We start from the raw sequence: 72,089 nt of genomic DNA on the forward strand, positions 1-72,089 counted from the left end.
ATAAATGTAAAAATTTAATCAAATTTGAATGTAATCGAGCTTCTTTCCCTGCTAATTTAAAATATAAATTTATAATCCCCTGGATCAGACAAATATGTAGATAATTAGACTTGTTTATATAAAGGGCTAATCATCTTACTTAATGTAAAAAATAAAAATGCATTCATATAATTTCTGGTAGGATGATAGAAAGTGTTTTCCCTCTTCTTCAAAAGCATCCATGTCATCAGAATCCACAGAGATTGGGGGCGGGGAGAAACCTGAGAGTAGGTATTTTTAACAAGCACATCTGGTGACTATTATGATCAGAAGAGCTTAAAAAATATTAGTTAGTGTATATGAATATCCACGTGGAGGATTCTGTTAATTATCTTCTCCACTCTATCACTACTCTACAAGATATTACTGGGTGGAGATATTTAGTGATGAGCTAAGATTGCTTAAAATCATATAGTGTCTGGTTGAAAGGTAAGTTAAAGGTCATCTAGCCCAATCTTAAGTGATTTATTTCTTGAACTTTCTTCAAATTTAGCCTAACCCTCAGGCAATCATCATCTGCTCATCCCTCAACTTGGTATATGCACCAATCATAGGGGTTAACCTAATTCAAATAGAGAAAGTAATATATTTCAATAGATTCTACCTTCCCCAGCCTATCACTGTTTTTGTCTACCTTGCTCAAATATTTTTGGATTGACAAGTGACTATATTGATTCATGTCTAATTTACATGCTTATTAACTCTCTGAAGACATTGGAAAAGTCAAGCTTGGGCTGTAGAATTAGTTTCATAGTTATAATCATCAGGTGCTATCCAAGATACTATATATATATATACATATAAATGGAAAGGACTATGAGAAAATTTAATTGGTTATTGCTATGGCTATTTATATAGACTATTCACATCGGTCTTCAAAATTGCACTTGCAGGTAAACATTATTGCTATTATTGATGGATTTTAGAGGAAAACAACCTTGAATGATTTAGTCTGTGATTGAATTGCATTGTGTCTCAACAGAAATTTTCCTGTAATTCAGAGTCTGGGAGACATTAAGCAGTTATGTATTGATTCTTTTTTTTTTCCCCTCAAGTAGTCAATTCAAATCCTATGGCCTTCATTTCCCCAAAGACTGTAACAGCCAAAAAGAAATTATTTCTGCAAGTATAAGATTCTGTATTCTGCAACATGCCAGCAAACATTCTTGGGAAAGTGTTATCTGTACTGTCGAAAATTCAGCAACAGAGATGTAAAGAGGATTAACTTGAGCAGATAAACTAAAGTTAAAAATAACAAATGCTTTGTTAAAAATAAGATGTATCAGTAAATGTCTGAAAGATGTGGAAACCACTGGCTTTTTTTCGCATTTTTCCTGAATAGGATGAGATAAGTTTCTTCTCTTAATTCTTATACTATTTATTGTCTGAATATTTGCCCTTAACCATAGGAAGCCATAAAACGTTAACACTGGGAGACTCAGAGGACACCTGGTCTAAACCTGATGAGGAAATTATAGGCTACTAGATATTGATAGTTCATTTGGCAATGGCTATTTATTGAGAGGCCACATTGTGCCAAGTAGTGCCTGGGGCACAAGAAACAGCAATGAAAAGAAGGGACAAAGCTCATTCCCTCATGAACTTACATTCTGGTGGGAGGAGATAGACAAAGAACAACAAATAAACTCTATTTCAGGTGGTGATACACGCTATGGAGAAAAATACGGTGGGGTAAAGTGATAGAGTAATGGTAGGAGAAGATGTGCTGCTCTAGGCAGCACATCTTCTAAGGAGGTGTTACTGATAAGGTGGTTTCAAGTGAGACCTGTATGACATGAGGGAGCAAGCCAAGCTTGCTATGCATCTATCTCTGCTTCTCAACTAGAATTTACGCCTCTCAAGGGCAGAGACAAAAGTGTTAAATGTTTCTGACCTCCACCCCTCCTCTTAGAGCCTTGCACACAATAGGGTATACATCCAAATATATTTTGATTGTTTTAAAAATGATCTCCCTGGAGCCAGATACTTGCTAGCATCTCTTTCCAGCCCAGAAAGCAAAGTCATAGCTGTTCATTTCATGAGAGAGTAGTGAGTCCCATAAGGCAGGACTGGTTTCCCAACTATATTCTACTTAATCTTAGCTCAATCTGTATGAGAAATTTCATGGCGCAGAATAGCAAACCATCATTGAAAATTTGGAAAGAAATTCATTTGATATTGTCTTCAAAATCAGATACACAAACATCCATAGACATCTGTCAGTTTACTCATGCATCAGCGCTAATGGAAGAACAAATTTCTGTTTCAATCCTTCTTAAAACTGAGAAAAAAAAAAAGACTGCAGATCTGTGTTATAACACTCACTTGTAAAAGACCTTAATCTGATGAGAGTAGATTACAATTTACTCATCTGACGAACGCCTGCTGTGCACCTACCGTGTGCCAGATACTGGGACAAGAGAGTCACCACCCTCAAAGAGCTTATCTGTTGGTGCACTTTAGATGCAACATATTCTTTTCCTCTGAAGGGGCTGATTGTTAAGGATCAAACTTTCCTGCTATCCAGCATTGCTTGAGGAAATAAATATTCAAGGAAGATCTGCATGCTGAAACAGAACCCCTGTCCTAAGGAATGGCCGTTTGCTATGGTTGGCAATTCCAACCACAATGTCTCTTTGGAGACAGGGTTAGAAGTCTTAAGACTGAGGCCATTATTGAGCCAAGTTCTTGGGTAGGACACACACAGACATACATATGCACACAGCAATACAACCGCTCCTGCTGTGTCACCATCTGAGAGTTTGCGCCACTTCTCCGGTACTGGGCTTTCTCTGACAGATGTTGTCCTATGAGGAGCAGGTCGTCCTTGGGCCACTGGCCTCTGGATGGGACCTTTAGGACATTTCTGCTCCTGGAAAAATCAAACATTTGGGTGCACAACAAAAATAGCCATGCTATTGTTTTGACATACTCAAATCACCAAATTTCAGCCACAGTTCTAGATAACTATTTGAGTGAGTCTTTATTTTATATTGAAAAGAAAAAAAATAACATTTCTATCTGTTCTGTTTTCTACTGGCTCTTACTTTCCGGGTTACTCCTAGGTTGGGATCTAGTGTTTTTTTTGGTTTCAGAATCTCATTAGTCGAGGAAACAGAATTTGATGGGCTGATTTTCCAGCACATTTGTCCTTTTTGCCTTTTGCTTTAATTGCTTTGTTGAGGAACCGACATATTTTTTGGTAGTGGTTTCCCAGCCTGACATTTCATGAGTACAGACATGTCAAGTTGGTATCTTATCTTTCCGCAGTCATGTGGCTTCCCTGTTCACTTGATGGGATGTCTGACACAATCTGTAATTATGATATAATATCGACAAGGGAAATCTAGTTGAAAGCACCATCTTGCCATACAAATAACAAGAATCTCCTCCTCTTTCATCCTAAAACAAATAGTTATGCTGATTTGGAGTTTGGAGCCCTGAAGAAAATTATGCATTATGTTGTTAGTTAGAGTCATGAGAAACTCCTACTTTATCCATGCTAGATAGTGGCCTTCAGGGATATAGGCATTTTAAGAAAATGCAAATATAGCATATACATTTGCATTTTCTTAAGAAAATCATACTCCTTTATTGTTTTCTAATTAAACAACAGATAATGTATCATATTCTTAAACAACCAGTAAATCGAAAATCTGTGCTAGAAGGTGGGAATTGGTACTGGCATTTAGGATTTTAGGGTTTCAAAGTAAAAGTAAAAAGAGTGGTGAAAATAATGAAATTAAAGAATAGTCCCAACAGTTTCATAATTTCACAATCTGACCAATGAGACTTTTATTTACAACAAGCCATTTTAACACTAGGTATATGGGGAATTTGGAATTATTGACTGTAGCTTTGGGGGAAAAAAACGAGCATTTATCTTAACTTTTGATTCTCAATAAAATTTATCAAACAAAAAACTATTCTTAAAAAAAAACTGAAAGCATCATCTTTTACCACCAATACAACATAGCCTTTTGTTCATGCACTGAAGATCACCTTGGAACACTTGTTAGCGCATATGTGATGAATCTTTGTAAAGAATGACAGAGTTCAAATGTGTCAATTCTTTCATTTTTATCAATAGAAAAGGACAGTTTTTCAAGCTGCCAATCCTTCTATTACACAGCATCATTCACTTTATTAAGAGCTTTGCAGTCCCTTCTTCATAAAGTGAATATGCCTCTTATAACCATTCTCAGATTAGAAACCAGCAAGTGTGAATTTTGAACTAGTATTTATTGTAGAATGTTCATCTACATTTTCCTAAAATAATATCATACTTGTTTACTGCTTTTTAACTGATCAGTATAAAAGATATAATACTCTTATAAAAGGACTTCTATTAAACAAAAAAAAAGATAAGCAATGTGTAAAATGAGTGTGGTTAAAAAAAATAATGCAATGAGAAAGATAAGTTTAAAGAAATGGTCCATAAATAAACCTTACTAAGAAAAACTTCAGTTGTAACCTGGAAACTATTTTCTATCAGTTTATATTGGAAAGAATGGCAAGGTAATAGGAGAGTAAGACTTAAGAAGAGAAAACCTTATAGTTCTTCTGACTAGAAACATAATCTGAGTTAGTCATTTAAGTTATCTCAACCTGATTCCTCATTCATAAAATGCAATTTTACCCCATGGGAATAGAATAAAATAAAAGAATAGATATTAAGCACTTGCAATTTGAAAAGCACCATACAAAGGCAAGTTACTTGGGTTCATTTTGTAGTATCACAGAATCAAGTATCTTACAAATCAGAAGTAGAGCATTAGCTCTCGTATATAAAGTAAAAATATTATCTCTCAAAAAATGTATATCACTTCCAGATAGGAAGTGAATCTTTATATGTTAACATAGAAGAGATGCTGTTTATTTGGTCTACTTTATCAATATCTTGCCAGTTGGAATCCAGCTGGTTCTGAGATATATACACAGCAATACATAAAGACGTTCTTTAATGCATGACTGTAAAGAGGCAATATCTTAGTTTGCCAGGGCTGCTATAACAAAGTACCACAGACATGTTGACTTCAACACAGGAATTTATTGTCTTAGTGGTTTGGAAGCTAAATGTCCAAAATCAAAACTAAATGTCCAAAATCAAAATAAAGAAATGACTAAGTCTCTCTAGAATTACTCAAAGTTCAGATTTCAAAAAGCAAAGCCGTTATCAACTTTATTGCGAGGGAGTTTGCTTCCTCCAATAGATTCAGAAAAATACCACTGCCATTTATTCCATTTTTAGTGTAATTTTATTGAAATATTATTCACCCACCATATAATCTATCCAAAGTATATAATCTATTACTTACAGTATCATCACCTAGTTGTGCATTCATCACCACAATCAATTTTCGAACATTTTCATTACTCCAGGAAAAAAAAGAAAGAAAAACCCAGCATATCCCATGCCCTTTCCCCCACCTGTCATTGATCCCTAGTATTGGTGTCATACATTTGTTACTATTGATGAAAGAATATTAAGATATTACTATAAGTATAGTCCATAGTTTGCAATGGACACATTTTCCCTCATATACCTCTCTATCATTAATTCCTTGTAATTAGTTTTGTACCTTTGTTCTAGTTCACGGAGGAAATTTTTTATATTTGTACTGTTGATTATAGTCATAGTCCACCATAAGATTCCCTGAGTTACCCAGGACCATGTTTTAACCTCTGGCTTTCCTTCGATGATATGCATGGCTCCAACCTTGCCCTATCAACCACATACACACACAATCCAGCACTGTTAATTACACTCACAAGACTGCGCTACCATCACCTCTATCCTGTTCCACAACTTTCAATTCAACCGAGTTAAAACTTCTGCACATCTTAAGCAAACAGTTCCCATTTTCTAGCCTCATTCTATCTCCGGGTAACCTATATTCTAGATTTCATGTCCATGAGTTTACACATAGTTAGTTCATATTAGTGAGACCATACAATTGTTGTCCTTTTGTGTCTGACTTATTTCACTCAACATAATGTCCTCAAGGTACATCCATGTTGTTTCAGGCATTAGGATTTCCATTTGCTTCTATTTTGAGAATGAGTTTCTCTCCCCAGTTGCCCTACATTGAAACTACCTTTATTTCTGAATGCTTTGCCCACATGAGATCTGTTTTATGGTGACACAAGAGAAGGGTTATATACGCATAATGCTTGGCTTTTGGGGCAGGAATAAATGTTACATATTAGGTCTCATCTGCAAAGGATCACCCTTTGGACAGAAAAAGGAAGTCAGGATACCTAATTGCCACCGGGAGGTTGTATTATTTAACCTCTTCTGCCAAAATATTAGTTATCAAGCTTTAGTTATGAAGTTTATAATGATAATAATTAACCTAACTAGATTAGTGGAAGATTTGGTTCCACAATTAGAAAACCAGGAAAAAAATCGAAGAAATACTCCTTTAATATTTATTCAATCTCATTCTATTTCAAAAAATAAATATTAAAAAACCACAAATAAAACTTTGCTAGAGAATTTCCTTTTTTTAACTTTCAGTTTTTGAGCCATAACTATTGCCAGTACTATAGCTATCTCACTAGTAAAGCACCTTAAGTATAGTCTCAGCCAAATGGAAGGCCAATATCTGTTTTGTAAAAATCAATTATTAATAGCTGTTTGATTTAGCTTTAGCAAAGGCCAAGAAAACAGCATTCTACTTTGCAGCTTCTTTTTTCTACTTAAGGTATTATTTTGATTTGTTTTCATCTTGTTTCTTATTAAATTGCATCTATTTATCTCCTGTGTCCCATCTTCCCTGTCTACCCAGTAAGTTGACAATTAGACTATTTGTCATTCTTTCCCAAGAATATAGAAAGCTACTCACTTTTTAAAGACATTAAGAACCCTTCAAGACTAATGCACACAGAAAAAACTCCTCCTCTCTCCAGATTTGTGTTTTTTAATCCATTATTTAGTATTGTTTCTTGCTCTCTCAGAACACTGTTCTTTATATACTGCTGTGAGAAATATATAGAAAGTCCAAACTCATTATCTTTTTCCCTTTGTCTATACAAACCAAGAGAAGACTCTCATTTCTCATGCTGGCCATGATGCTGGCGTAACCATCTGTGAGGCAGTCCTATTTCTTAGTACCCAATTTTTGAGCTGGAAATGTCTAGGCACATGTCATTCGTGTCACTTCATACATAAACCACTCCAGTTTCTCATCTCCCCAGGACCCTAGTGTCTAAATGAGTTGTCCCAGAGAGAAAAAATAATAAATGAAACATCAGACACTGCTTTCCAGTTCTCCTGGCTCATATTAAAGCAATCTTTATTGTCCAGACACTCCCAATACATATCGACAGAATCAGATTCAAGACACAAGCTCTCCTCTCTCATTTTAACCACAAAGCGCACTTTCTCCATTTTACTATTTCTCAAAGTAACATGTTTCCTCTCTGAGTTTCTTTTATTTCTTTTTTTAGGAGTCACAGGCAAGTAATTGTCTTTTCCAAATCATGAAATGTATACTGCCCGACAGCCTGAGAAACAAGCGACTAGAAATAAAGATCACAGGACAGAAGGGGCACACAAGAAAATCAATTCTGCTAACACAGACTGCAGGTCATTTTAATCATTCTGCTGTACTCAGCTACTAACAAAATCACTGAAAGTCCATCTTCCTTACCAAGTTAAACAGTCTTCCAAATAACATTTTTAATGGGAATTGTTGTTGCATTTTATTTTTAAGGTGAAATAGGCTGTGGTTCAATTTAAGGAAAAGGTTCAAGGTAGAGCAGATACAGCTGCCAAGAATAGAATGTTAAATACAAAATTATTTTTTAGGAAAGGCTCTAAGGTTCTTTAAAGGCCTATTTATCAGCACAGTCTCAGATAATGAGTTTAGGGAATCAATATTATAAATAAAATTATTACCCATAAAAGTAAAGAGATTTTGGTGCCTTAACATAAAAATTACACAGATTTCTGAATAGCATGCTCTGGGTGGAACAACATCCAGTAAAAATAAAGCTTCATTTATTTTTTATTATTATTATCTTAAAAACTGATACATCTCTCATCACTCTGTTCTTTAAAAAGAAAATTATAAAGATACAAATTCCAGATAAAAGTGAAAACAATACTTCTATAAAGTAAGTTCAATACAATCTGAGACTATCTACTGGACAATTAAATACCAGCAGCCACTTAGAGTAATAAGCCATAACTGACATGAAATTGACAGCAAATCCTGTTGCTCCTGTATTTGTGATTCATTTTATTAAATAAACACATTGTATTGAGTAATACATTGAAATAGTCCATATCTATTTTTGCCTTAAATCTTAGAAAGATAAAATAGAAATATTCAATTACACATTCAATCAACATCTTCCTTTGTCTTCTTCCTTAGTACCTAGAAAAATCCTGGCTCTTAGTAGCATTTAATAAATATGCCATATTTGCCTTTTAAATTTATTATCAAATACTGAGCATTTTCTATAGGAAGGTGTAATAATTAGCACTTAACCCTCTTTTGCTAAAGCTGTATCTGTCGTGGTCGGTTTTTCCTTAGTCCCTACCATTTACTGTGCACTTACTGTGAGTCGGGCGCCTTCCTAATAACTTTATTTATATTTTCTCACTTCCCTTCTCAGAATAATTCCATGCAGTAGGTAATAATACTGGGGACCTTGAAACAGAGAGAAGCTCAAGGACCCAGAATAAATAAGCCCCAGAACTAAAATCGAGCCCTTTTTTTTTTTTTCTGACTTTAGATGAAGTTTCAGCAACTTAGCTTAGGGAGACAAAAGCAGTACTTGGAAAGAAGAAAAAGAGGCTCCAGAGGTTTCAGGAGAAAAAAAATTATATGAGAATGTTCTTTGGTACTCTTTTTGTCTCCCTTTCTGTAACAACTTTCTCCATCAAAAAATTTTCTTTTTGCCCAAATAATTCTGTTAAAAACTACCCCCAAAACTCAACGGCTTAAAGCAATAAGCATATATTTAGTTTTAGAGTTTGCATATCAGCACTTTATAATGGGTTGGGCTGGGCAGTTGTGTGGGTGGCTGGGCCAGCTCACATGTTCGGGCTCTGCTGACTGTTGGCTAGGTCAGTATGGGGAATAGCCGTCTGCTTATCTCATCCTCCGGAAGGCTAAATGGTGAACACAGAAAAACAAGCAAGGGCAAATGTCAATGCACCAGCACTTTTCAATTGCTTGTGTCATATCTGCTAACATCCCATTGGACAAAGCAATTCGATGACTGAGACAGCCAGCATGAGAGAGCACTACAGAGCTATACGGCCAAGTGTTGAATACATGAGGAGTGAAAAATTGGATCCATTAGTGAAGTCAATATATCCTTATTCTACAATCATCGTATTTTTAATCGTATTTCTCTAAGACCCCTTTTGCCTTTGGTATTCTAAGTCTATGATACCAAAAGGGCAGTGGAATGTACTTATATAAAATGACCCTCCAGTATTGGCCAGGGCCTCCAGGATAAGAAACATCTATTACTTTGCCACTCAAAGAGTATCAGGATCATCAGCCTTAGTATCACACAGGTGTTTGTCAGAAATTCAGAATCTTGGATCATACCCCATAACTGTAATGTGCATTTAAACAGGATGCTCAGGTGACTTGTATGCACATTAAAGTGTGAAAAAACATTAGCTATTAGTTTTACAATGCTTTTCTTAAATTTGTCCTCAATTGTTTGCTACAGAAACAAACTCATGCATCTAGAACAATCTTTAGCTCTAAGTATGGAAATAAAAAGGGGTTCCATTCTCCAGAAAATTAAAGTAAAATAATGTCTTATTTGTTGAACTTTATGGAAAATCTTGGGTTTCCTTAATCAAGTTCTTGGTATTTTTGTGAGGCTTTGCTAAATCTAGATGAAATGACTCAAATAGTTCCCTAAGCCCAGGTATTTTGCAAAGTCAGACATACAGGCCATGCTCAGAAATTAATAATGTTACCCTCTCTTCTGCCCAAACAGGAGACTTCAAACAAAGTCTAATACAGAATTATCAGATAGATCACATACTGAGATGATTCTGACTCAATTCACTAAGAACATGAGTCTTCCGTGGTTTCCTGCTTTTCCCTTTGACAGGAAGCCTCCTTGTACTTAGGCAGATCCCATCAACTGCCAGCAATGCTCACTCCTATCTATTCTACCATTTGGAAACACTCTTGGACTAAGCTTTTTATATTGTAATTATTTGCCTTCTTGTCATTCTGCCCCAGTGAATAGTGGACACCTCGAAGTAGGGACTGTGTCTTTCTCTTTATTGTATCCACACCTCTAATAAAGTAGGGCCTAAGAAGAGGGCTCCTTGTTTATTGAATGGATGAGTGACGCCAGACAACAGGAGCCCTAATAGCTAGTAAAACCAAAACGGTTGTCTGTCTTCCTAGATTCTAATAACTGAATTGAGTAAGAACAAGAATGATTGGTTTTATTGGTTTTGCAGTCTTCACCAGAACTTAATTTCATCTTCTCTCAGAATATTAGCTTAAAAAGCAGGAAAATGACTTAGCAATTTAAATAACTGCATAGAGTTCAGCTGAATCATGCAAGTTATACTTGCAAGAGACAAAAGGTAATAATATAAAATGTGATGGATTGCTTTTATGAATATCAAAATAAGTAGTCTCAAAAAAGTGAGCTCTACAAAACCCAGTGCAAGCTATGGCGAACTAAAGTAGAATATAGTGGTAAACATAAAACTTCACTCCAAATGTAAATTAAGTCTGAACATTTCAGGAGTATAAATCTTCTATAAAAGGATAGTTGTATAGATTTTTTTAGATTATTTTTGTCTCTCCAAGGCTACTTATGGAGTCTTCAGCACCTTACATAGTGCCTTTAACTACAAAAAAAATTAATTCTGATCTTCTTAGTCATTACAGTATAACCTTCAACTGGAAACAAGAGGTTTATGGCTTAGGAAGATAGAACACTTAGGTTTTTGTGGTCCACAAAGCCCAAAATTAATTGGGGAAAAGTAACATCCCCTTAGTGAAAGGATTAGGCATTCAGAATTTCTTTATACATTTTCAAACTCTTGAAATCCATCAATGATAGTGAGCCAAAATTGAATGAATTATCCGGAAATAATGAGTGACTTAATTTGTATTTCTTAAGACTTATTTTTCTAGTTATGGTTTAAAATAATGCAAATAACCCTCATTCTAATGGTAACATAAGGAAAAAAGATGAAATTTGAAAAACCATACTTTTCTATGGAACTGTCAAATAGTAGTGCATGTAAAGAAGACATGATGAATTAAATTGTAAGAGAAGAAAGCTCTTCATAAGTGATCAAAAAGTCCTGGCAGCATCCATATCTGGAAAGAAGTACCAGGTTGGATGTGAAGAAGCAGAGAAGTAGGTCAGCCATAGAATGGGAGATTTACAAGGACCTAATACACAGAAGGTGATTTTGACAAGAAACAGGAAGTGGAGAGTAGAGCCAGAAAAGAGAGACTATTCATACATGACCCAATCACTTCCCAGCTCAAACACTAAGAATATCAAAGGACTTACTCTCTTAGAATAAAGAAATATGGGAAGTTGTGGGTTGGTCTAACCAAATGAGAGCACAATCTAACTTAAGCTTTAACCCAAACCCAGTTCAACTCAACCTTGGAGGAATATGAATGGTCAGCACAAACTCAGAAAAGGGAGAAGATATAGAAAAGCATAGAAAAATATTTGATGAAATAACGGCTATAATTTTTTTTTCCAAATTTAATGGAGTAAAAACCAACCCTTGTACACAAGAAGCTCAGCAAAGTTCAAGAAGGGTTAAATCTATTGCATAACATAGTCAAATGTTTGAAAACAAAAGATCAAGAATGGATACATTTTTAAGGTTCAAAAAAAATTCTTGACCTAGAATTATAGAACCAGCAGAAAATATTCATCACAAATGAAGGCAAAATGAAAACACTTTCTGTTAAAAGAAAGCTTAGAGATTGATTGGTGGAAGACACCCTCTAGAAGGAATGCTAAGGAAAATTCTCAGACTGAAGGAATACAGTTAACAGACAGAAACTTGGGAATGTGCAAAAGAATGAAGAGCACTAGAAATATTAAATGTGTGGTTAAATATAAAAGATTGCTTTTTCTATTTTAAGTTTCTTTAAAAACTTGACTATTAAAGTACTTACATGATATATAGAAATTAAACATGACGATAATAGCACAAAGGCTGGGGACAAGTTATAGATTTATATGCAGTTGTAGGCTCTTGTATTATGAATGAGCTGGTATAATATTAAATTTTTTTGTATGCTGTATGGCAGAGTCACATTTCATTCTTTTTCCATGTGACTATCCCGTTATTGCAGCACCATTTGTTGAAATTTTGTTTCATTGGGTTTTTTGTTTGATTATTTGCTTGCTTGCTTGCTTGTTTGTTTGTTTTTTGGGGGGAAGTGCATGGGCCGGGAATTGAAACTGGGTCTCCTGCATGGCAGGAGATAATTTACCACTGAACTACCTTTGCATCCCCTATAATAGTAATTTAAGGCAGACTGTGAAAAGTTAAGGGCACATATTGTAATTCCTAGACAGTATCCATCACTTTCACTGAGGTGAGAAAAGAGAGTTGGGGGTTTGGGAGAGGTCATAGAAGCTAAAATTTCTGGGGAAGAATAATAGGAGATAGAAAATTTCAGAAGGGGGTGGACAGAGAGATCTACAAAAGATTCCTCCCAAGTCTGGCTGAGTACTCCCCTGTGCATTCATGTGGGAAAACTACTGAAGCTGGAGAAACAACCATCAGAAAAAAGCAGGCATAGTGATCCCTGGAGCTCACACAGAGTTAGGAATAGTTAACCTTTTCCTGAGCCAAAGTGAAAGTCTTCCTAACATGTAAGTGGTGTAGTAGACTCCTCAATAGGTATAAGCAGAACCAAATTAGCCCTGAACCGAAGGCTACTCTGGATCTGACAATACTTATTAAAAAGTCTCAATGTGCTCAGACTGGTTTCCAGTAAGTTTAACTGTGTCCTCACCCCACTCCCCCACCACAAGTTCAAAATTTTAAAGGAATACAAAAATCTAGAACCCAATAATGTAAAATTCATAACTCCTAGCCAATAAAAATTAATAGCCATGCAAAGAGGCAGAAAAATACAACTCATAACCAGGATAAAACTGAGTCAACAAAATAGACCCCAAAAGACACCAGTGATTAAGTTTGTAGAGAAGGATATTAAAATACCTATTATGAAAATACTGTGTATATTCAAGAAGATAGAAGAAACCTTGGGCATGGCAAGGAAAGACATGGAAGACATTTTTAAAAAGACTCCAAATTAACCTTTAGAGATGAAAGATACAATTCTGAGGTGAAAATGCAATGAATGGGGTTAGCAAGCGTCTATGAGCCCAACCCTCTAAAACGGGTCTCCTATCTATAGGGTCACTCGCACCAATAGAATAAGACCAGTTTTGGTAAAGCAAAGCAGTACATATTCTTTGGCCAAAGAATGGAGAAGGGTGGACTTGTGTCCCAAAGACACTTTCTCCCCAAAGGGAGGTACATGGAATTCTTTTATAGGGGATCAAAGATGCATGTGCAGGTGGTTGGGGCAAGTGGACAGGGAGTTTTTTAAAGAATTCAAGGAGTTTTTCAAAGAATTGGTTTTGAGCATGTGTAGTCTTTGTTCATTCTAGAATATGCTTTTACATTCATTGTTTGTTCAGGAAATGATGTCTAAATCACATCCAGAGGTGGAGAATTTACTATTATAATGAGCAAAGGTAAGGTAGGCTCAGGGTTGGGGCTGAGCATGGATGCTCTGTGAAGGGGACTTTCCTGGCTGTGGCAAGGCAGGAACTTGAGGTTGGCCTGGAGATGGGTTCTTGCTATTTCATTGGCTGGGGACTTTCTGGTGCATCTCAGGGTAAGGGAGTGATAGCAACTGGACCTGGAGTTTTTAGCAGCTTAGCGTCTCTGCAGATGTTTGCAAGTTTATTTTTCTGAAAGGCACAACTCAAAGCAAAGACAGAAGTTAGATGGAAGTTTTTATGAGCAACTTTCTAAGTCAAACTTCATTTTGGTAAAAATGGGACTAACAGAAGATTAAATGCTGCAGAGGAAAATGTTAGTGAGCTGGAAAACAAAGCAATAGAGATTCATTAATAAGTATTTCTTTAAGTATTAATAAGTATTATTTAATAAGTAAAACACAGAAAGAAAAAACTGAAGAAATCAATGGACAGAATATCAGTGATCTGTGAGAAAACATTAAGCAGCCTATCATAAATGTAACTGACCCAGAAAAAGTGGAGAGACAGAGAAAATATTTGAAGAAATAATGACTGAAAAATTTTTGAAATTGATGAAACTATAAACCCACAGATAAAAATTCTCAGAGATCATGACAAAGAGGAAATATGAAGAAATCTGCACTAAAGCACAATATAATCAAGTTGTTGAGCAGCAATAAAACAGGTAAAAAAAAAACTAGGGAAATATTTTCATGGCCTTGGGCTAAGTAAAGATGTCTTGATAGAAGGCACAAAAATCACAAACCATAAAAAATAATAAATAATAATAAAAATCTATTTGAAAGACAATATGAGAAATGCAAAGGTAAGCTATAGCCTGAGAGAAATATTCACAATACATAGATCTGACCGAGGAATTTTATCCAAAATATGTGAAGACCTTCTACAAATCAGTAATAACCTGATCATTTATATTTAAACTTAAATTTAATATTAGGTTTATGATTTAAATAATTTTTAAAACAGACAAAAGACTTGACATTTCACCAAAGAATATATACAAATAATCACTAAGTACACAAAAAGGTATCATCAGACAGTAGGGAAATGCAAATTAAAACTATACTGAAATACCACATCACACCCACTAGCATGGCTGAAAATAAAGAGACTGGGAAGACCAGGAGGGTTGTGGAACAACTGAAACTCTCATAGAACTACGAAGGAAGGCAATTTGATGGTTACTTGTAATGGTAAATTTATTACTGTACTCTGAGAAAAGAGAGAAAACAAAATGGAGTTAACTATGGCTAAGGTATTTAAAGTGGAGTTAGGAGGTCATTCAGGAAGTTACTGTTAAGCCTGTCTCAGCCAGATATCACCAACTGTCCGGGAATGCAAAACCAATAGCATCAGGGTTTCTGAGGACATCTGGATTCCATGACACAACTACAAGATAAAGAAATCAGTAAACCCTCTAACTGAAAAGACATCTGGAAAGCCCTGAACAACCACCAATCACAACTCTTTACAAACAACTTATGTGATCTTTTTCTTTAAAAACCCTTGCTTGGAAGCTCCAAGACAGGACACAATTTTTGGGTTGCTACCTGAATCTTTGCTCCCCAAACTGCAATTCTAAGACCCCCAATAAATGGTTTTGTTGCCTTGTTTTTTCGGTCAACAAGTATGACCACTTCTGAGTGGAATTTAGAGTGAAATGAAAGTATATATCCGCAGCATAACCTGTACAAGTTTGTTCATACAGTTTTATTCATAATTGTTAAAGCTGGAAATAACTCAAATATCCATTAACAAGAGACCAGATAAACACCATGTAGTACATTCATACAATGAAATACACCTCAGCAATAAAAGGAATGATACACATGAAATAGATATATCTCACTGACATGTTGAGATAAAGGAGCCAAATACAAAAGAACATATGCCATATAATCCCATTTAATTGAAATTCAAGGACAAGAGAAATGAATCTACGGTTATCGAACTCAGAATAGTGGTTGGGTGGAGGAGAGAGTTGGAATGACTGGGAAAAAGAAAGAGGCAACTCTACAGTGAGCTTTTGTGTCTTGTTTTGTGTGTAGGTTATCCAGCTGTATATATTTGTTAAAACTAACTGAATTTAGATTAGTGTATTCTGTTCACAAATTAAACATTAGTAAAGGAATGTTTATCATTTCACAGTTTTCAAATCATATGTACTGTGTATCAGCAGGGTTGATATTATTATGGACTTTACAGATGAGGATTTTAAAGCTCAGAGACAGTTGCTAAAGGTTCCTGAGTTTCTCCAAGCCTTTTGACCACTATTTTCTTCTCTTTACACTGCATTTCCATTTCCTCCAACAGCAGGTGGGAAGGAAGCCAGAAGTATTGAGATAGAAGAGTTAATGAATTTTAAAATGCTGAGAAGAACTTTTCTGCTGGGATAGCTCTATTTGGTTATTTGAATGCTAAACATAGGTTTTGCATATCAAATATCCACTTTTGTCTCTTACCCACTGTTCTAGAGAATGGGGAAATTTTCCAAAGTGGCAACTGGAGAAGACCATAGAGAAAAGAGACTATTGTTGCTAGGAAAGCAGTCTTCCTTGTTCAGCTTGAAGTGAGTCTTTTCTGCTCAGTGGGGGTGGGGTGGGGGGATGATAAACATTTATAATAGAACTGAACTGATTGGCTAGAGGAAAGCAAGTGTGTCCTGCACCAGAGCAGACCTGCAGAGATATAGATTGTGCAGATATTAAAGAAAAACTGCACTGGAAGCCGTGAGTTAGGCAGACAAGTGTGACTGGTGACCTCTATAACCAGAATGTCAACAAGAAAGCAAAGGAGACAGAACAAGTGCACCTGATGGCTTGAGATCAGGACAGGGCTCCTGGCAGGACAGTTGCTCCAGCCTCTCAGGCTGTTCATAATGCAGTGTCCATTCCCAGTCCTCTGGCTGGACATCTTGACCACATCCTTGAAGCTAAGGAAATGATTTATTGGCTGATGCTAATATATACAAAATTGATTATAAGCATAGAAAAAGCTGAACTGCCCCTTACATGAGAGATTGTTGATTAAACAAGGAGATATCCTTGTGATACTTAGGTTGATGTGTGCTTATATAGTAAACCTGTCTGTGTGGTTTTGATTGTTCTCAATGAAATCCAATTTGGAGCTGGCTGGATAAAAGACATATATAATAGATGAAGACAAGTGGTTCCCAGGAAAACTGAAGGGTGGAAATAAATTAGCCCAATGTTTCTTAATCCTGGGTGTCTACCATAGATGCATGTGATGCTTTTAATAAAATACTCTGAATGCCCAGGTCCCCTAACCCAAATTTTCTGACATAATTGACTTGGGAGAAGGAAGAAGGACGGGCGGTATAAATTGTTGTAAATGTTCTACAGGAGGTTCTAATGTGCAGTACAGGGTTCGTGACCACTGAGTTAGGCAGAGAAGACAGTTATTTAAACTGAAGTCCAAAATGAAGGGCATAGATGGGCACTCCAAAATGAGTTAAGTGCCAAGAACTCCTACAGAAAGAAGAAAAGAATGCAAAGAGGTTGTCCCACTGGAGACCCAATAGAAAGTCAAAGGTGGGGACCCCAGGGAACCAGGCCAAGAAGCTCTCCCAGAGGCAGATGCAGTACAGTCCAGCAAGGGGTTTTGATGCTTCGGTTTTGTTCCCGGACAAAGGTGGTGGATTCTTTTGCCTGATAAGCTCAAATGACAAATTCCTGAGACAAAGAGAGAAAGAGTTTATTGGTAGGCATGAAGCAGGAGAGCAGATGGCCTATCGGCCCAAAAATCTGTCTCCCCAAACTACAAAAATTCTGATAGTCTTATAGTATTAAAAGATGGGCAGGTTTTAAGCTAATGAGCACAATGGCCCCAGATGATGTGATTAGAGGTCAGCTAATTTTTGAGCATGCTCAGATTGATTATATGCTTCATCACAGAATATATGTAAGAAAATGGCGGTTTTCATATGATGACGGGTGTGATTTTTAGCATTATAATGAGATATAGGAGAATTGTCGATTAAAGTCTAAGCTACTGTGCATTTCAGGCGGGCTCTTTGATTAGATCCAACTTCCGTAATCACGGTAACTTTGGGTTTGGAGTGGGTTATTTCTGGGCTGGCCCAAAGCCCTTCATTAATACACATTAGGGGCTGTCTTTAGTGACCCCAAGACTCTCAAATTGAGAAACCAGATACATAGGTACAAGTGAAGGTTAGTCACAGGGTTTTTACAATCACAAGGGCACAAGATAAGGGCTCTACAATCATTATCAGACATCAAGGCAGCTGGATTACAGTTCAGAGATTTCAGATATTTCCTTCTGCTTACTCTAATAGTCTAGAAACTTAAAAGGCATAGCTATATAATGATTCAGTAATCATAATTATCCCTTAAATCCTTGCTTCTTGGTTACAATTTTTACTCCCAGCATTTCATTCTGCTGTCCTTCTTATAGGAATTAAGCACAGACTCAGACTGTTGGCACGAGATCACTGATTTAGTCACTGTCACACATCTCACTTCATCTCGCAAAATGCCCCAAAACAATAACTTTCCAACTTTGAGCTAACTATGTAAGTTACTTAGATAAGTCCAGAGCAACATACCAAACATCACTCTCTTTCCTGTTTCCTATAGACTGTAAAGTTGCATATATATCCTATTAAGAAAGAAATATAAATTACGATAATAACAAACCTTTCTTAGATTCATATAACTGGAGATTAAAAAGAAAGAGGGGCTTTTTTCCATACTCTGCTGTTGGAAATCTAAATTTGCAAAACTTTTCTGGTGGGCTTTTTTTTCTTTTTAATCTCAAGAGAAACCTTAAAAGTTCAGAAAATATTTGATCCAACATTCTCACTTTGTGGATTTATCCTAAGGAAATCTTTATGGATATATAACAAATACTTATCTTTAAGGAGGATCATAACAATGGAGCCAACCAAAATATTTATCAATTAGTGATTGAGTAATTAAAGCACTTTAAGTCAATTCCGTGACAAAATGTGAAATGATGTTGTAAAACAATATTTTTAAAAATGAATTGATGTTAGTAATGTATATATAATATACATAAAATAAACAGGCCACAAAGCAGAATGTACAGTATAATCTGATTTTGGTGAATATATTATATATTCATAGATAAAAGAGTGGAACTTGACAACAAACTCTCTACAGTGGTTATTTGGGTGAAGAAGCACTTTTTCCTTCTGTACTTATTTCTTTTATTTTTATAACTTTAACTTTTGTATTTCCTATGTAATTAAGACAAAAGCATACAACAAATAAAGGAAAAATACTGAAAAGTTATATGAAAAAAAAATTAACAGTTGACATTTCAGTGGAGCAATCTTTATGTATTTTCCACAATCAGTATGTGTTACATTTATAATAAAAATGGTTCCAAAAAAATTTAATTGCATGTTTATATCACTGAAGTTTTTCAGGATCTGGAAATAATTCCACTATGATAACTACTGCATTTTTAAAATAGGTCCAAACTAATTTTAAAAACAACTGCAAACAAGAATACTGTTACCACCAACCTTTTTTAGTTTAAATGGGGAAGAACCAGACCTTCCACTGCTGACAACTGTTTGGGTTTTGTGTATTGTCCTTACCAGCATGTGTGGTTTTGTAGCATCATAGCAAAAGTCACCGGGTTTTTGTTCTGCTTAGACACCTCCATTTTCTGCAGTGATGTTTCATTCTGTATGTGGAAGCAGTAGGGCCTTTGTTAACAACTTTGCTCACTACGCCTGTTTTATGCCTCTATTTTTATTGTTTTCTACATTGAATTGACCTCATTCTTGACAACCCATACCTTATAAGCATCAAGCTATTCTTTAGTTACATTGTATCTGGAAATGTTCAAGTGCCATTTAATGCCATTTAAGAATCAAAATATTCACCTTCAAATTTCACATTCAGAAAAGGAGGAAGATATTTCAGGATTCCCAAACCTATCATTTTCAGTTGCCAAAGACATTTCTACTGAGAAAAGCCATTGTCCATCACTGTAGTGTGAAAATATTGTTTACATGAAAAGTTAACACGCCCTCCCCCATGTTCTTATGGAAGAACAGCAGTTGGTGTAATTTCCTGCAAAAGTTACTGTGCAGTCTGCCTCTGAGCTGAAAGACATTCTACAACCCTCATGTCCATTTGCTCTTACAGGAACTGGCATAATTCCATTAGATATATTTCATGGTGGGATGTTGTTATGGGTTGAATTGTGTTTCTCCAAAAGACGGTGGTGAAGTCTTTATCTTCAGTACTTCAGAACATGGCCTGATTTGAAAATAAGGTCATTGCAGTTGGAACTGATTGTGTTAAGGTGAAATCATACCCCTTTAAGGCAGGCACCTAAACCAATAAGACTGATGTTCTTATCAAAAGAGGAGAAGACACAGACTTGGAGAAGATAGCACGTGATGATGGAAGCAGAGATTGAAGCGCTGCAGCTGTAAGCCTTGGAACATCAAGGATTGCTGGTAAAACAGCAGAAGCTAGTAAGAGACATGGAAGGATTCTCGCCTACAGGTCTCACAGGGAACATGGCCTTGCTGATATCTTAATTTTAGATTTCTATCCTCCAGAATTGAGACAATAGATTTCTGCTCTTTTAAACCACCTAGTCTCTGGTATTTCGTTACTGCAACTCTAGGAAACTAAGAAAGATTGGTAAATAATGCCTCAAAAAGATGTACAGAGCCCCAGTACTCCAAGAGAAGCAGTGCTGACCAGTGAGGCAATGTGCGGTTTTGCCCAACCGCTAAGCTATCGGGGACCCTCTACTCCTCAGCTTCTCACTGCTTGCTAGACGACACTGCCGCACACAGAAAAGGGGCTGGAGCCGGGGGTCTGGGTCCAAGGGGCGCGCGCAGGAGACCTCGCTGCGGGTCTAAAGGACTGGAGGCCGAGTCAATTAAGGCATGAAGCGAGGTAGCTTTATTGTTGGTAGACGCTTATGCCAGGGCCACCAGAAGCTAAAGACCACGAGGCTTGACGAGCCCTGGATTATATACAGTTTGAGGAGAGGCGGAGTTAGGGCGTGGCCTCCAAGGGAGGGTAGCCAATCACACAGGGAGGACGGATGAGTGACTGTGACCATAGAGATGCTGTTCCTGAGTGTACCCGTAGCAGAGGATGTTGGGTAGGTGGAGGACTAAGGAGAGGGTTAGAGAGACAAGGCTGCATCATCACTAGTCGCTGGTGAGGCTTGTAATTCAGAGGTCTAGAAGAACCGGACGTGCCAAAATGGCGAGGGAGGGAGAGAAAGAGACTAAGCCACCAGGCCAAGAATAAAATTATGCCACAGCAATGAAATCATATTTTGTAAACTTCCCCAGAGCAGACATTACAACTTGTTCCCCATCACATCCTCAGCACCAGGCACTGTCTGATAAAGCTTGTAGGATAAGTGAATAAAAACATAAACCAAACAAATGAAAAGTGTCCCATGGAACTCTTCACAGAGATAAAACTTTTTAGAAAAAAATCAGCACAGGATAAGAGGTATAAGAAAAGCATAAGAAGGCCATCTTAGTGGATAAGTGACTGGTTATCAGATTCTTTCCTAAGAAAAGAGTTAACAGATGAAAGGATAGAGATAACTTCTGTTCCCTGGCCAAAAGGGAGAGGACACCATTAAAAGGATGGACCTCCCGGAGCACTAGAGGAAAACCTGCCTACCTTAAATTTTTTTACTAGATCCACCCTCTTTGTTACTAAGGCTTTACTTCCCAAAAGAGGTAACCTAGAAGCGAGAGCGGCCTCATTTATACAGGGGAGAAGCTGAGTTTCTCCCACTTTCTTCAGGACCTCTACCTGTAGATTCAAGGAGAGATTCAGCTTCCTGAGGGAATAAAAGCAGAGCCACTGGATAAAGCAAAAAGATTTAGTCCTTATATTTGTCACTTGACTCCATTTCTGCTCCCCCTCCTCTTTATTTCTTACCTCGTTAAAGATTCTTTGGTGAACGCTCTGGTCATCTACTATGGTGAAACAAATAACCTAAAGCTTACTAACTTAAAACAATTGCTATTTTCTACGTGTGTCAGGAATTCATGGAGAGTGCTGGGAAGGGGGTAGCAGTAGGAACTGAGAAGTATTTAAGAGATTGCCAAGGAGATCCTTCATTCATTAATTACTAACTACCTATCATGGTCTAGGATATATAAAAGATGCTAACATGCTGCAAGGAGCAAGACACATATCGCCTATCTTCGTGGATCTTCAGTCTTCTTTTATGTTACTTTTGGGAAATAACATGATGCTATCACTACATCTTGAGGCCAGGATGTCTTGAGATGAGGAAGCCAAAATCTTTGTATCAGCTTAAGTCATCAAAATCATAAGCTCCTGATGGCATGTGGTCCGGGGAACCAGAGGCATATGGTAGATAAGAGGCTGCTGGTAGAGTGTCATAAAAAGAGAGAATTTCGGAAATATCAGTGATCAAACAGCAATATAAACATGTTGAGTCACACAGCACTTCTTGATGAAGGGGAAGAGATACGCCTCAATGAGCAGCAAAACAAGAGGGAGGAGACCTGGGAGTAAGTAGATGCATATAGAAGGCATCCTTTCCAGGGATTCAGCTGATATAGAGGCCATCTCCACTCTCCTCTCTGCTGGAATAGGTACACAGATGAGTACACAATGTCCTTAATGTCAGTCAAAGAAACTGACACTGCTGAGCTCCAGCTCACACAGAGCAAATAATTAGAACCGAGAGGTCTGAAAGCAGAATGCTGTAATTTTGAATTAGAACTTGAAGAGCCCTTCCTTTTCCACAAGATAGTAGAAAACCTTGCCTCTCACAGCTGCATGGAGCAGTTCTGTTACCTCATTTTACAAGTGATTGAAATTATTTCATGGCCATCTCATGATGTCAGCTGTCATCCAGGCCACCACATTCTCCCTGGCAGCCTGAGAAATGAGGCGTGGAGCAGTGAATTCAGCTTTCTCCAATGATCAACAGGATTGGGGTCATCAGTCACTCCTGGCACACTTCAAGTGTTCCCAGAGGGGCTTTTGCAGCACCAAATGTGTTTTCTGAAGGCAAAATTTTATACAAATTGTGGAGAAAGTATCTAGTTTTGTTTATGTGTCAGATGCCTTAAAATCTTCTGAGCTGATCCCAGTGCCTGTACCTGGTCGAGACTGTCTACACACGCATCTCTTCCAGAGTCCCTTGGGTATCTTCAAATTCTAAAATAAACTAATCCTGACTCCCTCCCCCCAGATGTAAAATAAAGATAAAAGAAGATTTTAAAATTGATAAAGGATAACTGCAGATTTACCAACATAAAAATAGAGATGATTTCCACCCTCCCTTTGTAATACTATACACCAGAATAAATTGAAATGTAGGCTGAATACCAGCCTAACTTCAGTACCTGTGACTATCGTCTTATAGAGTAAAAGGGACTTTGCACATGTAATTAAATTAAGGATCCTGAGATGATGAAATTATTGAGGATTGTCCAGATCGGCCCAATGTAATTACAAGATATTTATAAGGAAGAGCAGAGTCAGAGCAAGTTATAACAACAGAAACAGAAGAGGAGAGAAATTGCTATGGTGCTGGCACTCAGGACCCCTTTAAAATTGGAAAAATTATTGAGGATCCCCAAGTGATTTTGTTTATGTGTATCGTATCTTATTGACCAACTAGGAAATGTTTAAAACACAAGAGCACATTTTCCATTAGCTATTATAAAGATGACATCATGAAACACCATTTACTGTCTGGAAAACCCACATACTCACATGAGAGAATAAGAATGAAAAAGGCAAATAGGATCTTGGTTATATTATGAAAATAATTTGACCTCACAGTTCCCTAAAAACTATTGGACTACACTCTGACGATTATTGGCCTAGCATAACCATTAATTACAATTGTCTAATAAAAGTTACCAAATTAACTCAAAAGAAAGTAAAAGGAATAAAAAATAATCAAAGAAGATCTTGAAATGTTACTGAATCTTTTTTGTTTTTCACAATTAAGACTCTAAGATGAGGTGGTAAAGCAGCAAATTCAAGTGTTCAAGAAACCAAGAAATGTGCTAATAAAAGCTTGGTAGAAAGTCCTGAAAGCAAAGCAAAGAAAAAGAAAACATAAAAACAGTCTTATTAATGAAATAAGTATAAAAATATTAAAAATACTAATAAGGTAGAAAATCTTCTGTATTGTGAGGAGTTTGTGATGCTACTATATATATGTATATGTATATATATATATATTTTTTTTTTGGCTTGGGCAGGCTCCGGGAATCGAACCTGGGACTCTGGCATGGCAGGTGAGAATTCTGCCACTGAGTTACCGTTGCACCAGCCACCACTAGGTTTTTACTTCATCTTTCCTCTTCCAAAGAGCTTTAACACTTCTATCCTCTGTAAGTATTTTTCCTGTATTTGATGTGAAATCAGAAAACAAAGTTTCTGTATTGATAAAATATCTGAACACTACATAAATGCTCAATGGATGTACACATTTCCTGTTTGTGTAGCTGTGTAAATTTGAATATGTTTCTTAATGGCATCATGTATTCAAGTCCTTGGCACGGTCCCTCGGCTGCAAGAGCACAGCATGCCTGGATATGCCGCTGGTGATCTTTAATAGAAGCTGGTTTCAAAAACTGAGAGATTTCTGCTACAGTCATACATTCTTTAACATTTTGTTTACTAGCAAAAATCAGCAATCCAGCTTTCCTTACATCCTCAAGCACTAACATTTTATACAGTTCTTCTCTAGTTACAAATTTTTTTTCTCTGTACTATTCACAACAACTATTTCAAACTCTTTATTAGTGGAGTAAGTGTTCTAGGAAGAATGAAGAGATTCTTGGTCTCTATATTGGTTTGTTAAGGCTGCCAGAATGCAATTCACCAGAAGTGGGTTGGCTTTTATAAAGGGAATTTATTAGGTTGCAAGTTTAGGGCTCTAAGGCTGTAAAAATGTCCACACTAAGGCATCCAGATAAAGACACCTTGACCCAAGAAAGGCTGATGGGTCCAGAACACGTCTGCCAGCTGGGAAGTCGCATGGCTATTGTCTGCTGGGGTCTTTAGCTTCTGATTTCAAATAGCTTCCTTGGGAGCATTTAGTTTCTGCATCTCCAAACATCTGGGTCTCATGTTGGCTTTGAGCTTTCTCCAAAATGTGTCCCATTTTGTAGAACTCTAGTCAACTAATCAAGGCCCTCCTTGAATGGGCAGAGTCACATCTTCATCTAATTACAGAGTCACACCAACAACTAGGGGTGTCACGTCTTCATGGAAACAATGAAATCAAAGTTTACCACCCTAAGCAATAGGTCTGGACCCACCAGGTTGCATCAGGCATAAAATATAGCTTTTCTGGGGTACATAATAGTTTCAAACTGGCACAGTCATCAATACCACACCTTAGGAAATGTGTATTATTTACCATCCTTTTACATTACTTAATATCATAGGGCATATATGTACAATTTCATTTATAGGAAACAGGTAAATAATGGATTCCTGCATTGTCCAGTCCCAGCAATGATAACTCTGGGCTCCTAGTGATTGAACAGACTCCATATCCTGGTGAAGAGAATTCCCATTCTCGGGCAGCAGATCCCACTCCGGTCACTGTGGCCGCCTGGCTCCTCTAGCTCAGGGCTGAGGGGAAAGAGGGAGATGCTCACTTCCTCTTCATATGGGCTTCTCCACAGGACTGATTGTGTGTCTTCATGGCACGATGTTCAGTTGCCTCCAGAGCAAGGGATCTAAAGTCAGAAAATATAATGCTTTTTATCACTTCCACCATAATCTTTTAGTCACACAGACCAATCCTGATCTAATGTAAAAGGGGGCCACACAAAGTCATGGATACCAGAAGAAAAGGATTTGGGGGATCATTTTGAATGCTGACTACCACACATGGCAAAAGGAAAACGTGGCCAAAGACATTAGTGGACAGCACATAGACAAATAAATATGAATAGCTAATTAATTCTTGGAAAAATTAAATCTCACTGTATTCCAAGAAATAGAAGGTAGAAAAAAATAGCAGGTTATTTTTACATTCATCTAAATTAGGTAATACAAAGGAAAAACACTTAATAAAAAAAAAAATACACAGAAAAGTAATCTCTCTTCTTATCTAGTTCTCTCATCTCAAACTTCCTTCCCCAGAAGTAACCCATGCTAATAGATCCTTGTGTGTCTCTCTAGAAAGATTTGTTATGTATTCTATCAAATATGTGTGTGTGTATTTTCATAATTAATACCTTTCTGTAGATACTGTTCAGCACTAGATTTTTTTATGTCTTGGAGTTCATTAGATATCAGTGCATATAAAACTGCCTCATTTTAAAATTACTACATAGAAATTGTAGGGATATTGTGGTTATCGCCCAACATCCTTTCACTTTCCTCAGCTCCTCTGTGCTTTAAAGTTTGAGTGAGTTTGATTCCACCAGGAGCTCCAGGGTAGGTTTTGATTTGTGGAAGCCGGTGAGCATGTATTGTACCTGGTCAACAGTGATTGTTTGAAGGCATGTAAAGTGGCTTAGATTGGTCCAATCAAAATGGAACCAAGGTTGTTGGATGATTCAGGGAATTGTCACAAGGGGAATCAGCCTTATGTTGGAGCAAATGCTGTGGAAGGCAGAGCAGAGAAAAGGAAAGAAAATAAATCTTTGGGAATAGTTTGACACAAGGGTTTAAGGCCACCCTGAGGTCCACTCAACCTCTGACTTTCGAGTTGTCAATGAATATTTCTATAGTTTGAGCCAGTTTGATTTAGCTTTCTGTCATTTTCAACAAAGACCTAATCCAATAGTGTGTGATATGGTTTTACCATGTTTATACAATCAGTCTTCTTTAAATGCTTGGTTGGGTTGCTTGCAACCTTTTGCTATTACAAAAAAAGGAGGTCATGAATATTGTCTGTTCGTGTGACTTTGAGAACAAGCATGAATATATTTGAAGAAATAATTTCCAGAAATTAAATTGCTTTAAAACAGTAGGTGATTTTAGATTTTAGTAAGGGTTTCCTCCCATAGATGTTGTATCAGATTTTAAAGACATTAACAAAACTATAAGAATGTCCATTTCCCTAACCACTTAGTAACACAAGGTTATCAGTTTTTACCCTTTAAGGTTTAGTTTCAAACAGCAATATTTAATGCTGAGAAAAGTAAAATGGAATAAACACCCTTGCATGCTTCTGTTAAGAGTGTTTACCTACAGTGTTTCTGGGACACAATTAGGTAATGTGAGTCAAAATGAAGACTTTATTATAAGGAAAAATTCAGTGATATGGAGAGTAATATACAGGTAAGAGAACACTGAATCATTATTTAAAAGACAACACTGAAAATAAGAGGAAAATGGTAAACTAAATTATGGTCTGTCCATACGATGAATATTTTTTTCATCCATTAACTATTGTGTCTTTGGAAAATACTTAATAATAATGAAATATGCTCATGATATAAGGTGAGTTAAACAAGCATGCATTCAAAGCAGCATGCTAATTTTGAAAGTTTACACACATATACTCACATTTCTACATATGTATATGAATTCCTGTGTATTTGATATACATTTGTGTATAAATATTGTTTATATAGCTATATATGAATACAAGTGTTACAAGGATTTGCAGCAGGGTTAGAATTAGGTCTGCGGCTGGCTGATTGAGCAAAGGGCAAATTCCAAGAAGCAGTCAGACTGCAAGGAGAAAGGTGTCTCTGAGAACAGCAATAAACAGTTCCTGGGGCAAAAAACCCCACCTAAGTGAGTCATTTACAGTTACACATCCACCAAGGAGGAAAAGGGAGGGTGGTAAAGTAGTTAATAAAAATTACAAAAGGAACAAAAATCTGTAAAAGCAGATTGCCTCACAGTGCCTGGACCTCTTGCCTCTCACCCTTCTTGTTTTGCAAGACTGCCTACATGTTCCTTCTCTCCAGGCATACTAAATAAACTTTCTATCTGCTTACTTAACCTGTGTTGTGCCCTTGAATTCTTGCAGCATAGCCAAAAATCTAAACCCAAACCCGGCAACAGATTTTTGCACCAAAGTATTAATTGTGGTTTTTCTTTTCTTGGTAGAGTTAGCTGTGATTGATCACTATTTTCTACTTAATAATCTATATTTCTAAAATTCTTTACAATGCATATGTGTTATTTTATAATCAGAAAAGATATTATTTTCTTTTATTATTCTTTGTCTTTAGCTTGACAAGGAGTTTGAATTCAGAATTATTAGAGGAGAAGAAGTCAAAGTAAAAGGCTACACCAGGCTTTAAACCTGAAAACTGGGAACTAGCAGCCTCAGATGCTAATCAAGTCAGGAATTAGTGACAGGGCCCCTTCCCTCTAGGGTGAATCAATACTACACTCCAATGCACAGATTTCTCTCTCTTTTCTGTTGTGAAGTGGGGATGCATTTACCTACCCTGACCTGCAGTTTGACATTCCCAGGAGACTGACCACTATAGATGGGCCATTTGTAGTTCACGTGTACAAAACCAAGCAGTCATTTACCAAAAGTTTCTGTGTACCGGAGTCTGTGTTTCCACAACATACTGTGTAGCAACTCATTCCACATAGATGCTCAATTTATTAAGTTGTATGGTCATGAGAAGATTTACTGCCTACTTCAGATACCCCTGAAAATACTCATTCAGGAATATTTTGAACTAATTTAACCTGGCAATACGAAAGTTGAAAGCACAGCACCGATATGGGAGGAAGTTTAAAATCCAGAGTCTGGTCAATAAATATTTCAAGATTTAATTCATTCATTGGTTTTCATTCTTTCATTACCAGTTGTGTTATGTACCAAGTATTTTTCTAGGTCACAGGGACATGGTAATGAGCAAATCAAATAGTTTTTCTAGCAGCAGGGAAATTGATATTCACAGACAATCTCACAAATAATGTAAATTGTGACTATCTTAAATATCACTAAATAGAGAAAGGAGAAAGGGAGCACAAATGAAGTGGTTACAAGTACAGTCTCTGGAGTCAGATGCTTGGGCCCAATCCCAACTACAGCCACTTACTTGCTGTGTGACTCTAGGCAAGTTATTTAACCTCTCTGTCTCCAATTTGCTCATAAACAAAATGGAAATTTTAAAGTCTATTTCATAGGTTTATTATGGGGATTAATTTAGTTAGTATTTGAAGTGCTTATAATAGTGTTCAATACACAGTAATGTCCAATTGAATATTTCTTAAATAAATAAACCTAAGAATGCACAGATATTGGAACATTTAATAGGGAGAAGTGACTGAGGCAGTCAAGAAGGCTTCCCTGCAAAACTGGTAAATGAATGGCAAGAGTGACCTATATGAAAGGTTTGGGGTGAGGGAGTTGGGAAAGATCAACATGGAACATGGAGAAAAGTGAGGACGGACCAGGCAGAGTTTGTTTGGCCTCATTATATATTTGTGGGTTTTTTTCCTTATGAAAGTGTTTTTTGCAAGGAGTGACTTGCTCAGGTTTCTGCTCTGAAAAAAAAAAATCACTCTGGCTGAAGTGTAGATGAAAGAGATTAACTGAGGATGAGACAGTGTGCTGGCTTTAATCTGTTGTACACACTAGAAAAGCCATGTTCTTTAATCCTGATTCAATATTGTTGGGTGGGATCTTTTTAATTGTTGCCGCACCCAATTGTGGGTAATACTTTTTGATTAGGTGGTTTCCATAGAGCTGTGTCTCCACTCATTCAAGGTGGGGTTGCTTACTGGAGTCCTTTAAGAGGGAACCATTCTGGGAAATGTTTCAGAGGCCCCACAGCCAGAGACCTTTGGAGATACAGAAGGAAAATGCCCCTGGGGAAGCCTTATGAAATGGGAAGCCAGGAGAGAAAGCTAGCAGATGTCACCATGTGCCTTCCCAGCTGACAGAGGTGTCCAGAAGCCAACGACACTGCCAGCATATCCAGCCATGTGATTTCCCAGCTGAGAGAGGTGTTCCAGATGGCATCAGCCTTTCTTGAGAGAAGGTAACCTCTTGTTGGTACCTTACTTTGGACATTTTTCCAGCCTTAGAACTGTAACTTTCAACTTAATAAATTCCCTTTTTAAAAGCCATTCCATTCCTGGTATATTGCATTCTGACAGCTTTAGCAAACTAAAACAAAGAGGGTCCATTTGAAGTTGTTATAATAGTATAGATTAGAGATGGTAGCTTGAACAAGAGTAGAGGCAGTAGATAAGAAGAAAGTGGACATTTTTGAAAAGGCTTGGTGAACCTGTCAAGGTGGTGGATCATATATTGAGACTGAGGGAGAGAGAAATGCCAAGATTAAATTCTGGATTTCTGGAGCTACTGAGACAGGACCACTGGAGAAAAAGTCTAGATTGTGCTCAAACAGAATGACTATGGATCTATATAAATTGAGTTTGAAGTGACTTTGAATCATCCAAGTATTCTGTCAAGTAAGCTGTTGGTTATATAGATCTGGAGCTCAAGAGGATTGCAAAGTTGGAATACATCATCGAATGCTCGTGAGAGGCCAAATAATATTGACTGAAAAATAAATGTCCAGAGTTAGCAACATGGAGGTCATTGTTGACTTTAGAAAAAGTTTTTTCATTAAATGATAAGGTTTGAAGCCAAACTGGGAAAAATTGATCAGTGAGAAGGAAGTGAAGGAATGGTAACAATGAGTGTTGACAACTCTTCCAAGAAGCTAGGCAGAAAAGAAATGTGCAATAACAATCACTCTCCAGAATCCATCAGTGTCTAAAGGTGCTAGACTAGAAAATGAAAAGGAGAAAGGGATATAGTACAGACCACCACCCCGTCAATCTCTGCCATGCCCTCATTCCACCTTTTCACTGAAATGTATTAGTCAGCATGGGGTGGAAAGAGTTTCAGAGGTTTCTGTTTGGCTTTCTCCACTATATTCTCTTACCCCATAGACCAAGGATCCGATGAAAGGACTATTCCAACTGCCATGTATCCCCATTTTACATTCAGGAAATGGGGAAATGACCACTGGGTAATTCTGTGAACCATGGACTCACTGGAAACTGGACTCTCATCCAGACTCAATTTATTGCCTGACTCTAGAAAACCATTGGGGAGTCTTGACAATGCTTTGATTCATTGAGTATCAAATTCAACTTATCTATGTCCAATAACACTTGAAATTTCTGAATATTCCCCTCTCCTCAGTGTATACTCACTCATCTGAGTAAATGACAGATCCTTTTGTGGAAGGACTGGGAGAAACATTGCAATATATACTTACCCAGGGTTAACCTGGGTAAGTATAGTGTCCTTGCTTCTAGGAATTAAACCATCTTTTCAGTTAGTGGAGTCCAGAACTAAAAATTTGCTCATATCCAAGAACGGAGGAAGGGATTATGACTTTTTATCAGAATGACTGTCCTCAGCTCCCATTCCTACTTATTCTGATTGTAGACGTTAAACAGCACTTATATTTTGCTCCAAGAGACACAGTGCTCTGTTACTCCTTCTCCACAATGCTTTAAAATATTTTAAATTTCCTTAAAATGTTAAATGTAGACCTTCCATATGATCTAGCTATTCCACTCCTAGTTATTTACTCAAGAGAAGAAAAACAAGTCTATACCAAGACTTGTACATGAATACTCATAGAAGTCTTATTAGTAATAGCTCAAAACTAGAAACAACTTAAATGTTTATCTACTTGTGAATGGATAAATAAATTGTGACATAGTCATACTCAGCAATAAAAAGCAATAAGTACATGCAATTAATTTATACATGAAACACCAGGGGTGAATCTTACAAACATTATGCAAAGTAAAAATGGTCAAACACAAGACTATAAACTATATGATTATATTTATGTGTAATTCTGGAAAAAGCAGAAGTATAGTTCCAGAAAGCTGATCTATAATTACCTGAACTGGGAATTGAGGAAAGTGAGAGATTTGAAAGGAACATGAAGAGATATTTTAGAGTAATAGAAATATTCTATATCTTGATTGTGGAATGGTAACTGTATACAATTTCCAAAATTCACCATACTGCACTTGTAAGATGGGTGAGTTTCATTATACGTAGATTACACCTCATTAAATATGGAGAAAAAGAAGGGGCTATGCTAAGCACTAAAGTAATACAAAGATATAAAGATGATACCCATGTCTCGAACGATATATAATTTAGTAGGTGTGTTGGTTTGAATCTGTGGTGGACCCCAGAAAAGCCATGTCCTTTAATCCTTATTCAATATTGCTGGTGGGGAGTTTATTGATTGTTCCCATGGAAAATGTGACTCACCAGATTGTGGGTATTAACTTGTGATCAGAGAGAGATGTGATTCCACCCATTCTAGGTGGGTCTTCATTAGTTTACTGGAATCCTTTAAAAGAGGAAACATTTTGGAAATAGCAACAGAGTTCATCAGCTCCAAAATCCACCATCTCCAAAGTCCACCAGACCGTTGGAAATGAAGAAGGAAAATGCCTCCTGGGGAGTTTCATGGAACAAGAAGCCTGGAGAGAAAGCTAGTGGACATTGTCATGTTCACCATGTGCCTTTCCAGTTGAGAGAGAAACCCTGAATGTTATCAGCCTTCTGGAACCAAGGTATCTTTCCCTGGATGCCTTAGATCTACAGCCTTGCTTTAATTGGACATTTTCATAGTCTTAGAACTGTAAACGAGCAAAGTATTAAATCCCCTTTTAAAAAGCCAAACTGTTTCTGGTATATTGCATTCTTGCAGCTAGCAAACTAACAGTAGGCAAGAAAAATGCACACAAATATGTTTAATAAACACATAATGTGAGGCATACTTTGAAAGGAGACCAAAATGTTTTGATAGTTTAAAAGATCAAGAGGTCACTTCTATTTGGGCAGATCTGACAGAGCTCAGCGGAAGAGGTCCCATTTAAGTTAAGTCCTGACAGATGAGTTAGATAGCTCAGAGGAGAAGAAATTCCAGAAAAACTGTATTAAGAAGGTACAAATATTTAACTGAGGTATAAAGATCATATAGGAAATTATGAAAGGATAAGGCAGTAGAGATCATTTGTAGCCAAACCATAGAATGGCTAAATGTCTTGGTTGAAAGTAACAGAAGTTACTGATAGTTTTTAAACACAACAGTTATGTGGCCAGAACTTTCCTTTAGATGTAGATTATACCAGTAGCTTAATGTAGGATGGACTGGACAAGAGGCATGGAAGGAGGCTAAGAGGATGGACTGGACAAGAGGCATGGAAGGAGGCTAAGAGGCCACTGAATGGTGTTGAAATTTTCCAGTTGAGAATACCAAAATGGGAATGGAGAAGAAAGAAACATGTATGAGAACAAGAGATTTGGGGGGTGAGAGGACATAGTGGTGTAAATGAAAGATGATCCCAAGGCCTGAAATAACATTAATAATGCAGAGAATCATTATCAGATATCCATGAAAGTTACAGGAAAATGAGGTTTGAGAGGGGCTATTGGATTATATAATCAATCAATGAATAGTTATTGAGAGTTTACTCTGCATCAGACAGGGATGCAGGGGATGTGGGTGGGGAGGCAGATGGATAGTCTCTGTCCTCAAGGAGGTTTATATTCTTGCAGGGGAAGATAAACATAGTCATGTGAACATATATAAAAACATTTATTTAAAAAATAAGATAACTTCAGTTAAGAGATCATACCTTCAGGTGAGTAGTTCTCCTTGTAAAATGATAGACATCAAATTATAAGTGTTTATGGAATTTGCAATTATTAAGAACTGGAACTAATGAGCATAGATTACTACTGAAAAGAAAAGAGAAAGTAGCAGCATTAAGGGAAGAGACAGGTGTGTTAATGGACAGAAATAAATAAATACATTGGAAATGGGCTTTTTAAAGACATGACATAAAAGGAACAATTAATGGAACATGCCCCTTGGAAAGGATGCGTGGGATAGACCATTGATTTTAAGAAGGAAAATGGACCTCTTATTGAGAAATTAAGAATAAGAAGACAGGTGAGAATGCAGAGAAAATGTAAGGTTGGAAATAGCTTGGGGAGTATGAGTTGGGAAATGAATTTGACTTTTTCAGGAGTTAGCTGTCAAGGTTTGCTGAGGGCCCATATAAGGTTATAGGGCATGAATTTTTAGAGCAACCAGTCAGCATGACTTTCTCCAACAACCCAGGTCTAGAGAATATAGAAAATTCAGGCTGTTTACCGAAATGAATTAATGAGTGAATGAATGAATGGTAAATATGATGGAAGGCCAAGGATGTAAGGTATTTAAAAGCACTATTGAAATGGGTGATGATGCAATCAAAAATGGCTGGAAAAAAAAATTCACTACTGGGGAGAAGTCATGGTGAGTCCATTATAAAATGACAAGATGATTCAGAATAAGGCAGTTGAGGAGTGGGCAGAAGGGAAAACAAAAACCAGGATTCGGGTTACAGAAGTTCCTAGAAAGAATATCCTCAGGATGGGGTGTTAGGCCTTAATTAAAAGTACTGTGCACAGTATGGGTTTCAAAATGCTTTTCGAAATTTCAATCTAACATTTATTTACAGAACTCTCTGTGAAATCCAAAGGTGATAATTAAAGCCTCTACAAATACTGGCACATTAGACAATCCTTTGAGGAAATATGAAGAAGCACTTCATCTTTTGAACATTGTCTATTTTTGCAAGTGATTGTTAACAATATGAAATTATAAAAAGGAAACTTCAAATGCTTTCTCTGTGTTGTTGGCAACAATTGCCTTTTGGCAAGAAAAGGAGGATAATGTGATTAGATTCTAGACTAGAAACTTCCTAAATGTGCCTCATGCTGTATTTATGGTGATTGGATTAAATTTCTTTACCCCCCAGGGTTTGGTGATCAAGTTGGGGAACAAACAAATATGAAAGAATAAAAAAGAACATTTGCTCCTAATGTTGTGCTTCTCAGTAGAGAATATGAATTTTTAAGAGCTACATTATTTTAACTGGAAGAAATGAAACTCTGGCAAGGCAGCAGGTAGTTTGGTTTTGAAACAAAAATAAACACAGATTCCTCACACCTTCTAGTTCAAAATGCTTCTTTGAATTAAGTCCAACTGAGTATCAATTTCCCTTGTGTATTGATGTCTCTGTGTGAGTTTTGAAGTGCCAATACAAAGACTGCCTTTAGCACTTTGGATCTACATTTCTGAATAAAAACAGAAAATCATATCCTCCTTTACGTACAAAACACACACTCGTGAAAACAACATCCAATGGGGAAACATGCAACGGAACATTGCAGTGATAATAGAGCGGTATTAGATTGGTTATACCAGTTCCCTAAGAGCAATTTTATATCACTTAAGCAGCACAAATAGCACTCTGAGTTCTCACCAAAATAATCTGCCTATTTTAGATGAATTACAGGATATCAAACTCACTGCATTGCTTAGGCTATTTCTATAGATGTGATATTAATTTGTTTTCTTCTGTGATAGAAGTTTTTTCTTTTTCTCTATTTCTAGAATGTAGAGAGAAAATTTGTCTTCCTAACATGCTTTGGAAGTTTTGCAAAATACTTTTCATGGTCTGCTTTGATAGGTATAAAATGGAAAAGATGGATCAAGTCTTCCAAATTATACCAAACCAAAGACAATGTTCTTGCAGAATGTAGTGTTTTGCCGCAAGGATGTGTCATTCGCATTAGGTGCGGTGTGTTCAGTATGGTGGCCCCGTGGAGAAGAGTTGACAAATGAGTTTACCAGATGAGTATGCATGATCAAATGTTTGCTGTAAGGGATAGATTGTCTGTTCATCATGCATGCATAGTACAGACTTTTGCCAGGCCCTCCTCTAACCCTATGGGAAAGACACATGGTTATCTTGTTTTACATATGAGAAAACTGAGGTAGAGGTTAGCTACCTTGCCTGTAATCAGAAAGCTAATAAGTTTCAGAACCAGGATTTGAAACCAGGTGGTCTGACTCCAGAATCTGGGATCTCCTATTTACTAAATAAAGACCCTGTTTTCCCCCCAGTTAACAAAAAGACAGAATACATGAATTCTGCAGTGCAAGAAATATTTGGTATAGCATTTGATCCAGACTGGGTCTTTCAAAAGCAAGCACTGGATATATTCTCTAGTAATTTTTTTAAATATAAATTAAAAATGGCATCTGAGAGAGAAAATTTAATTATACAACAATTACGCTTTCTCTTTCAATACAATAACAACACCGAATCTGCACAAAAATAAAGAAACCACGAGGAAGGCAACTGAGTATGGCACCTTACTTTTCATTTATTTTCCATCTCTTTCTTTTAAATGGATCACTTAGGAAGGAAAGATTCAGCTTCATTTTGCCGTATTTCTTCATCTTTAACGTAATGAGAAAGTCAAAGTTAATAAATGATAAAAAGAAAATCTAGATTTACAAAGAATAAGCCAAATATCTGAAAAGGAATACAACTACTGGAATACTTATTTGTGTATTGATTTTATTCATGTGCTTCCTGACTCTGCTGTATTAGATTTTTACTTTTGTGATAAGGTCTAATTGAAGTAAAATTTCCAGGAACATGAGAAAGAAGTAACAATGTGTTATGTAGAAATTTTTAAACATAATTTGGTTTTATCAAACACCAAAACTACACTTCTTGACGTTAAAACAAAGCATTATAGATTTAAATGCACCAAGCAACTGCATAACATAGTTTTCCCCAAGATATATATCTTGCACTCAACAATGTTCATACATCATTCTTAGATCCTGACAGATAATATGAATGTAAAGATTTTATCAAACTAGTAAGATATGCTAAAGTTCACAAAAAAGAAACACTAGCAATTGGTAATAGGCTTCTCAAAGAAATGGAATATTCTTACACTTGAAATAGCTATTGTTAAATATTGGGAGATAAAGGCATTTGGAAGGAAATTGCTTGGTGAGGTCAAAAATAGAAAACATACTTTAGGGTTCAGCTTAGACTTGCTACCTCAAAATGGAAATCACAAGCAAAAGTAAAGAGATTATCTTCAGGTGGCAGGGATGAAAATTGCCCTTCTGGAAGCTTTTAAGAGAAAAAGATGTTTCCCAGTTGTAGCTAAATAAAAACATGCTAAAAAGCAAAAGCATTAAAGAGACCTGAAATTATTTCTAGAAACTTTTTAGATTTGCTGGAGGTTATATAGGAAACATGAATTGAAGGTAAAACTACCTTCTTAGAAAGCTGAAAAATCAAGAGTGTTTCTCTTGATCAAGAAGAAAAGCTGAGGCTGCAAACAATGCTCCTTTGTAACTTCAGTTTGTACATGGCTTTAGCTACTTGCTGACCCATGATGCTTGATCCATGGCGTCTTTCAAAAACAGGTAATTCTAATTTTGCTTTCAATTCAGATTCCCAAGACAGGGAATGTAGCTGGCCCCATTCATAATTTTGTGCCCAGTTCTGGGCCATTAATATTTGATCACTGTGGTCAATTGCCCAACTTTGATCCAATCATTTGGAGGGTGTTCTACGCCCAAAACATGACACTTCTGTCCTTTCGCTGAGCTTGCAGGAAGGCTTTTTCATCTTACAAACTGTGGGACTAAGTAGCCAATATCCACAAGTCTTGTCAAGACAGACCCAGTTACTACCACTAAGAAAAGTTTTCTCAAACTTTTCTGCTCTTTTTCATCAAAAATGCATGGTCTATTCTCTGATTTCTAAAAAAAACAGAAGAAAAGAAAGAAAAAAAATGGAGGGAAAATCTCAAAAGAAAGGGGAATCAATGCTTTCTCCCAAAACTGAAACTAAGGAAGCTCATTTTTTCCCTCATGCTTTTCATAAAGGAAGTTAAATACAAGAAGGATTTCACTTATTGACCATCATTCATCATTTCTTGAATTCTTCTCCCCTCATGAGCACTATGGGAGGTACTAAAACCTGGGATAATGCCAAGAAATAACAGTCACAAAAAAGTCTCTGACATATCCTTTTCAATCCCCTTTAAATTAATCTAGCATGTGAACCCACTTAAAATTAGGCCTAAGAGTCACCCCCAGAGACCCTCTTTTGTTGTTCATATGTGGTCTCTCTCTCAGCTGACATGGCAAGTAAACTCACTGCCTTCACCCCTTCTGCATGGGATCTGACTCCCAGGGGTGTAACCCTCCCTGGCAACATGGGACAGAAATCCTAGAATGAGCTGGGACTTGGCATCAAGGGATTGAGAAAACTTTCTCAACCAAAAGGGGGAAGAGAGAAATGAGACCAATGTCAGTGGCTGAGAGATTTCAAACAGAGTTGAAAGGTTATCCTAGAGGTTATTCTTATGCATTATATGGATATCCCCTTTTTAGTCTATGGCGTATAAGAGTGGCTAGAGGGAAGTACCTGAAACTGTGGAGATGTGTTCCATGTTTCTTGAAGATGATTGTGTAATGATATAACTTTTGCAATTTGACTATGTGATTGTGAAAACCCTTGTGCCTGATGTACCTTTTATCTATGATATGGACAGATAAGTAGAAAATATGGATAAGAAATAAACAAATAATTGGGGAACAAAGGTTAAAATAAATTGAGTAGATTGAAATGTTAGTGGTCAATGGGAGGGTATGGCATGTATGAGTTTTTTCTGTTTTCTTTTTTATTTCGTTTGCTGGAGAGATGCAAATGTTCAAAAAAATGATCATGGTGATGAATACACAACTATGTGATGTTATTGTGAGCAATTGATTATAACCATGTCAAGAATGTTTGTATGTTTGCTTGTTGTTCCTAATTTAAAAAAAAAAATTAACCCAGCATGGGGCGTGCAAACTGAAGAACCGTAGGGGAAACCACCACAAGTGTTTGCACTTATCCTCTACAAAAGGGGCTGGCAAGCAAGACCTATCGGCCACATCCAATTTCCCTGCCCATTTTCATAAATAAAGTTTTATTGGAACACAGCCACACCAATCACTATTGTCTTTGGCTGCTTTTGTGCTATAACTGCAGAGCTAATTAGTTGCAACTGAGACCATATGTCCTACAAAGGCTGAAATTTACTACCTGGCCCATTACAGAACGGTTTTAGGACCCCTTGTATTTCCCTAATCCACTGTCCCAAATCTTCACTTTCCTGATTTTTTTACTTCCAAATAGAGGACTATTTAACTGCCTTTCAGTATCTTAAATTGACAACCTTAAGAGGACAGCTGGTTTGGGCTTGGTATTTCAAATTTGCTCTTCAACACCCCCTAGGGCACAACTTCTGGGCTTGGCTTCCCCCATCAGAATGACAAACTAGGGTCTTCAGTGACCCCACCATCCACTCCAGAATGGCACAGCTAATAGGAATAAAAGCAAAGTACATTGTGCGCCCTTTTTATAAAGACAAAGACAAAGGCCTGCTCAGATACTAATTAGCTTAGCTTCTGGTAACCATGAAAGGGTGAGCCAGCCTCTGCTTGGCCGAGTAGCTCTGGTCCTTACTTCCCCTCCTAGAGAACTCCACACAATTCCTTTGGGTTACTTGGCTTTTCCTCTTAAAGTGCTTCTCTTTGTATAAACACAAAGCTCTAGGTTCCTGGGTCATCCAAGCAAGTCAAATTTTAGCCCCATGCCTATCAGGGGACACAGAGAGTTCCCCTGAAGCCCATCAGATTTGCAGTCAAGCTTCTCCCTGTGCAGAGAAACATGGCACTGCTTTCCATAAAAGGTAGAATTGGACAAGACTAGTGGCTGATCCAGCCTGGAATTGCGTTCCTTCACCCAGAAGCTGGTAAGGAACACTCTAACTCTTACAAGCAAATTGAAAGAATTCTGCTGGGAAATGTTGAATGGCGAATTCACAAGAAATTCTAAGTTTTCCTTTGTTTCACCTTCCTATTTCCTCCCCAGTTTTTTTTTTTTCCACTGAGGTTTTGAGCCAAATTTAGAGACCCAGGTGATCACATACCAATGTAACTTAAGTGGCATCTAGTTGCATCTATGTCAAGTTGGCATGGAGCAAGAGCAGGACCAGCCAGGTTGGAAGGCTGTACATGCATTTGGTGACAGGGTCACTCTGCACATACCTGTCCCCATCACTTGAATGCTGCATGGAAGGGGAGCAGATCAGCTGAGACCTGGCATGGCTACACGACAATCTCATCTCATTACTTAGGAACAAGGACAGCAGTGTCTTGCCTCCAGTACAAGACGCTGAGAGTCTCTGAGGTATTGGGCATTTTAGTGAACTAGGCCATGACCCAGGCCCTGACCCAGCCCCAACAGCCCACCTCGCCAAGGCCATGTCCTTTGGGGGGACTTTGATGCCTTGAGGAAAATCAGTCACCCTCTAGGACTTCCTTTCGCGGTCCTATATAGAGCAAAAACAACAGCTTGATATAATCTCTCACTCACTTCCTTAAAGGTCCATAACTATATTACACCGTGTAAGAGCTCTTCCACCAGTCACCCCAAAGGTGACATATAGTAATAGTACACAAGGCGCAACACCACACCTTCTAGTAGGTTTCAAACATGGAATCCTCAACCTTGCCCTCCTATCGCAAGGCAACCTCAATATTTCCTGGTGCCCACGTTAGCCAAGCAGGCTTTCTCCCTCCTAAAGTTTAAAACCCAGATTGACAATGACCTCAAAGATATCACCACCTGGCTGCTTCCACTGCTGCAGATCTCCTGATCAGTTCCCTGATCGTGGTCATTCCCAGAGCCAGACCTCCAGGTTCCCTAAGCTCAGAAAGACTGTGCAAGGGAGACATCCTCCCAGATACCCTCAGCAAAATTTAATAATTTTCAGTGTTATTTGGCCTGCAGGATGCATCTAATGTTTTTCAGAAATTAATGAAGAGATTGCTGAATTGTTTCCCTGGACAGATGCCAGTATGACAGGGTAACAAATTTCCCTGAGCTGACCACACATAGACATCTGTTTTAGGGGAGATTTGCTCTGGCTGTGGCAGCACTGCCTCCAGGCCAACCTGACAAATGTCTCTCAAGAGCCCAGAAATGCATTCCCGGTCATGTTCTATGTGAGCTATATGCCCACATATTGCCAAATTAATGTCAGTTCTGAGGGCAGTCCTCCAGGACAAGGAAAACCCACAACTCTTAGATATTTTGAATGAGCAATTGTGATTAGACCCCTAATTCAACTCTTTGTCTGCCCCAACAAAAGACTGCTTAACAAGAAAAGTCAGCTTCACTTTCTGTATGGTTCTGAAAGTCTCTCAGAAGCTTAAGTTTTACTTATCCCTGCCCTGAGCATCATTTGACCTCCAGCCAATCCAGTTATATATTATCAAAATTGACAACCAAACTATCAGTGGATGCACCTGATCTGAATGGCCCTTTACTTTTCACCCATTTCTCGAGAAAATGGGTCCTAGCCAAGGTCAGTTTCAGTGGATGAGAACTTATGTATTCAATGATAGTGCCTTCAAGGCCAGAGGCCTTATCTCAAGATGTCTAGTGCATCTTGAAAATGCATTTAAGACCTTCTTCTGTCACCTGAAACAGCAGAGCAACCCAGAGAATTTCAGCCTGCGCTGTAGTCATACTTCCCTAGCTGTTACCTGAAGGCCATATGAATATCATGTCTCAGAAGCCAAAGTAGCCTGGCCTGGCAGGGGGATCCTTCCCCAAGTATACCTATATGCAGAGACTATTGTAGCTCTCTAGCCCTACAGCAGCTAGTAGGCAGAGTCTGATGTTACTACTGGACAAATGCTTAATAAAAATAAGGTATATAGGAGTGTCTCCTGGTGGCCATAAAGGCAAAAAAAAAAAAAAAAAAAAAAAAAGCTGGCACCTGTTCTATAGGAACAGGACACAGTATAACCTGTACCTGGCCATAGAGACATGTGCCCCATGATGTTGTCCTGAGCAGTCCTCAAAGCCATCTGGATGATCCACAAAACCCACAGAGGCTTCACACCCACCAGCACATGCTCAGAATCCTACTACCTGCAAAATTCAGGAGTTAGGTCCGAGACAGAGACCAGAGCACTGCCATGCTGTTTCATGACCTCCCAATGTCCAAACATCCCCAAGACCCTGATCCATTAGATTTAGACCTAAACCACTTCTATTTGCAGATCATGAAGAATCAAGAACGCCTTTCAGTGCTTACCCTGCCAGCAGTGTGGCTGGTCCACATCCTACCAGCTTGCCAAGGCCAAATGTTAAATTTTCAGAAACTTTGTGAGCCAGTCGATGTCACATGGGTAGCCTGAAATCAGCTGTCTAGGGAGTATTTACTGCACAGACATCAGAAAGTACTGCAAATCAGGGTCTCTATTTTTCCAGGGAGCCAGCTGTTAAAGATTTACCAGAACTCCACTGATCCTGCTCCACCCTACTGCACCAGCCAACATTCCTTGTTTTTTAAAGAGATACTCCAGTTTCTAGAATTGTCCTGCCAGTCAATCACCAAAGCCCAGCCTCTAGACACCTTCCATGTCTGAATCTACCTGTTTATCATGTTTTCCCTGGCACAGAAGGACAAAGGAACAAAGGAAATCAGCTGTTATCCCTCCCACCAATACCGCATCTGGTCCAATCATCAGAGAATTCTCCTCTAATCACTCATGGTTTTCCTCCTATGGGAACAGCAGCTATTAGCACTATCATCACTCTGACCCCCAAGACCCTCAGTAACAGCCTCCAAAAAGGATGTTAAAATGTATTTAAAGACAGATTAAATTTTAAAGTGGGCATTTGGAAACATTTTGCAACAAATATTTTAATTCCAGACTAAGTTAAAAGGAGCATATTCCCCACACAAAAAAAATACAGAGTAAGACTGAATCCTCAGACAAGCTGCTTCTGCAAAGTGAGAAAAAAGAGCAGCTGTGAATCTTGGCCTCAATCCAGTTTGATAAGTTAAGGATCGTCTGCGGCTGTTTGTGGAAATTTTAGTGCTCACAACTTCTCTCTTTAAGATCTATAACGGGGATTGTTTATCCCTAACGGTTTTCAATTGATTTCTCTCCTACAGAAAGGGAAATAAGCCTTGTTCTAAATGTAAACTCTTCCAGACTGTGATAATAACATGAGTGGATGAAGCCTGTTTTTTCATTATTTTGATAACCATACTCCTTCTGCTCCCTACATGTTTTTTTAAGCTGGTGAGACAGAAACAAATACTGATAAAAGAGCTGACTTATAGATAGATCATTCCTGCAAGATAGTCATAAAATGCCACTCTTTTTAAAAATCACCCTCACTAGCCTCACATCATAATGTATAAGTTTCTATCATTAGAAATTAATTCATTTGGTTTTAAAAGTGCTATATTTAAAAGTTCACATTTCAATGTGACTCATATTATACAAAATTCGTAAATCATAAATTCTTCATTCAACAAGTTTTGTTGAGTGTCTAGAGTTTATGAGACCCTGTCCTGCCTTAAAATGAATATTTATAAAGCTGGGACTTCATAAAGGAGACAACTTCATGAAGGATTGCACGTTTCCTTCTAAAATGTTTCTGAAGATAGGGCCAAGAGAAATTTATAACCATGTGGTAATGTAAGAATATGACCAAGATCACAGAGCTGGTAAGTGATAGAGTTAAGAGTTGAATCAAGATCTAATTTCAAAACATTATATGCTTTCTCCTACATTCTGTTGCTTGGGCGAGTAGACATAAGGAATTAATCTCTGGTGAAATGCAATGATCCGTGATCCAAGGAATCATGGTATGTCTTTGTTCTGAATGACTCCTACTTCAAAACTATTACAATTTACCTGGAGTTATACACAAATCCTTGACCAGACAGAACATGCTTAAGGATTTCCTTTTCTGTATCTTGAAACCCACTTATTAGGGATTGACAGGAAGACGATAATGATAGTTTTCATTTAATAATATTGTATTTGGTGGAGTCTATTTTTCATTCATATATAGGAGAATTACATGTGGTAGAAAATACAAGTCAGTTGTCAATCTATCTTTGTTGCCTTGCAAAAAAAGGACAGGATATTACTTTCTGTACCTTTTCCTTCCTCTCCCTGCCACCCCTTCCACACCCTACTCTCCCTTTCCCCCATACTCTTCCCAGGTTAAATTGAACAGTCTTTGTAAGCAAGGCAGACTACTGCCCAATGCTGGGGACTGACTAGGCCCATTTGCAGGCTAACATATGCTATGAATAATGCTGTCCTTAGACCCCATCTCTAAGGGCCCCTGCCATAGGTATCCTGCATTTTGGAGGGCCCCACTCTGGCCCCACTCTTGCTGTACCTCTCCGTGTGGCCAAGGAGAAGTGCCTACACAAAACTCAGACTCTCTCTATCTTATCTCTCCTATTCTGTACCACATTGTAGGGACTGGCCAAGGAGAAGCGCCTACACAAAACTCAGGCTCTCTCTATCTCTCCTATTCTGTACCACATTGTAGGGACTGGCCAAGGAGAAGTGCCTACACAAAACTCAGGCTCTCTCGATCTCTCTATTCTATACCACATTGTAGGGACTGGCCAAGGAGAAGTGCCTACACAAAACTCAGGCTCTCTCTATCTCTCCTATTCTGTACCACATTGTAGGGACTGGCCAAGGAGAAGCGCCTACACAAAACTCAGGCTCTCTCTATCTCTCCTATTCTGTACCACATAGTAGGGACTGGCCAAGGAGAAGCGCCTACACAAAACTCAGGCTCTCTCTATCTCTCCTATTCTGTACCACATTGTAGGGACTGGCCAAGGAGAAGCGCCTACACAAAACTCAGGCTCTCTCTATCTCTCCTATTCTGTACCACATTGTAGGGACTGGCCAAGGAGAAGCGCCTACACAAAACTCAGGCTCTCTCTATCTCTCCTATTCTATACCACATTGTAGGGACTGGCCAAGGAGAAGCGCCTACACAAAACTCAGGCTCTCTCTATCTCTCCTATTCTGTACCACATTGTAGGGACTGGCCAAGGAGAAGTGCCTACACAAAACTCAGGCTCTCTCTATCTCTCCTATTCTGTACCACATTGTAGGGACTGGCCAAGGAGAAGTGCCTACACAAAACTCAGGCTCTCTCTATCTCTCCTATTCTATACCACATTGTAGGGACTGGCCAAGGAGAAGCGCCTACACAAAACTCAGGCTCTCTCTATCTCTCCTATTCTGTACCACATTGTAGGGACTGGCCAAGGAGAAGTGCCTACACAAAACTCAGGCTTTCTCGATCTCTCCTATTCTGTACCACATTGTAGGGACCTGCAGTCTTGAAATTCTCTGCCCAAAGGGCTCAGCCTGCTTTAAAGGCCTCCCCAGGCTTATTCCCCCAGTCCTTCCCCCCACAGAGAAGGACTGCCTGCCAGTGTATAACCTAAGTCTAAGAGATGCTCCAGAGGAGGCTGTAGCATGGTATGTGCATTAACTTGGATGAAGAGATTGAATTGCCTGCTCACATGCACACTGGTCAGAGCCAGGTGTGAAAAGAGATGGTAGGAGGTCTCTGGGCTGAAAGCCACCATCCATTGCTTGACCCAACTGCTAAAGTCAGACCTGGTCATAAGAAGGTGGAGGGAGGTGAAGCCAGGTAGAACAATAATGTGCCCTTTGGTTTCTTCCTGATCTGGTAGGAAAGAAGACAATGCTAGATAATTAGGATTAAATCTGCTGATTTAGTTAATTTCCAGTAGATGTTAAAATTCTAATACTTGCTTTAATTTGCATCAATAACCTCAATAATTTCACTTTTTGGAATTAAGTTCATAGAAATGTTTCAAAATACAGAAAAAGTTTTATATAGAGATTTACATCAGAGAATTCTGTGGATCTTTTTCCAAGAAGATAAAAAAAGGAAACATTCCAAATGCCCAGTAATATACACATGGCTGAGTAAATTATTGTATATCAAAATCAACATATTGGAGTTTCTAAAAATACTGTTTACAAATCGCTTAAATGAAATGGAAAATCCTTGTAATGTTGTGCTAAAAAATTAAATAGAATGCAAAATAATAAGTACAAAATGGTCATAACCATGTAAGAAATAATCCTGGAAAAATGTACTTCAAGGAAATAATCAAAATGTTAATTGCTTACAAAAAGTGAGACTATGGCTTATTCTTTCTTATGCTTATAATAGATCTAAAAAATTATCTGCAATAGCATGCACTACTTTTACAACCAGAGAAAAGGGTACTATTAAAGAATAAACACTAAGACCAGATACAGATGGCAGTTTAAGCTATCAGTTTCTTCCTAAAACCTCACTAAATGACTGAAGAGAACATTTTTTTAAGAGCAGAAACTCACAAAGAGAAAGAAAACAGAAGTGGAGACAGTAGCAAAACAGCTCTGGAACTGGAACATTGGTGGATTAACCCACGGAAGGTGACATGATTAGCTGCAGGGGGAAGCTGGGCTGAAGCCACAGGAAAGCTCGGAAATCGGAAACACCTTGTTATCTGAAAGTAAGGATGCAAATCATATATAAAAACAAAGAAATCCATAGAACATTTGTACAGAAAGCACTTAGAACCCCAGACATCTCTCCCATGCCAATAGGAGATGGAGGTTTATATTCCGAAAAGACTGAACCAAAGAAGAGTCTGGGTTTAGGGCATATACAGAGCTGAGGATTGGAATCTTCTATTGAAAATATGGGGATTAAGTAAATGGTGAAACTCCTGCTCCCTTCCTCCAGAATGCTGGTAGGAAGATTTATCCCTTTCTAAGGAAACTGATCAACCCAAGAGGAAAGACTTTAAAGTATTGGCAGTGAGAAGAGGGACCCTCAATGTTGTGGGAAATGTTGATAAACGTTTCCCACATACACAGTAATAGATTAGCTGTGTATTGCCCCATTCTTGAAAATGAGTGGAAGCCAAGGACACTAATCACTGGAAGAAAGCCTCCAAAAGGAAAGAAATTCAAAGTAAGATACCAAAAAATGTAACTCATGGGAGACAGAAACATTGTAGTAAGCAGATAAAAACTTTGTATACATGGTACTTGAAACCCTCAGAGAGGAAAGTTAGTATACCTTACCCCATAAAATAAGAGCAGAAAACTATATACACAAGAACATTGAGAGAGAGAAAAAAATGAGATCTTAGGACTTTAAAAATACTATGATGGCAAAAATGAAAATCTCGAGAACAATTCTGGAAGAAAAGTTAACCACTCCTGGTTGCAAGATGCAGCTGACCCTCAAACCTGTCTTTGAATTCAAGACCAGTTTCTGTCTCTCTCCCCCACCAAGGCCTTCCCCTAATATATTCTTATGGATGGTGTCTGTCATTTGAAAATTTCATCTGAGGCATTTTAAGCTTCTCTTAGATCTGTTACATCAAAATACTTCAATTTCCATGAACAATGAAACTGTATTGCCCAACTCTGCCCAGAAATAGAATAGGTTTCTCCCGTTACCCGTTTCTCCTTCTTTCTCAAATGCATTATATGGGATGATTTTATAATGTCAATTGCCCACTGTTTTCTCATCTGGGGAGCTAACACAATTTTCCCTTGGGAAATTGTAATTAGAATTAGGAAGAGGTATTGACATGTTTTAGAGGCAAATCACACTAACCCAGCCCGCTCTGGTCACAGAAGGAAGCGCCCTCCTGCATCACGCCACACTCAGCCCTTCAGTCTGAGACGGTTAATTACCTACTCCTTCAGCTCATTCCTTCTGCCCATCTACATGCTGACAACATAGGCCTCTCTCCTTTTATGCAGTTGTTTGTAACTTTCACAGCAGCCAAAGCTCAGATTTAATTATTGGATTCTGATGCACTATTTGTACCAAATTACAACAGTGTTTAAGTACAGTATGACAGGTCTGGGCCTATGACAGCACTGTGGATAAATGCCATTCTCATAGCCTGGGGTCCCGCTTTGAGGAAAGTTAAAGACCTGGTTTTAGGAAGCTTTTAGATTTTTAATTTGGCTGCGTTGAAAGTTCTAACATTTTTTGTTTGTCATTGTATGCAATACACTGTGGTTCTAGAAACACTAAATATACAATAACTGGAATGGTTTCTAGTTCCATTGAATCAGGAAAGAGCAGTTAGCAAAACATGACTTACGTTTTAATGGGCTCCTTATTTTTAGTGGACTTGTTAAAGCAGATGTCTTTTATAAAAGCAGGGCAAATTGTCCTGCTGTAAGCAAATTCAACACCTGAACCCATAAAACAAATCTGTTAGAGGGAATCATCTGTACCACTAAGATATTTAATCAATGAGGATTTCTTTCAAAATTAAAATCCTTTCATCCACCTGAAACTATGCCCACATACTTTAACACTTATGAAATATATACTTTGGAGCATAGCATTTACTTTCTTTAGAGTTACAACATTTATTTAATAGAATTCACAAAGTAATTTCATGTATTTTAACTCATTCAATCCTCTTTATGGCCTTGGGAAATATGCAGAGCAGCTCTCATGCCCAACTTATAATAGTGAAATGTCTTACTATGATTGAAAACAGCCTTCCTTCAAATAAATTTTCATCCTTTGCCCATACCAGTGTGTCCATCAACGTCTGAAAGCTCAGTAATGTTTCTAGAATAAATATAATCCAAAAGAAAATGTTCACCTTCAGTTATATCTGACTTAAGGGGTTCCCGAGAACAAGGTTTACAAGAATAGAATGGATGGTGAATTATCCATGCAGCAAAGGTGCTATTTTGCCTGCTTCCTGGAAGAGACAAGGTCTCTTGATCATACTCTGAACCTGAATGATCCCTTGGATGAAATATTGGCCTGGCTTGCTTTATCTTTTATAAAATACCCTAGCCCAGACATCAACAAGATAAATAAATAAAGTAAAATCTAATGAATATTAGGTAATTGGTGGATGGCTGACCTAAATTATTATAAGCTGAATTCCTGAAAGCTATTAAAGAAATGAAGTTAGTTCTATTCTTCCGAATTACACAGAGCAACTCAAAGATTGCAAGCAAATTGGCTTTAGTGGGGAAATAAGTAAAATTTATCATTAGCAGACAACGTGCTTCTTATGATGGTTGGCTTTGTGAGAGGCGTGGCCACATTTGATAATTATCTGTTTCCTGTATAACCATCTCCTTCCACCCCACAGGGGCAGGTGTGAATCTTATTCATTCTTGCACTGCCAGAGCTTGTCTGGTACATTCATTGTAGAGACTCAATAAGTGTTTGATGCATAAGTTAATTAATGAATAAATAAACTGCAGCTGAATGGTCGTTGGATGCATCTTGGCACAGAAAAAAGCATTACTATAGAGTCAGAAAAACTTGGGTTTACTTTCCAGCTCTGCTAGACAGTAGCTATGTGTTCTTAAGTTTTTCAACCTCTCTGGGACTCTGTTGACTCAAATGTGAAAGGAAGGTAATGCTGGGCAATGATGCCTACTTACAGAGCTATTCTGAAAGGAGATGAGAGAATACTTGAGAAGCAGCCAGTATGTTCAATTGATGGTAGACGAAACTATTAAGCACTTACTAATTTTCCTTGGCACTTGCATATACTATAAATTTAGTTTAACCACAAAAAAATTACATAGCAAGCAAAACTTCAAATCTCAAAATAGCACAACCCTGGATTGTCAAATCCTGATATAGCAGAATTCAATGACATTCACTGTTCTCTTTCATGACACAAGATACAGTATGAAATTGAGAGTATGTACCAGCTGCCATTAATTAAAATAACAAAGGGAATTGTGCATATAGGTTACCATCCAATAAAACAATGCCATGAAAATGGCTTTGTTCTCAGTTTGATTATAAATTTTATTGTGTGTGAATATTCATTTGGCAGTTTTAAAATGAGTGAGTTTATCCCAGCAATTTGTTGGGATTTGTATTCTGGGGTAATTTAAAGACAGTAAGTTCTTAGGAACAAATATGGTTTATGATAACTTGGAAACCAAGTTTAAGGCCAAAAACTATTGGAATAAATGAAAGCAAAATATGTGCAAACCTCTGTGGGAATTCTTGATTTCAGTCATTAAAGAGGATGAAAATTTGGCATGGTGTTATTTCTAATTCCCTGCATCCCTTCTACAATGCAAATATCATACTGGAAATTTTGGCAATTGCTTTAGAGAAAGGTAAGTTGCCCAGATCACTGGAAAATGTTTTGACATTCTAGTGACCTTCCAGTCTGTTTTACTGAAGAAGTCCCAATTAAGCTTGGGGCTTTCATCTTATTTACTGCACTGACCCTGGAAATCAAGGCTGGAAAAAGTTGAAAGCTATTCTTTCTGTGGAGAGCAGGCAAAATGCTTTGCAAGTGTGCACTTTAAGCCACCTCCCAAGAAGACGGAAACTGATGAAACTGCTGTTTTTCATGAAGTTTATCACCATTTATCCCAGCAGCACAGTTTTGTTTTGTATTTTTGGTGTGTTTCCTTGTTTGTTTTTACTATGGCCCAACACAGATGCTCACTCCTATGCCTGGGACTTGGTTTGTTACTAGTTGATCACATAACTTTGAATAAGCATCTTCATCCCTCGGAACCTCTGTTTTCTTATCTGTTAAATTTTGAATGAGGAGGTTACACAAGATGATTTCCAAGGCTCCTTGAGCCCTAATGTTCTATGGTGTGTGCACCTGTGATCATAAGGGAAAGGAGGAGAAGGCAGGGTAAGTGTGCAACGAATGTGTCCCCCAATGAATTGTGTAGGAAAATGCCATCTGCTCCCAGTGGGAAGCCCAAGTGTTGGAACAAAATAGCAGAAACTTTCTGAGACCCCACAGTTATCCAGCTCCGGAGGTGCAGACTTGAGCAAGCTCATGCATGCACAGGCAATCAAGACAGAGTTTGATTTCTAGGCTTATTTGAAATAACACTGGACAAAAGGCAATTCTATTTCCTTTATAGTGCTAATTAAAACTCTTTCCTTGCAGGTAGTAGAAATCACATCAGGGTAGCTTGATGAAAAAGCAAGATGGTAACATGAGTGTAGTAGAGACGCAGGTAGGGCCTGAAACGGCAAATCCCTCAGGATCCCAAGCAATATTCTCTTACTTATTGTCTCCTCTCTCTGCTCCCTTAAGCATATCTGTTTTCTTCCCCCTCCCTTTTTCTCCTTTCTACTCCCTCTCTTCTTCCTCTTTTCCTCTATGCCTCTGTCCCACTCTTTCTATCTTCTTCCCTTCCCTCCTTTCTGTCCTTCTCTCAATCTCTCTCTCTTTCTTTTTTCCTCTCTCTCTCTCCTTCTCCCTTTCTCTCTTCTCTCTCCTTTTCTCCAGATTGCCTTTCTCTAATCACCATCCACATAGAGTAAAATGAACATACCACTTCTCCTGACCTTTGTAGCAGTTCTGTTAATGTGAAGAAGGAAGTTGGCCATCCCTGAATCCAGTTCAGATTTCTCTGGACAGAGAAGCCAAATGGTCCAGGTGTCCATGCCTTGTTCAAACAATGGTGGCAAAAACAAACAACAAGAACAACAAAAAAACTATAGCTATAGCTATCAGGGATCACCAGAAAATAAAACTTCCCTATATTGTTAAGCTCTCCTCAGATACAAAACAAACTTTAATCACTGGATTCTTCTTGCCCATTTGAAATTGAGTATGTGAATGTTCAAGCCCATTAAATCTTAATGCAGCTAATGGCAAAAATATGTTTCAAAAACTGTCGAGGTGGCTATTGCTTTTTTTAAGTGATGCTGAGCAATTAAGCATAATTATATTTAAAATGATAGGTCTTTAAACACACTTCAAAATCTTACTTGATTTAGTTGATGCCACTCAGTTCATGTAATTGAGCATATTGGACTCCAGAGACTATTTCATTTGGACTTTCTTCTTGAAATAATGCACTCAATCAATACGAATCACAGTGCTTGAATTCATTAACAGGTGATATTCATGGCTATTACTATACAAAGATTCCATACTGATGTCAGGATACTGAGGATGGCTTGGGGGAATTACAAAAAAGGAGAGAGAAATGACTAGAGATGTTTGAATACTTCTTTCTTCAAGTGGCATCAAAGAAGTATTGCTTACTGGTATGAGAGATTTATACAGCCCTTCCTTTCTTAGAGACAAAGGCATATTTGTTTCTATTTATTCATTTGGCAAGTAGTTTTTTATTGTCTACTCCATGCAAATAATAACTTACTAGAGTCTTTCTTCCACACGTATTGGATTGGTCATTTGTTACCAAGAGAAGATATTTTCCTCCATGCTCAGTTGAGGCAAGTTGGGGTCATTAAATATCCCTAAATACGAATTCAAAGTTTTGTTTACTGTATAAAAAAGTATATGCTTTAAAAAGTTCAAATGATAAAGAAATTAATAAAACATAAAACAGAAATCTTCTCCAATCCCATCATTTCCTCTGTTAACAGTTTGCTTGTAAATTCTGCCAGATTTTTTCCTATGCATATGAAAGAAATCATATAAGTATATAATTCACAAACATACATGTGCACATAAGATACACATATGTATTTTTATGATAGAATCAATATGTACATACTTTGAAATTTGCTTTGGTCACTTATCAATGTACCAAAAATGTTTATTCTTATCCAACTCAATCTTTTAAACACCTGCATCGTAGTCTATTTGTATATAGCAAATGTCATTCAAACAATCTCCTATTAATGCCCGTTTTTTCTCTACATGATGTTACTATAGACAATTTCATATGGATACTTTTTCATACTTGAGTTGGAGCTGGGGAAATCACAGACATCACAGTGGCCAACCCCCAGGCCTCACCTGCTCCCCACCCCTTTTTCTGTTGTGCACAGATGTTTCTGCCTGTTTCCATGCCACGGCCCCTGGGGATAGGTTAGTTTTAATGAAAAGACTCTGCCATATCTTAAACCTGGAAACTGGCAACAAGCAGCCCCAAAAGCCTAGCAGGTGAGAGCTCTCAGCGGCAGGGCCCCCTCCCCTGAGGTTTATAAATACTCCACACTCAAGCAGCACAGGGTATCTCCTCTCTGATGTGAATTGGGGTGTGCGGAGCTGCCACCCACCAACTCCAACCCAAGCAGTTGGCCTCCTGGGAAGAGCAGCCACAATGGGGTCTCTTTCTCTGTTCTTTTGGACCCTTTGTGCTAACATAGTCACTTGTTGAAAGTTTCTGTTGTGCCTAAGCCTGTGTCCACACAATGCACCGTATGGCCTGTGTCCCCACAATGCACCGTATGGCAACTTGCTCCATGGTAGGCATTTCTTAAGAATGAAATCCTGGAAATGGAATTGCTGGATCAAAGGGTAAGCACACTTACCATTTAAGTAATAACTGCCAAATTGCCTCCCAGGAAGCATTTACCAAATTATAATCTCACCTTGAGTTCATGCAAGTGTCTGTGTGTCTAATAAATCATTGCTACTTGTCCAGATGAAAGAGGTTATTTCAATGTTTTCATTTGCATTTCTAAGCAAAACATATTTATATATATTTGTATATGTGACATTGCCTATTTATTATTCTTTACTCATTTTCTACAGGAGTTCTTTATGCATTGATTTTAGCATGCTTTATAAATCATGAATATATGTTGTTTTCTGCATATACATATTGCCTTTTATTCAGTCTTTCTTTGCTTTCCTTAGCCTTTCAGCAGGCTTATGGTTTGGAACTCTTATGAAAAAAACAAATTTTTATGAACTCAAGTATATCCATTTTTTCCCTTACATTTTGTGATTTCCATGTCATATCTTCTCAACTAAAAGGTTGTAAAAATAGTTACTTATATCATCTTCTAATATTTTATGATGTGATTTTTATAATTAAAGAAATAACTTTAGTTTCATATAATAGTCGTGTGTTTAAATCTGTAAAATATAAGGAAGTACTCATGCATGCTACAACAGGAATGGACTTTGAAAACATTAAACTAAGTGAAAGAAACCAGACACAAAAAGCCTCAAACTGTATGATTCCATTTATATAAAATGTCCAAAACAAGCAAATCCATAGAGACAGAAGGCAGATAACTGGTTACCAGGGCTGTGGGGAGAAGAGAATGGGAAATTACTGCTTAATGAGTATGGAGTTTCTCTTGGGGCTGATGAAAATGATCTGAAATTAGATAGTGGTGATCTTCACTCAACATTGTGAGTATACCGAAAGCACACTAAATAATACATTTTAAAGTGGTTAAAATGGTGAATTTTATACTATGAGAATTTTATCTCAAAAATAAATAAATTGATAAACTTGTCTCCCTTGCATTTCTTGTCCCTTTCTTTCCTTGCTTCTTCCACTCAACCAGTAAGCTTGCTGAACTCTCTGACATTAAATAAATAATCCTTGTTCCCTAACAGAAGGAGTGGAAGGAAGACAGCCTGGCTTCAGCTTTCCAAGTGTCATGTAAATGTATCTATATGGTGGGACTTATTTTGCACTGAAAACATCAGCTTCCAGGGTGTCTGAGCAAATAGAATTTCGCTTTCAAGTCCTTTTTAGTACAAAAAGGGATTAGAAAGAGGTGGCAATGGATGTTTAGAGTCAACTGACCACATCGAGTTCCCGCTCCTTTATAGGAATTTTGGAACCACTGCTACTTGGTTCTGTGCACACCTATCTGAGTGCTCACGCTACCTCACTGCAGTTGTTTATTGTCCCACCTCCCCCTATAAGCATGGAGGTCATTGAGGACCAGGAATGTGTCAGGCTCATCTCTGTAACTCATTCTTCAAGAATAATTGGTAGGCAATGAATTAATTAATGATCAATTAATCATCAATGAATTAATAAGTGAGCAAAGAGATCAACAATCTGCCCTGTATATCCTTTCTTGCCTTACTATACACCCCTTGTCATACTTATTTTTTTAATGTATGCACAAAAGAAGGGAAGAAATCAACCTTATCTCAAGAGCACAGGCTTTGTAGTTGGGTGGGTCTGCATTTAAACCCAGGTGCTGTGTGATCTTGTGAATCTTATCTTCTCTGAGCCTCATTTTCCTTACCTTCCCTTCTGTAGAAGGGCTTGTCAGAAATATTGAACAAGGCAGTGCACAAAAAGCCCACAAGGAACGCGGAGCAATGATCAGGGCTTTTTGGCTCCTTGAATCTCACCCTCACTGCATCTCAAATCATTAGAATCCTGTTTTGGCAATGGGAGGATAAACGCTAGAAATCATATAGTATGAAAGGCGCTGCACAGGACATTGATTTAAACTTTTCTCTGCCATAATTGATTATCTTAATTACAATTCCCATTGGACTCTTTGTGACTATTCCAAAGAATTTTACAAACAAGAGTCACGATACGTGTAATTGATAACTACAGGAGCTGAGGCTTAAGGGCTGAATGATTTGTCAATTTCCTTGTGATCCTCATAAAATGAGCAGCTTATTGGGGTTGTTTTTTTTTTTTTTTGCTTTCCTTTGTTTTGTTTTGTCTTGATTTTTTGTTTAGGGTTTTCGTTGTTGCTGTTGAAAAACTGATTATCTACAAAGGTCCTTTCTAAAATAGATTGTTGGTAAGTGGCCTAAAGACCAAAATTACATGTTTAAGTGCAGAGGAAGATAACAAGGGGTAGCAAGGGGCCAAACTATTAGATCACTTTTCTGCTTCTGTCCTGGTATAACTTAGGGATCACTCTTGCATTTTATTATACAGTTTATTTTTCCTCAGCTACCTGAAGCTTCAATCTTAGTGCATTAACATAGTATGGAACGATCCCTAATCGGCTTTGGGATGGGGTTGAATGAGTCAAAATCTCTGCGTTTTGGTGCCTCATCTTTACATTGATTAGATAGGGTTATCTTTAAGGTCTCTTCCAGCTCAAACATTTTGTAAGCCTTTTTTTGCAACTCCTAAACCCCGATGACCTTGGGACCAATTACACTTTACATTAGTGGTATTTGAGAAACCAAAAGTAGTCTCTTTATTCCCGGTGACTGCTCATGTTAAAAAAAAAAAAGTCTCTTTACTTGCCTAGTTCCCTCCTTTCTAAGTAGAAACAGAAGTAATAAATTTGATCAATTTCTAACATGCCTGCCCATACATACACGCACACACACAAAGGAAAACATACATTAACAACACCAGGAATGAAAGAGGAGATTATATTACAGGTTTTGATAACATTAATATGGCAATAGGGGAATATACTAATATTTACATGCACGAATTGGACATCTTAGATGAAATAGACTAAGTCCGCCAAAACAACAACCTATCAAAACTTACCCAGCATGAAATAGATAATTTGAATACTTCTATAACTGCTAAAGAAATCAAATTCATTCCTTAAAGCCTTGCCAAAAAAAGTATCTCCAGATGCAGATGGTTTTACTGGTAAATTCTACCAAACATTTAAGGAAGAAATGACCAATTCTCCCAATCTTTTCAAAAAAATAGAAGACAAGGACCACTTCCAAGTTATTTTATAAGGTCTGTTTTACCTCATACCAAAACCAGGCAAAAATTGAACAAGAAAGGTAATGACAGATCAAGCTGCAAAGGCAAAAAATCCTCAACAAAGTATCTCAAATCAAATAAATCTAGCTATATATAAAAATATAACATATAACAGTGAATGCAAGGCCGGTTCAATATTTGAAAATCAATGTAATGTACCAAATTAAGACTCTAAAGAAGAAAAACCACATGAGCCAATCAATATTTTGTGAAGAAGCATTTGACAAAATTGGGCATCTATTCACTGTAAAACTCTTGGCAAAGTTGTAATAGAGAGAACATCCTCAACTTGATTATGGCCATCTACTAAAAACCTACAGCTAACACCATACTTTATGGTGACATGCTTTCATAAAGTAAAAATATGACTGAATAGTTTCCCCCACAAGATAAGAAAATCCATCACCATTCCCATTTAAAGTTGTAGTGGAATTCTTAACCAGAACAATAAGAAAAGAATATAACTTAAAAGCATACAGTAAAAAGAAAGAAAGAAAGAAAGAAAGAAAGAAAGAAAGAAAGAAAGAAAGAAAGAAAGAAAGAAAGAAAGAAAGAAAGAAAGAAAGAAAGAAAGAAAGAAAGAAAGAAAGAGAAAGAGAGAAAGAAAGAAAGAAAATTGTCTCTATTCATAGATGACATGATTGTCTGCATAGAAAATTCTAAGGAGTCTACAAAATAAGAGATGCTTTGGACATACAAAGGAGTTTAACAAGGACACAGGACATAAAGTCAACACACTAAAATCATACTTATATTAACAATGAAAAATTCAGAACTGAAATTTAAAAGAAATAGCACTTCCAATAGCTCCCAAAAAAAAGATGAAATATTTCAGTATAAATCTAAACAAACATGTAGTATCTGTATGCTGAAAAATACAAAATATTGATGGACTATATCGATGGATAAAAATGAAGAAACATTCTATGTTTATGGATTTGAAGTCTCAGTGTTTTTAAGATGTTAATTCTTCCAAATTGATCTGTAAAATTTAACTGAATTTAATCAAAATCTCTACAGGATTTTTTGGTAGATATTAATAATTTGATTCCAAAGTTAATATGAAAAGGTAAGGGAACTAGAATTTTGAAACTGAACAATGCAATTTTTAAAAAGAAGAATAAAGTTGGATTAATCTCGGCACCCAATTTTAAGGCTTACTGTAAAGCTAAAGTCACCAAGATAGTGTAATACTGCAAAAAAGATAGACACATAGATCAATAGAACACAAAGTAGAGAGTATAGAAATAGACTCACACAACTATGGTCAATACGTTTTTGAAAAAGATGAAAAAGTAATTCAATAGAGGAAGGACAGCCTTTGCAACAAATGGCACTGAAACAATTGGACATCCATATGCAAAATAATTGACCCTCCACCTAAACTTTACCCTTATGTAAAAATTAACTCAAAATGGATCATAGATCTAAATATAGAATGTGAAATGTTAAAAAAAAAGAGAGACAAAAATAGGAGAAAATCTGTTGCAAAGGTGTTTTATAGCAAAAGAGAAAACATTGGCAAAGAGTTCTCAGTTGTAACCCTCCCCACATACCAAATTGCTATAGTTGATCACATCAAAATTAAGAATGTTTGTTCTGTGAAAGGCACTATTCAGAGAATGAAAAGACAAGCTATAGACTGCAAGAAAATATTTGCAAATCACATATCCAACAAAGGACTTTTATCTAGAATATATAAGGGACTCTCAAAACTCAAAGGTAAGAAGATAACCCGATTAAAGAAAAGTGAGTACAAAATGTGAACATTTCACAAAAGAGAGTATACAGAAAGCAATTAAGAACGTGAAAATATATTTAACATCATTAGACACTGGGAAAATACAAATTAAAACCATAATGACATACTACAATGCCCCAATTAGAATGTCTAAAATGAAAAATACAGTATGCAGAGCAACTGGAGCTTTCATACATTGCAGGTGGGTATGTAAAATGGTACAGTCTCTCAAAAAGACATTTTATCAGCTTCTTACAAACTTGCCACACACTTACCATGTGACCTAGCAATCTTGCTCCGAGTTACTTACCTTCAAGAAACAAAAACTTATGTTCACCCAAAAAAGCTGTGCATGGATGATCTTAACTGGTTTATTCATAGCAGCCAAAAACTGGAAACAGCTCAGATGTTTACGGATAAAAGACATTATATCCAATATAATGGAATACTACTTAGCAATACAAAGGAATGAAGTACTGATACATGTTATTGCGTGTATTGGAAGATCTGAAAGGCAGTCATATGATGAATGAAAGAAGCCAATTTCAAAAACTTACATAATATATTATTCTATTTATATGACATTATCAAAAAAAGAAAACTGTAGTAACTGAGAAGAGATTGGCTGGATAGGTGAGGGGGAGGGTATGACTAAATGGTGCTGTTCTATGTTCTAATTATAGTAGTAGTTACCTGGATGTAGATGATTTAAAATTCATAAAACCGTATAACCCCCAAAAGTAAATATTACTATAGGTTAATTGTTTAAAATTAAAATTAAAAGCCTACGGCTGAACTGTCTCTAAACTTACTGTTGACGGCTGTGTGGAATTTCTCCCCCCTTCTTAGTGAATGTAGCGTAATGAACAGTATTAGCACCAAAGGATAAGAGCAAGAACTCAGCAGTGAACCCATCCAATCTTTTATTCATTTGTTTATTTTTTCACTTATTCATTTACCCAACATATACTTAAGGATTTACTATTTTTCTAGACACTCTATCAAATGCTAGACTTAGCAATAAGTTTCAGAAGACCTCATTTTGAAATATCTTCCAATACAGGCTAAGGGCACAATGATAAAATACCATTTTCTAAAAGTAATCCCACATGAGCCAAAATAATGCAATCCAGGTACTCAAGTTTTCCTCTGCTCTGATTTAACCCAGGATGGATTTTAGAAAATATAGAGGAAAGAATGGATCATCAATACATAAGTATTATTTCTCTCAGGTGAGCTTTTAATAAACATTCAGCAGCCAAGGGTTTGAGATAATATTCCCTGATAAGTACCTGGTGTGCAATATTCTGTCTTTCCAGTTAAATCCAGAGCCATTTGCTTGCTGTGTCAGCCCAGGTAGGATTGGAATTGAAGCTCTCTTTAAACAGCTATGAAGTCTGATAAGTGCTCCAGCCCTAATAGAAGCCCACTCTGCCTCAGCTGAAGAGGCTGAAGGAGATATTGATGGGAAAGTCATGAAAAATCCATAAAGGACTCATAGAAAGTATAACCTTAAACCAATAAATTCTTGATATATAGACAAGATACCCTCATTGCAAAATGTAAGCTTAGACACCTGAGGGAGTTAACTCATTGTATCAGAAGATTAACTAAAAGGCAGCTCAATGTGGGGAACTGCCCACCAAGAATGATGTTTGGGTTTTTGAATAATTAATATGATACTCTTTCATGAGTTAAAAGATGATAAAGGGACTCCCGGGTCATGGCAATAATGAAAATAAACACACATTATAAGAGCTAGAATGCATTGGGTGCTGTGGAAGCATGCATAGGACATTACTCATATCATTTCACTCAGTCCTCACAACATCTCTAGCAATTAAGTACTATCATCATTTTACAGACAGTTAAATATCTTTCCCAGAGTTACCGAGCTAGCAACTGGCAGGTGTTGGATTTAGACTCTGGACTTTCTGAATCCCAAATCAGTGTTCTTAACTACTGTGTCATATAGTCTCCCTCAACGTGGCATCTCCATTCAGGAAATGCTTATCTTTCCTTTCTCTGTGTCTGGGAGGCATGCGTCCGGGAGTGGTACTGAATCATGACATCACAGCAGCTATAAGAGACCCTAGGCATAGCTCTGCTTTACCCAGTGTACCTTTACTACTGATCCTGAAATAAGGTGCAAGTTCTCTATAAGCATCAATGCCCGGGTGGGGGTGATGTCTATGGAGGTCATAAAGTAAAACCCAGAACTAGTTCTAATGACAAAACTGAGCATCTGAAAATGCACAAATAACCTTCTGTTATTCCTGAAAGATTTCTCTCCAATGACAAAGTGTATGACTGAAAGAGGTCAACAGTGGAATAAATTAAATCTTTTCTCCTTTAGTTGATTAAACTTCTCCAATGCCCTCCAACATCAACCACCAGGAACACACCTGTAGTTGAACAAGTTGGACTTATTGCTCATTGCAATCAGAGAGATTGTACATCACGAGGAACCATGGGATGGCTCAGTGAGGGGATGCTAGAAAGAACTTATTACAGGTCTCAAGATCAGATTAGGTGCTTCTGCCAAAGTTTCAGCAAGCGGGGCTTTGCTCTGAATTGGATGCTGTCAGGAGACAAGAATAATTCTATGATTAGGTCTCCTTATAAATCTCACCTAGAAGGAGGAAGTGTCAGACTAAAGCTGCAATTGGAAAAGAAGCAGCAATCACTCTTATTTGTTATTTTGAGGTCTGCATAGTTTAGAGTGGGCTTTGTTTGTGTTTCGGTTCATTACAGTCACAGAGTGGTCTCGTCTGGTGTTCTGTGAGGTTGTTCATTTTCAGCAGGAGAACATCAAAGCCAGCTCCGAGCAACTCCAAGTCCTAGCTGACAGTACCAGGCCAGTACTAACTGTCATGAGCTGCTTTTTTCTTTTTCGACTTGAACTTTTTCTTCTCTGCTCGTAAAATATAGACCTGGGAAAATGAAGTGTGCCATATATCAATTACATAGCTAGTGTTGAGCTACCCTGCTGATGGAGTGTCTAAAAACCTAGTCTATAATTTTAAGGGAGTAGGATTGCTTTTAACCAAAATGAGATAGATCAGTTCCTGAGTCAAGAGGCTATATATCTCATGTAACAGTCAGTGTCTCTTCAAAAAACAAAATCCCTTTCAGCATTCTTCCTTGGTATTGATATTACAAAACTATTTTTCATTTTATTCAAATGCATCTAAATGTCTTCTTAGTGTCCATAGTTTTTTTCCAAAGCAAAGGGGAAAGAGCTCATGGAAGCTAAGAGGACACTGAGATTTTAGTAGTGGGTCTCAACTGGTGGCAAAAACCAGAAGTGGATCTGGAATTATATTATCTTCATTCTATATAGCAGCTCTCTCATACATTAGTTGCATGATCTTCGCTTTTGCCTAAACTGTCTGTAAAATTGACATAATAATTATTGCTGCTACCACAAGTTAAAGATAAATGAGATAAAGAAAAAGAAAATATGCTGTATTTTCTAAAAACACTGAAAAATACTGGTCTTTTTATTACATGCATAAAATATTATACTATTAATTAAAAGTACTTTAATAATGTTTTCGAAGTAAGAATAATGATGTAAGATATAAACTGTTCATGTTAGGTCATTGCTTTAAATTAGACGTAAAATGCTTTTGATTTCTAGAAATCTTCCGAAGTTCAAAGCAAGTTTATATAAGATATTTTACCTCAGAAAGGTTAAAAAGATCCTCTAGTGCCATCTCATCTACTCTCCAGTTGGCTCAAAGCCATTAATGTAAAATAAATGACCCATGGTGCCGTATTGATTTGTTATTTCATCTTATAAAAAAGTATTACAACCCTGAGGTCTCTGAGGGCATGCATTTTTCAAAGAATAAATAGTGAAACAAATTCGATATTAAAGGTACATAAAATGACTACATTTTGCAAAGTAAGTTAAATAAGTAGCTCAGACAATTGACATATATAAAGGGAATGGTAGAAGTAGGAGACTGTTTCTGGTTTTTAAGGCTCAAATACCTTGAGGAAGGAAAGAAACAACTCAAAGCATAGACAATAGATTTCGAGAAACACATAATGAGCAAGTGTCTAAAAGGGATTTGTTGAGCTGTATTTAAAAGGCAAAAATAGAAGACACTGGTGGTGCTTGTGACAAGAGGACCCATTGTGAAGAGACTGTGGATTTTTAGGATAAACCAGGATGCAAAGATGGCCTAGCCTCTCCCCAACAAATCATTGCTAACACCCAGGAGCACTATGGCTATAGAGCCAGAGCTCATAAGCTATCTGGTCTCTGTTCACATGAGTGATTCCTACCCAAATAGCTATACCAGCTGTTCTCCCCATTGGTGTTCAATGGGCCTCCCTATGACAGCAGCTGTCATTGACCAATGGCCATTCACAACCAGCATAAGTGACATCTATTAGAGCCCTGAGACTCTGCTTGGTCTCCATCAATGCCACTTCTATGTACTATCCCCTTGTCTCAAGGAACTCATATAAGTCCAGATATGCATGGATATAGGGAGCTAGATACCTGGTGAAGTGGTAAAGGATGTCATTGAAACCGTCCAATGTCTATAATTAGGTGGAGCTGAACAGATCCAGCTTGAGGTTGCTCCCCTCAAGGTAAATATATATGGTAAAACCAATGAGAAAAAAAATACAGAATTCCCATTCTGCTCCAAATATCCTTGAGGACTCCAGAGTTCCAAGACCACTATTATACCAAAGAGGTTTCCGCACCATCTTAGTCATTGTTATAATGCTTATTGAGACTCTTGAGAAAGAAGGAGGTAAAGAATGTTGTCAGTTGAAGAGATGGAGCATAATGGAATAGTCCTTCAGCCTTTGTGGATAATTAGTTCTTTTATACAGAAGTAGAAATTTTATTTACTCTCCAGTGTTGTTTCTAACACTCCTACATAGTGCAGCATCAGTGCAATTTCGGATGTTGACCTATCTTTGGGTGGTAACTAAGTTGTCTAAGCCAGTTATGGAAATGTCTTCACCCATACAAATATCAAGAAGTGAATCCTAGATGATGGCTCTTGGAATTCCCCAGGAAACAGCTATTTGTTCAGAAATAGTCATGTAGCCCAAATGTGTCCCAAATCAGGTCAATAAGACATGAGGCTTAAAGAACACAAAAGTTCTGGAGTAAGAAAGAGTCAAAGGAAGAAATGTTTTCTTCTGCCAAAATGGTTGAGAAAGCAGAGAGCTTCATTTGCTACTGGCAGCTCCTTAATGATGGTCAGGGGTCCAGCTGGGACATGAAGGCTACACGGTGAGCAGCAGAGAGATGGAAAGGACCTAGGTCTTATGTAACACTCTTAAGCTGCTGAATGACCAACTCTGAGGAAGGCCTGCTTCTGAATATTCTGTACATGAGGCATTACATTGCTACATTGTTTAAGACATTCAAGACATGTTTCTGGTACTTGTGACCAAAAGCAACCTAATGGATATATATTCTCTGATGCTAGTTTAAGGGAATGTTACATTTTGCGGATCCAGAGACTGACCTACTTCTTATACACAGAACCAATTTTCACCTGAAAATATATCATGTTTTGGCTTTCTCCTGGGGTACATTTTTGCTCCTCAGATTGAAAACCAGAAAGAGTTGTAAGACCTCTTGAGAGAAAATGAGTTTAACAAAAGAGAAGTAAAGAAAAGAAAAAGAAAAAGTAGCAAGCTCTTTTTTGTTTGACTCTGCAGCTGAGAGGACCAAGCAAATAAAAGGTATTTTCCAGAAACAGAAAGTAAGATGCTATTGGGAAGTGAGGCATCTGGCTCAGGTGTTCTTTAAGCAGCAAAGGTCAGGTTAGCCACAGCAGGAAAACCCTAATTCTATAAACGCTGGCTGTAATTTGCTGTCTCAGACGTTGATATTTTATGCCCTTTAGTACTTAAAAAAGTCCTTTTTGAAAGTTCTAGCCCATCTGTGCTGTGCTAAGAGAAAAACAAAACCCCTTCATACAGTTGAGTGTATTTCTGATGGCAGTAGGAATTAAAGTGAAATGACGCTAAGCTGTAAGAAAAAGGTAAGGCGCTTGATAGCTGATTCCTCCCATTAGGAGATTTTTCTTCCAGAGTTGGACTTCTCACATGGCAAGGGACATGGTGGGACCGCCTGGTCTGTCCCTTGTGTTCTGGGTTCTATTGACGTTCAGCTCCTCGCTCCCACAGTTTTTTCTCTTTCCCTGTCAGAGGGACAGAAAGGACTCCAGTAATAATATTAAGACGCATCCTGATTGAGGTGGGCCACACCTTAACTGAAGAGGCCTCATCAAAAGGTCCTACTTACCATGGGTTCATGCCACAGGAATGGATTAGGTTGAAAAACACGTTTTCCTGGGGTACATACAGCTTCAAACCACCACAAGTATTATACCCTTTACATTGTGGCATCTTTGTGACTAAGGTGAGTTAAATATGGACAAACGCAGCATCTGGATGGCCTAAGAGGTCACCCTGGTGGCCTGTGAGGCATTCCTTCACCTCAGGAATGGAGGGCAGCAGTCCACGGTGTTCACAGAAGCCTCAGTCAAGGCTGCAGCGTGGATTACTTCCTCCCAGGTGCCACTTGCAGCTTGAAAACAAGTTTCTCTGAATTGTGCCAGCACACTACTTTATAGATATTAAGACCCTGCCCATCCATTTTGGAGAATTTTGCAAATTCCAATTTCAACAGAAAATCAATATGTGGAAATAAATTCGTGTATCAGCACACTCAGCACTGCACAATAGCAGAGACGAGTAAAGTAAGCCTTTTTCGTTCTTGCTTTTTTTTTTTTTTAACTATTTGGAGTAAAAAAAATAAGTTTTGGCATTTTTTTTTCACCCAAATACTCAGTAAAAGAAAATACAGTTTTGTGTGTCTCCCCATCCTAGCTGTTTTAGATCTATTTGACTTTAGTCATCTTTTTTGGAAGCAATTTTAGTTTATTATTTTATACACTAGGCCCACTTACTAAAAAAGCTTTAGAACCATCTCATTGGGAATATAGTTCCTGGAAGAAAGCAGACCTAAGAAACAAAGTACCATACACATTTTTTTAACAATGTAATTAATGTTTTTTAATTTAGTTGTGTTTTTCCGCATATCCCTAAGGAATGCACACATTATCAGTTGTTTCTTATGCAATTTTAATTCAGAGTGACAAAACTATTTTTGAATTCTAAATTGATAAAAAACATTAGCTTACTGTCTTGCTTTTGCTATTCATTTGAATGCTACATATGTGCTGTTTTTTTTTTAATTGTACCAGAGTATAAAATCTTTGTTCTTTTTCCTCTGGCTTTAGTCCAGGATTATATTTTTTATTTTGAAGTTAGAAATCATCCAAGAGAGACACTGCCTCCCTCTCCTTTGAACATCCAGTTATATGCTGCACGTAAACATTATTAATATTATATAATGAGTATGACATCTTTAAAAATAGAATCCAAAATATTAAAAGGGAATCTCTTAGATATATACCGCATACCATTCCCTTTGTTTAAAAATGGAAAACTAAATTTTAGAGGAGAAATTTGTAATAATACTGTGATCTATGATTTTGGTTATTATTATTTTCATTACTGCTCAGTAATGTGGCCCCTAGGGCAGTAAAAAATATAGGAGACCACAAGACCCATTTTCAGCACAGCAAGCAGTCATAGGGTTTCACTATGCAAGTCGCAATAATAGCCTTACTGTGCAATGACAAATACATTTCCATCCACCATGCTGGGATTGATGCCAGCAGAGCCCACTTCAGGATTCAGTAAAACTGAAATAGGTAGCCTACCTCATTTAGAACAGTCAAGTAAAGCACAAAGGATGCGCCTCTGACAGATATAAGTTAATTTAGGCAATGGGAGCCACCTAGGTGAGACCATTTCAATTCTAAGGTGGGTTTTTGGGGCTTGAATTCTTCATAACTACTGGTCTTACTGGTCAGATTTACCATATCAATGATCAGATTCCAGGGTCTTGGTGTTGTTTGTACAGTAGACAGTCCTATTTACATAAGGTGCAAATCAAGTGATTCAGACACTGTTTTTTCCTGATTTACTAACGTTGCTAAAAAAAGTCTGTGAATAGCGGATGTGGTCTTTTACTTCCCTAATACTTAATACTTGTAAGTCAGACAACTAGTAAATCCAGCCAGCCAGGTTCTTGGTCACATTTTATTTCTCAGAGAAGTACAGATTTGATGTTTGTGTCCACAAATTCATTTATTCCCTCTCAAACATGTACTGGGACTGTGCTAAGAGTGTGGGTGATCCCAGAAAATGCCAACCATTGAAACTGCTCCCCTTTGATGCTGGAAGAAAGAAGCTATAAGCCATGTAGCTGCAAGCACTGTGCTTAGGAATTAGGGCATTGCCTTTGGGGTCAGAAGGCCTGGATTACAGTCTGGTCTCAAATACTGACCACTCACGTGTCCTTGGGCAAATCATTTAACTTCTATGAGCCTTGGAACTCTTGGGCCTAAAAAGGGATAGTGATACCTATATTGCCAAGATTTTTAAGGTTGCAATAATCTGTGTAAAATGCCAAACACTGGGAGTTCTTGTTATTCAGGTGATGATGAAGATGATACCAGTTTTAAATCAATAAGGAAGCTAAGCATTAGCTATTTAAGCAGGTAGAGTTGACAGCAACCTTCTAGGTATGATTTGAAGGATGTCAGCAATATTCTAGCGCTGCCTACCAGTGAAAATAAATCTCCACTTGGATCCTTTCCCTTATGGATTTGTGTCTTTGAATTAAGACTTTGCTTCCTGTTAAAATAAAAAGGCAGGAAAGAAAGAACATGCATTGACATTTTCAGACATAAAAGTCTTAGGATGAATTATTTTATTATATCCTAAATGGGGGACTGACTTGACAAGGCTTTATCTGTGGGCAACAGGAAGTGTAAGTCCAGAGTACAGGACATTTTTATCAAGTTTATATGGGGACTGGTACAGTGAAAAATATGAAGACAGGGGCAGGTGGCTGAAGAACAAAAACGAAAAGAGGAGGTGGCAGCAGGAATGATAGGGGCAATTTAAAAATAATAGCTAACATATGACAAAAAGCTATTCTAAAAACCTTTCTTATATATCTCAGTTGTGCCTACAACAACTTTATCAGGTAAATACTATTTGTATTCCCAGTTTACAGCTAAGGAATTTTGAGACAAAAAGATCTTAACCTCCCCCAAGATGCACAGAATGTCAGTGGCAAATCCAAGTTCCACAGTTAGGCAGTCTCACTCCAGAGCACTCTTAGCCATTGTCCAGCACAAACTCATCCACGTCCTTAGTCATATCTTTCCTTCGAACTTGGCATTGTGACATTTAACCAAGATTCTCAAAATTCTTTGTATACATATATGTCCACCCTCTGAGGCCATGAGAAGGTCCATTTTTAAGGGCTTCATGAAGATGCAATATAGGGTGGCAGAGTAGAAGTAAGATCAAGGGATCATGCACCCTAATACTTTTACAGGGAATATCTGAGGAGTACAATATGTGCTGACACACAGGTGAGGCATTTTGGAAGTTATCAGTAAGAAATAATTGGTTACCTTTGAGCATAGCTGTAGAGTATAGTAAAGAATATTTTTTGGAGGCAAAGACAACATTGTTTCTTAACAACACAGGTCTCCCAAATCCATCTACTTGGTATTAGATGAAGACAGAACACAACCACCTACCAATTTATTTTCTGATGGGAAGTCCAGCTCATGGTTATATTTGGGATTGGAAGCCCAAATCTCTGTAGGAATTTCCATGATGCAGAGGTGAGGGGCATGTGAAATATCTTTGTTACAATCAGGCATAGCTGGGGAACATCTTATAATATAGGAATTTAATCTTTTTCTCTGTATTATGATAGTTCTCAAAGTCTTGCTTGGGTTAGAAGTAAAATTAATTCCTTACCCTGGACACCAATATGTACTTTATAATTTCTGGCTTCAGCCTGGACAATTTATAAGTTTCGTTGCTAATGTTCCTCATGCTGTCTGTTTTGGTTTGTTAAAGCTTCCGGAATGGAATATACCAAAATTGGGATGGCTTTTTATAAAGGGAATTTATTAAGTGACAAGTTTACAGTACTAAGGCCATAAAAATGTCTAAACTAAGGCACCCAGTGAAAGATATCTTGACTCAAGAAAGGCCAATGGGTCGGGAACACCTCTCTCAGTTGGGAAGGCACATGATTGGCATCTGCTGGTCCTTTGGCCTTTGGTTTCAAACAGCTTCCCTGTGGCATTTTCAAATGTCTCTGTCTGTGTCAGCTCTCACACAATTTCAAAATGTTCCCCCTTTTAAAGTAGTCCAATAAACTAATCAAGCCCCATCTTGAATGGGCAGAGTCACATCTCCATGTAATTAAAAGGTCACACCCACAATTGGGTGCGTCACATTTCCATGGAAACAATCCAATCAAAGCGTCCACCCTACAATACTGAATCAGGATCGAAGAGCATGGCTTTTCTGGAGTGCACAACACTTTCAACCTAGTACACCTTCTAATAATTTGAATAGGCAGAGATAGGATTTTAGTTCCTTATTGTAGATGAGTGGGGAACAGAAAGAGAGGGATCAAAGAACTGGAAAGGCCATTTTTGTCACCAGAGACCAATGTTGTCATTTTATTTTCATCAGTATTCTGTCTTTGGAGGAAGGTCTGGAATTGGGAAAAATCAAAGAGGAAACTGAGATTTCCAGAATGACCTTTTGACCAATTAAAACCTCAAAGCCAAATTATTCTTATGAATGACACTTCAGAGGAAAAAGTACCAAAAAATGTTTTCTTTACATATTCAAAGCCTAAGCCTCCAAATCTACACAGTTGTCTATGGTTTTGCATGTTTTAATGGCTTGTAATGGCTTCAAATAAAAAGTAAAACACAAGCATGTGCATTCACATATGTTCTAAAATACTATTCTTAATCTTTGTGTATCAATCTAGTCTTATCCCAATGTGATAGACTGAATCATATACTCCAACAAAAAATGTATTCTTTTCCTTAGTACGTTTTCCTGTGACTATGAACCAGTTTGTAAATAGAACTTTTTGAAGACATCAGTTAAGGGGTAACCAAATTGAGTTAGTATGGGTTGTTATCTGTATAACTGGAGGTCTTATAAAGAAAGGAAATACAGATGCAGTCAGAGAAAGCCACAGGAAGCAGCCAGCAGTCGGTGGAAACAGAAAGAGCAGACATAAGGAGAGAGAAAGCTCACATTTGATGGGAGGCAGAGGTATAAGCCAAGGAACTTCAAGTTTTGCAACGAACCAGTGCCAGGAGACTACAGATTTCGGGGTTTTTCTAAGAAAACTTAGGTTTGAATTGTCGATTGAGAAATGAGAGGAGCAACAAGGCAACAAAAGCATCTATTTGGTGTCTTATGAGAATTGCAATTCAGGAAGCACGGATTCAAGTAGTAGCCCAAGCAATGTTCTTTTTGGGGCTTCCAAGCAAAGATTTTTAAAGTAAAAGAAGACTACATAAGTAATCTTATGTAAAGAATTATGATTTCTTTATGTTGCAGTTGGTTCATGCCAACTGCATGATAATGTTCAAAAACATTACTACTTTTGGTTTTGCATACCTTGGCAGTTTGTGATAACTTGTTGAGACTTGCAAAAGAGTAATTTCCTGAGTGGCCTCCCAACTCTGTTTTTAATGTCTTTGCCATAATAACTCCCTTTTGTTTAACCTCTTTTCTTGTTTCCCTCTTTGGATCAAGATCTTTCTCCAAAAGCATTGCTGATCAACGTTTGGTATTAATTCCTCAACCCCAGGGAGGCTCATCACTGGGAGTCAGGTCCCACATAGGAGGGAAAGTTTCAGGTTTACCTGCAAAGTTTAGCTTACAGACGGAACAGTGTCGGCTGCTACCTGAGTCTGTGCCCCTGAGTGCAATTCTGAGGCACCAAATAAATCCTTTCTAGGTCAACATTACCCTAGCTGAGCCTCTTGCTCACTTTGTAACCTTGGACAAAATGATTTAATCTGTCTATGCCTCGGTGTCCTTCTCTGTAAAATGGAGATAATGATAGTTCCTCCTTCAGAGCTGACATGAGGAACATGTGCGTGGTCATATTTCAAGTGCTGGGACCACCTTCTGACACAGAACAAGCTCCATGTGAATGCTTGCAACTCTTAGTATATAAGAGTCCAAGGAACCAGAAAGTAATAAATATATAGCACAATATATTAATCTTTGAAGAAGTATAGCAATAAATCGAAGTGAAAAATAGGGCACTAAGTAGGAATATGAGTACTGGCACTTTTTCTTTTGACTTTCCCCTACGACAATACTAAGGATAAGAGAAAAAAATTTATTAACTTCTGGGAATGTAACAACCTATACTCTAGTCACATGGCAGCCACAGTTCTTGGCAAATACTGGGAGACTTCAGCATAGTCCTTTTGCGTGTCCTTACTCTGTCTTTTAAATATCTATCTGTCTGATTTTCTTAGGTATATAGATTTTATTTCTTCCAACCCTGTGATTACATAACTTGATACATAAGTATAAAACCACATTGTCGCTAATATGGCTTGAAGAAGTAAATGTTGCATTCAAATAAATTTATAAATACTGTAATTCACTCTTTTGGGGAAGTCTTGGACACAACAGCAGCCATTTCCCAGCCCTAGTCTCCTCCCACCTTCTTTTCTATCATGTGCAGAAGTTTCACTATGTTTCCATTCTGTAGTCCCAGGAGAGATGCTAGGTCTGATGAAATGGACTAACTAAATCTTAAGCCCAGAAACCAGGAATAAGCAGCCCCCACCCCCTAAATTGGGTAAGTACCCCATCCTCAAGCAGTACAGGTGTTTCTTCCCACACAAAGTGAGGTATTTCTGTTGTGCCTGAACCTGTGGTCCCATGCTGCATAGCCACTTGCTCCACACACTCTTTCCAAAGGAACATTACAGAATAACTAATCCAAATAGCAGAAGTTATTACTTTAAGTAAGAACAAATTATGCTTTTCCCAAATAATTTTGCTTTAACTCTGAGTATCAATCATCTTGCAATTCTTAAAGAAAATGGTTTTTCTCTCTAATTATGTAAATCCTTACATCTTGGAACAAAAAATAGAAAAATAACAAAATTTGTTATAAAGAATATAAGCTACTTTTTTTCTATTAAAAGAATGACTATAATTTTTAGTTTTCCCAGCATTTGGTATCATTCTGCTGAAATAGTGTCCCATTGTATTCTTATTTCACTATTACAAAGCTTCCATTCACATCAAAAATATGTGTAAGACTTTAACCTTGACAATGAATGTTCTCATTGTCTTTATGATTACAGCTGGTAGAACTCAGCTAGCCACCTGTTACCAATTATTTCATTTAGCATATTAGAATATGCTGGTCTTCTCCATAAAGCCTTTCAAGTAAGGTTTTAGATTTTTAAATTTTCTTTTTTTTTTTTCCCATTTTGAGGAAGCAACAGAAACTAAAATAGATTTTTTATTTATTTTTAAGCCAATTATGAGACACATTAGGAAGATGAAGCCATCAGATTTTCCACAAGCAAGTATTTATTGACCATTTCATTACCAGTATAGGCCCAATAGCTGTGCTTGGTGCTGGAAAGCAGTGGTTTGCTGATTTATCTACATCACACCCCACCAATCATTCTATCCAAGAATCTTAGTCCACCCATGGTCAAGTCAGGAAAATCTCCCCTTTTAATGGACATTTATAGATTTCCAAGAATTTATGTCAACTATAAGAACTTAAATAAGTTAAGTAGTAAATGAATTCTGCTCTTTGAGAACCATTGAGGGAGGGAACCATTGATGTAGTCTCAAAAAAAACTGTCTAAAACTCACGTCCCTGTTTTCACAAACACAAGTTTAACTTGGGAAGCAAAACTAATAGACAGGGAGTAAGTAACAGCAAAGGATCAAGCAGTGTGAAACCAGCCATAGGAGCAATCAGGGTAGAACAAATCAGGTCATCAGTGAGAAGCAGAAATGAACACATAGTCACCTTAAGAGAAGACTTTTAAAGATGAAAAGGAGTGCTTTCAATGGTAGGAAATCAACATGAGAGAAAAATCCCAGCAACCAATCCTGCCAAGGTCGAGAGAAAGACAGAAGCCTGGGCGGGTCCGGTAAATAGCTTAGTCATACAAGTCCTTTTGTTGGATCACTCTCAGGCCAGGATATTTCTTTTCATCTAGATCAGTAGAGTTCAAATTTATAAACTGACTTCTTTATGTCATTTTGTAACTCTACTAAATTTATAAATTACAACAGAAATTTCTCATATGAGCAACCTAATTACTGACC

Source organism: Tamandua tetradactyla, chromosome 4 (genome assembly GCF_023851605.1).
Source record: "Tamandua tetradactyla isolate mTamTet1 chromosome 4, mTamTet1.pri, whole genome shotgun sequence".
NCBI classification, from domain to species: Eukaryota; Metazoa; Chordata; class Mammalia; order Pilosa; family Myrmecophagidae; genus Tamandua; species Tamandua tetradactyla.